The sequence below is a fragment of the Nelumbo lutea genome, chromosome 5 (genome assembly GCF_056320005.1).
Source record: "Nelumbo lutea isolate HS-2025 chromosome 5, American lotus-T2T, whole genome shotgun sequence".
NCBI classification, from domain to species: domain Eukaryota; kingdom Viridiplantae; phylum Streptophyta; class Magnoliopsida; order Proteales; family Nelumbonaceae; genus Nelumbo; species Nelumbo lutea.
Window position 1 is genome coordinate 82,970,479 of NC_142688.1, and position 72,089 is coordinate 83,042,567.

Genomic DNA, 72,089 nt, shown 5'->3' on the forward strand with positions numbered 1-72,089 from the left:
TGGGCTCGGGCTTAGTCCTTAGAAAGCCCAAACCCTGCCTAATTAAATACATGTATATGGGCATTTTTTTAATGAACCATGCATATATGCATACATGCATACATACACAAAAATGTATAATGATTAAGCTTGGAAGCGTAGACAGGAACACTGACCCGGAGGACCACTTGGAGAGATTCAGGGCGCTTATGATCCTTACGGGTACTCTGACGCCTTGACGTGCTAGACTTTCCAGGCAACCTTCAAGGGAGCCACTCGGCGGTGGTTCTCCAGCCTCCCACCTTGATCCATTACCTCATGGGAGCAATTTTCCAGCATGTTCCTCGTCCGCTTCGTCAATAGTTGATGCCCCCAGAAAAACATTGTCTCATTGATGACTGTCAAGCAGAAACGAGGAGAGAGTTTGTGGTCATACATCGACCGCTTCAAAAAAGAAGAACTCGAGGTCTGTGACCTCAACCCCTGGTCTCCATGCATGCTATCATCAGCGGGCTCCTCCCCGGCTTGGCTCTCAAATGCTTCGTTGCCAAAAGACAGCCGAAGACGAAGCTAGACTTCCTAGAAAGGGCCCAGAAATGCATTACCGTCGAATAGGCTTCAGCTACGGACGCCAATGAGAGAGGCACAGAGCACTAAGACGGATCCCCCGAGAAGAAGAGGAAGAAAGGAGACCAGGGCCGCAACAGCAACAACAACAGGAAGCCACTGGCCTCAGCCTTGGCTTACAATCAGAACAAGCCAATCAACTCCACCCGCACACAAATTCTGATGCAGATTAGGCAGGAGAATTTTATGAAGTGGCCTGAAAAGTTAAAGAAGAACCCTTGCCAGTGGAACCCAAAAATATACTACAAGTTCCACTGAGGCACCAGCCACGACACCAAGTACTATTATGATCTCAAAAATGAGATAGAGTCCCTCATTCGTCGGGGTCACCTCAAGCAGTAGGTCGGAGGCGAGGTCGGTGCCTCGTCCTCTCAGCAGCACCACCACCACCACCAACAAGTACTAGGTGTCATCAACATCATAGTGGGAGGCACGGACTCAGGTGGAGCCTCATCCTTGGCTCGCAAAAGCCTATGCCAGGAAATTGAACATCTGGGGACCGGCCCCAAAGAAGCAGAAGCAAGAATTCCTCTCCTTCACGGACAAGGACTTGAAGGGGGTAGTAGTCCCCCATGACGACAGACTGGTAGTTTCGGTTGTCATTGCAAACTCCGTAGTCAAGAGGACCCTTGTTGGTAGTGGATCCTCAGTTGACATTCTTTTCTATGAAGCTTTTGAAAAGATGAAGATAGCTCCAAAACGCCTCCAACTAGTAGATGCCCCACTAGTCGGCTTCTCTGGTAGCATCGTCACCAGAGGGCAAGATTTCCCTACCAGTCACTGTAGGGACGGAGCCCCAACAGGTGACAAGGATGACAGAGTTCCTGGTCATGAAGATCGGCTCACCCTACAACGCCGTCATGGGGAGACCATCTCTTTATGCACTCTGAGCAGCCATCTCCTCTTACCACCTCACCTTGAAGTTCTCCACCAAGCACGGCATCGGAGTTGTTCGTGGGGGCCAGCATGCCGCCCATCAGTGCTATGTGGCAGCGCTAAAGGGAAAGAACAAAGAAGATAAGCCACTAAAGGGTCTCAACCTTAGGGAGAAGCCAACGAGTCGAGGCCAGCCAACCGTGGACCTTGTTTCGGTCCCCCTAGACGAGGACAAGCTCAACAAGACAGTCCGCGTTGGGTCCAACCTTCCCCTCGAGAGCCTATCCGAACTAGTAAGTTTCCTCAGACTCAATGCCGATGTCTTTGCTTGGTCTGCCGCTGACATGCCCGGAATTGACCCTTCGGTCATTACACACATGTTGAGTATGGACCCGAGCTTTAGGCCAGTTCAGTAGAAGAAGAGGAACTTTGCACTGGAGCGTTGGAAGGCCATAGAGGAGGAAGTTGAAAAGTTACTCGACGTCAACTTCATCCGAGAGGTACACTACCCTAACTGGTTGTCAAAAGTGGTTATGGTGAAGAAATCTAACGGAAAATGGCGGATCTATATTGATTTCACAGACCTTAACCAAGCCTACTCCAAGGGCAGTTTTCCTTTGCCAATGATAAACCACCTCGTTGACGCCACTGTAGGGTATGAGCTACTTAGTTTCATGGGTGCCTTCTCCAGAGGAGGGCAACTATGTGTTACGAGAAATTCACAAAGGCATCTGTGGTAACCACCTTTGTGGGAGAGCCCTAGAACAAAAAGCCATAAGGCAGGGCTACTTCTCGTCTCAACTAGATTGGTGCAAAAGTGTGACCCATGTCAGAGGCACGCCAATTTATGCCACTGACCGGCCACCACTCTCAACCCCTAGCAGCCCATGGCACATCACCTAATGGGGCATGGACCTCCTTGGCTCCTTCCCTCAGGCCACAGGGGGAAGAAAGTACCTCGTGGTTGCAGTAGATTATTTCACCAAGTGGGTGGAAGCCAAGCCTTTGGCCGCTATCATGGCGCGAGCCATCCAAAATTTCTTTTGTAAAAACATTATCTGTCGCTTCGGCCTAACCTCATGCTAGTCACTGACAACGAGAAGAAATTTGATGACACCAAGTTCTAGGAGTGGTGCGCCTCCCTCGATATCAAGCAATAGTACACCTCGGTAGGCTATCCTCAAACCAACGGCCTAGTCAAGGTCACCAACAAGACAATACAGGATGGACTGAAGACCAGATTTGACCTAGCAAAAAGGCTATGGGCTGAAGAAAACTGAGCAGCGTACTTTGGGCTTACCGAACTACACCTCGGATAGCCATGGGGGAACTCCCTAAAGCTTAACATTCCAAGTTGAGGCGTACAATAAAGTCGAGAATGATGAAGCCCTCCAAGCAAACTTAGACCTACTGGAAGAAGCCCGAGAACAAGCACATATAAGGGCAATCACTTACCAGCATCGAGTAGCCCGCTACTACAACTCCAAGGTAAAAGAAAAACACTATGAAGAGGGAGACCTTGTCTTTAGAAAAGTCATGGTCCTCGAACCTAGAGTAGGGAAACTGGGCCCCAGCTGGGAAGGCCCCTACAGATTCAAGCGAGTCGTTGGCCCCAACACTTTTCACCTGGAACACCTAGATGGAAGACCTATACCTCGGACATGGAATTCGGAGAACCTTCGGATGTACTACAAGTGATTGTAACATCTTTTTGAAATTATGGAATGAATGAAGCAAAGTTCCTCTTCGTCTCAATGCTCAGTGCGTGCACCTACTAAGTTCTTGCAACTCTTCGGCCTCGCAACTAGCAAGGGCTCACAGCCTCCTCCGAGGGCTATACCCCCACGCTAGACCGATGCCAAGACTTAACGAATAGGAAGCAAACACTTTAGCTATGACTTAATGCATCAGAACATACTAGGACGGCTGAAGGCCCAATGGGACTCAGCGCCTCACCTTGGTAGTGGCTAGCCTCCTGAACTTTCACACTTAGCGCTACCAGCAAAGGAAGCCAGCCTCCTCGAAGTGTTGCGCTCGACCTCGTCGAAACATATGCGGTGGCACATGGGAGCCAGGCGAGCTTCGGCTCTGCCTAGACCCCATGGAGCAAGACGGGCCTCAGCTCTATCTCGGCCACCCCCCAGCAGGGCAGTGCATCTTAGCCTCGCCGAAGCTAATGCACGGGTATATGGGAGCCAAACAAGCCTCGACTCTACCTAGGCCCCACGGAGCCAAACAGGCCTCAGCTCTGCCTCGGCCACCCCCCAATACGATAGGCCACTTTGTCCTCACCGAAGATAACACTTTGAAGAATGGGAGACAAACGAGCCTCAGCTCAGACTCGACCCTCACTCTCATGTCAACAGGTCATGTTGCTAGTTACCCAAGGAGTAAGGGGAAGAGAGCCAAGAGAGCCCATGCTTCGCTCCGGCCTCCCCCCATCACATGCCTCTTTTGCCTTGCCTAAGTGAACACTTAGAAGGGTGTCAGGCTAGGCAAGCACCGGCCTAGCTGCGGAGGCTTCACCTCAGCCACCCCTCCGTCATTCCTCTAATGCGCAAAGTAAAGTAAACTGAAGAGAGCTACACTTGTCTCACGCTGTGATTTTTCTCTTGGAGAGGCAATCACCCTTCGTCAACAAAAGCATAAGTGCAAAAACAATGAAAAAAAATACAAGGAAAAACAACACAACAAAACACAAGTACAACATTTGAGGCAAAGATAAAAAATGCTACTGATTTTCATCATGCACAAAAATTTTTTGGCTTTATAAAAGCCTAGCCTAAGCCTCGCCACCAGCCGGAGGAGGAAGTGTAGAATCAGCGGCCTCTTTGAGAGAGTCAGGGATCATCTTCAAAGATTCGACACCAAAGTCTAGAAGCACCATCGTAAGTGCCTTCTTGGTGTCCTCAATCCCGTCCAAGTAAGTCCCAGAGGCGAGATCGGTCAACTCATCGACCCATTTCCCTGCCTCTTGGGCCCTCTTCTCAGCATCAGCTTCCTTCTGTTTGGCCTCCACAGCCCTGTTAGCTGCCTCTTCTCTGCCTCGGCCACCCGTTTATTTGCCTCTTTGCCATTCGACCTCAGAAATGAGGCTCTCTACGCAAGCCCTCTCCATTTGCTCTTTGGGAAGGAGATCCTACGTCTTCTTCAGCTTCTCTTTGGACTCCATGTGGAACTTTTGTTCATCGCCCAAGGTATCGCTGCAACTTGTGGCACTTCTCCACGGCGTTGGTGGTGGCTTGCTGAAGCTTCTCTTTCTCAGCCTCTAGCTAATCCATGTTGGCTAGGGTCAATTTCAGCCGATCCCCTAGCCCAACAAAAGGAAGGTAGACTTGTAACGAGGAAGCAGTCAATACCCAACAGCAACCCAAAAAAAAAAAAAGGTGGGGGAGGAAAGGGGAGGGGAGCCAACTTCTACCTCAACCAGGTTCTGTAGCCCCTGGTTGTACAACTTATCCGAGGTCATCCCCAGCATCTAGAAGCAGTCCTGTGCCAGAAGAGCCCCAATCACCAACGTCGGGCCAACTCCCGCGTTGTGGATAGAGTCCCCCTCGCAGATCTCCCACTCAGGGCGAAAGATTTGGTCAAACTGCTAGGCGAGCTCCTCCAACGGTGTGGGTGCAAAATATGACCCCATTCACTCCTTATAGGGCCTCCTTGGGGAATCATCGACAGAACTCCCAATGCAGGCCATCTTCTGCTGTGATTAACCCCCTACGGCTCCCTCGGTCAGCCTCTTCCTCCCTGCCTCAACCTCGTGGGTAGGTCTCCTCAGCACCTCGGCCGACAACTGTGGCACTTGCTCCTTGCGCCCCGGCTAGCCCTCCTCGACGGGCCCCTCCCCCTTCACGTGGATTTGTGGAGTGGCTCCCTTTGGAGGAATTGTTGAAGAAGTCCCATTGGTAGGGACTTGACAGGAAGACCCCCCCTTCGCTGGGGCTGGTGCCCTCTCCTTCTGAGCTGGCGTGCCCCCAGAGGGCCTCTGAGGCTTCTGTTCTCCAGCCTTCACCCACTCCTTTTGTATCATGCGGGCATGGTCAAGTATGGCCCTCCAAGTGTCCATCGGCACCTCTGCAAACAAGACAACAATCAGTACCGTTACACAAAGACGAAGATGAGGAAAATATGGAAAGGAATTGCATGGACTATCCTATCGAGGGGGGTAGGGCTGAGCCCAGCAAAAACCAATGGGATCTCCTCCTCTACCAAGGGATGGGCTCGAACTCTCCATAGGTTGAGCAGCCACGCAAGATCGTCACTCTCCTCACTCGTAAGTAAGGGGACACTTTTCTCCACAGATAAGCTGGCCTCTCCCCAACCTATCGCATTGGGTGCCGATTGACTAAGGGTAATCCCATACATCCTTAGCAGGTTAGATATCAATGGGTGGAGGAAGAACCGAAGACCAAATTGGAGGAAGTGTTGATAAACGTAGATCTCCCCCTCCTTGGGAGTCCACGGACAATCACCCGCCTCGGGTGCCCTCACTCCATAGGACGAAAGGATGAAATACTACCTCATCAGGGCCTTGACCTGATCCCAATCCAAAGACGTCTCGGTCGTCACCCCGGCAACACTCTTAATCCTCGTCCGGGGACGAGTTTCGGGTTCTGCTCCCCCTCGGCCTCCCTCGATGTCATAGATGTGGCACTCTCATAGTAAGGGTCATTGCCTCGGTGGATGACTTCGGCTCCCCCAGAGATTACCCTCTCCCGAAGCACCTCCACCTTGCACTGAAGGGTAATGAAAACAAAAGGGCTTAGAGGGGAAAGGGGAGAAGAGATTCGAATGGAGCTCCCCTCTGATACATTCAGAAGTTCATATCACTCATGTCTAGAATCTGAGAAAGACATTGTTGGAAATTACCTAAAAAGGGGAGTGAAAGAAAAAGAAGTGAAAGTAGAGTGTTGAAGATTGGAGAATCTGGGAGCTAAGTTCACTCGAAGAAGAAAGCACTTGGAGGCAAAATGACAAGAATTCTGCTATCAAATCCCCTATTTAAAGAAGAACGAATGGCCCAGATTTCTTGAGATCTAGCGGCTGAGAAGCCACTGCCTCCACAACCCAATCATGATGCGTCGCGTGACGCTCAGCCTCAGAAGGCGAAGCGATGCGCTAATAACGGCTCAGATCATTTCAAATCTAATGACTCTCAGCCACGCCGAACCCCTAAGCACTCACCCTCGGAAGATGAAACGGCACTAAAGACGGACCAGTGTGTCTACCCAAAGTGACCCACCAGTCCGAGCGACCCATTCCCATGAGCACGCACACCGGTTCAACCAAAAATCCATCCCATGCATGGATCCTCAGGCCTCACAAGCCCCTCAGCCTAAACATCCTCCGGCTTCACAAGTCCTCTGCCTAAACAGCCTACAGCCCCCTAGGTCCTCAGCCCAAATGATGGCACCAAAGCATCTACACTAAGCATGCCTCCCAGGTCACTTGTCCAAAGCAGTAGTGCCATAGACCACTCCTCGCAGCTTCGCCCCAACTTACGAAGATGAATAAGGCAGAGATGTGAAAGAGGATGCCACTCCAGGGTACACCTCGGCTACTGGGCCCACTGGTGCTCACCATTACTACTCCCATCACCCGAAGCCAAATTTTTCTGCTCGGCCACGGGAGTGGGGGGAAAGTGATGTGGGGTGGCCCAACCCAACCCATTCAGGGTTGGGAGGCCTAGCCCACGAGTGCCAGATCCAGGAACGAGATCCGCTATAGCAGGGGTTACTCTACTCCCCTTGTACGGAGCCAATTGTGGAGCATTCACTAGTCCTGCCAAGCCCACTATACACTTCTGTACGGCTTCTATCGCAAGCGTTCATCCCCACCTACCTCCAAGCAGCTCAAGTATAAATAGGGGTGCCCTCTCTAGGTAAAGGGAGGAATCAGATACAATCTACAATCTGAATCTGGAACTGGCCTCACAAACTATATTCGGGTTCCCCTCTTTGTGCCTCGCACTAACTTTACCGTCAAAGAATTTGCCTCGGGTTCTCACCTGGGGCCTCTAATGTATTCTGCCTTGCAGTACCTCAGCCACCTACCTTCAGCTTCTACAGCACTCGGAGCCTCCTTTGCCTCAGCCTATGTACCTTGGCCTCAGACGCAACCTCTTTGAACCCTCAAAATCTTCGGCCAGCCTCCAAAATCTAGACATAAAATTACTTTATTGTCCTCAACCAATCCGAACATCAACAATTATAAATTGGAATTAGAATATCAAAGAATAAGATATGCTCCGGGCATTAAAAGGTTGTCCCCTACATAAGATTAGATAATCAGAAAGCAAAGTAGAAGGTTTGAAAGTGTTACTTCTATCTATGTCCTATACAACATTGATAAACCTAAATCACTCTAAAAAAACCTCTCAATTCATCAAAGTTGACATCATAAATACATAACTTATCAAATTCAGGAAAAGTGTAGGGTTCATAGAGACCTCTTTTTTAATAATAATAATGAAAAAAAAAATTGAAACTCAAAACTTAGCCGAAGAAGCATTTGACTAATTATTGATGCTACAGTACTGTTGTCGCGGCCAGGAACGGGAGGGAGATGGTCCAACTATTATTGGTTATTACATCAATCAGAATCATTTGTACGGTTTCGTTGGGATACCTCCTGGAAGTAGTGGTTGATTTGTCCATGTCCTTTTCAACTTCCAAAGTAACGTATACCAGCCACGAACTTTCTCTCACCCGGAATCTCCATGTCGGGAGTGTTTATTGTTCATAGATTATGAGGGTTTGGTGACCGAGAAATCACTTTTTTCATAGTTGGGTTAATGATTAGGTGGCGCGGATCAAGAGAGGCCTCAAATACAAAAAGCGATTTCCAAACAGCATTTATTAAAGGGATTATAGTGATAATGACAAATTTTGGGTTTTAATATCAATAAAAAATAATATTTTTAATAAAATTTTTAAAATAGATTATTTTTTTAAAAATAATATTAAATAAGGATAAAAATAATGTTTATCTTCTTATTCTTGTAAATCATTTATCAGTATTATTGCTCGCTGCCGCGTTCAACAACACGCCTCCGCCTACTTCGGATAATGCCTTCACCCCTGCCCACCTCGGACAATTAATAAAAAAGTTGAAGAAATGGTGCTAAAAAAGTTGAACTGATTCACGAAAATAAACACTTGTCAGTGAAGTTGAGAAAAGGAAAAAATATATATATATCCGAAGAAGCATGAATAGAAAAAAAAACAAACGCAACAGAGACAGATCTTAAGGAAATCAAACAGACTTGAACAATAAAATATTGGAAAAACCCAAGGTTGGTAACAGAAAAAATCAAATTTGTCGCGAAGAAAAGCATAGTGAATCAGACGTATCGTTTCCGATCCCTAGATTGAGAAGAGTGTAGAGCGAAGCGATCTAAAAGTCGAGATCACTGGAATCAAACATTCCTACAAGAGGAGGAATCGCTCCGAGCATAGCGAGCGTCGCTCTCGCCTTAGTATCTTCCTTCGCTAGCCTCCTAACATCCATAGTCGTTTCCTTCTGCTGCGATTCCTCCTGAAACCGCAACCTTTTGACAACTCCTTGTGAAAAATCAGAGCTTCTCTGGTTTCTACTTTCATGATTTTATTTACTCAGAATGCTGAAATATATAAATCGAGATCCTATGTTTACAAGGATAAGAAGATGCACAAGGATAAGATGAATCGGAGACTTCTGATTCAATTACAACAGAGACTCCTAATTCCATTACTAATTGCAATCCTAACACCCTCCCCTCAAGTTAGAGCATGCAGATGGTGAATGCCCAACTTGCGGAGAAAGTAATCAAATTTTTTGTGACCCAGTGCCTTTGTAAAAATGTCAGCCAACTGAACGGTAGTCGACACATAAGCAGGACGTATGCAGCCACTTTGAATCTCATCCTGTACAAAATGGCAATCAACTTCAATATGTTTCGTACGCTCATGAAACATTGGGTTTGCGGCAATATGCAAGGCTGCCTGACTGTCACAATATAAACGCATTGGGTTTGAATGCGTAACTCCAAGAGCCAATAACAATCCCTTCAACCATTTCAATTCACATGTGGCCCTGGCCATAGACCGATACTCTGCTTTCACTGAAGAACGAGCCACAGTGTGTTGTTTCTTACTTTTCTAGGAAATCGACGATTTTCCAAGCATAACAAGCCACCCAAACAGAGAACGTCGAGACAAAGGGCAACTCGCCCAGTCTGAATCACACCCGGCATATAACTGCAAGTCACAATCTGAACGCAAGAGAATTCCTTGACCAGGATTTCCTTTCAAGTAGCGCACCACTCGCAATGTAGCCTCTCAATGTCTTTCTTGCGGTTGTTGCATGAATTTGGACAGAACATGCACACAACAAGACAACTCTGGACGCGTTGCTGAGAGATAAATAAACCTCCCCACCAAGCATCTGTATTGCTCAGGATTAGACAAGAGGGCCCCGTCTGTCAAGGCGAGATTGTGATTCTGCTCCAGAGGAAAATGAGCAGGTTTTGCACCAAGTGAACCAACTTCAGAGATAATATCCAAAGCATACTTTCATTGTGACAGAAAATTTCCAGTTGAGTTTCGGGCAACTTCAATGCCCAAAAAATATTTCAATGATCCCAAGTCTTTCATATGGAAGCAGTCACTCAAACATTTCTTGAAGACTTGAATTGCTATACGATCATTACCTGACACGATAATATCGTCCACATATACGAGAACAAGCACGTTCACCCTATCCTGACGAAAGGCGAAGAGAGAGTAATCTGAACATGATTGTTGAAACCCATATGTCTTCAAGGCTGCGATTAATTTAGCAAACCAACATCTCGGCGCTTGTTTCAAGACATACAGAGATTTTTGCAACTGACACACCTTACCTGGTTTATCTGACTAAAAACCCGGAGGCATTCGCATGTAGACTTCCTCATGTAGATCACCATGCAAGAATGCGTTATGTACGTCCATTTGATGAAGCTCCCAATTTCTAGTTGCTGTGACTGCAAGGAAGGTACGGACAGTAACCATTTTTGCAACTGAGGCAAAAGTTTCATTATAATCAATTCCCTCAACTTGCTTATTCCTAAAAACCACGAGACGAGCTTTATATCTTTTCATTGTCCCATCAGCGTTATACTTGATTCGATAAACTCATTTGCATCCTATGGCTCGTTTTCCGAATGGCAAAGGCTCCACGGTCCATGTCTGATTATTTTCAAGTGATTGTATTTCTTTATGCATAGCATCCCTCCATTTTTCATCCTTTATAGCTTCAGCAAAAGAAGTGGGTTCAACTCCTGCAGTCATACCAGGCAAGAAAGCACGATGTCGACGAGAAAAATTGTTACAGTTCACATAGTTATTTATGGGATAATGACTACTTGCAGAATGTGATTGGCCGAGTGAGCTTGCAAAGGTACGCGGAGAGGGACTCAAGCACTGTGTGGTGTGAAGCACATAGTCTCTTAACCTTGTGGACTGTTGTTTCTGTCGATGCCCACACCCCAAATGAGTATCAGAGTGTTGTTGTTGCTCAACATTGCCACCCCCCCTAACGTCAGGTCTATCTTCGCTTGCATTTTCTGTGGTGACATTAGAAGGATGCATGGGTGCATTGATATTCAGGTCTACGTGGGTTCCTTCTTCTACACGGACTCCTTCTTCTGCGAGTTCATTTTGCTGGTTAGTCTCCGTCTCGCCATTTGCAAGTCCAAGGGAAGAAGTGGATGGTACCAACACCTTATCTGTCCCACTTATTTCACAATCTTGTGCTTTGTTTGGTCGTGCATCCTCTTTGTGTGTATACGGGAATTCATGCTCAAAGAAAGTAACATCTCTGGAATCATAGAGCATGTCAGATTCTAAACCATATAAGCTCCATCCTTTCTTCCCAAAGGGATACCCGACAAAAACACACCATCTACTTCGACTAACAAATTTATCCCCTCCATGACCAGGATTGTGCGCATATGCTAAGCAACCAAAAACTCGCACATTATCATAAGGAGGTCGCCCAAATAACATTTCATAGGGAGTCTTTCCATTTAACAGAACGGACGGTGTCCGATTGATCAGATAACATGCGGTCAAGACACATTCCCCCCAAAGATCAATAGGCAAGCTAGCTTGAAAGCGCAAGGCGCGGGCAACATTGAGTATGTGGCGGTGCTTGCGTTCAACCCTCCTATTTTGTTGAGAGGTCCTAACACAAGTGGTTTGATGAATAATGCCACTTTCAGCAAAATAACCAGTCAAGCAGACAAACTCAGTCCCATTGTCAGTACGGATCACCTTGACAGGTTTGTTAAATTGCCTTTGAACCATAGCAAAAAAATTTCAAAGGACTCGTCCCACTTCCTTCTTATCAATCAGAAAATAAATCCAAACGCCTCTAGAAAAATCGTCCACTATGGTCAAGAAATAATGTGCACCACAAGAAACTACAGTTCTATAAGGACCCCACAAATCACAATGAACTAACTCAAAAATATCAGATGCTTTATTATTACTAGGAACAAACTCTTCCCGACATTGTTTAGCTCGGAAGCATACATCACAACCCTTACTACTATCAGTATGCTTAGTACGAAAAAGTAGCAATTTAATAATTCTATAAGAAGGATGCCCCAACCTTTGATGCCAAATATCCGACATTCTGCTCTCTATAGTCTTCATTGCTGTTGTTGATGCAATGCTCCAGAAATAATAGAGTCCCTCTCGCTGTTCACCCACTCCAATCAGCATCCTCGTAGTGCGGTCTTGTATCACACATAATTTGTTAGTGAATTGGACAATGCAATTTGATTCCTCAATTAATTGTGATACAAAAAGTAAATTGCAATTCAAACTAGGCACATATAAAACACTAGTCAGTTTCAGGTGATCGTCCATTACAATTGTGCCTTCTTTTTCTGCTATCGTCGCCTTCTCGTCTGGCAGCCTGACAGAGCACGGAATGGTATTCTTTATGTCTCTCATTGACTTGAGGTTTTCTGTCATATGATGAGAGGCCCCTGTGTCTATTATCCATTCTGACAATTTTTTCTTACCACTTAGTCGTTGACTCCCTTCTTTCTGTGTGTTCAAAAGGTTGAGTAACATATTCCACTGTTCACTGCTCAGTCCATTTAACCCAATCTTGGCTGTATCGATTGATTCTCCTTGAGACGTATTGCCTTGCACAGAGACTTTGGCTGTATTGGCCTTAGCTTGGCTATCACGACCTTTTCCTCCTGCCCCTATTCATTGTTTCTGTCCACCACGCCCTCGGCCTGTTCCACGGGTATTATTTTTCGACCGATCACCCCACCATTCAGGGTAGCCGATCAGTTGGAAACAAGACTCTACATCGTGGCTTGTCTTGTTGCAGTGAGTACATACAGCGTTCTTGTCTCTGCCCTCGCTTTGCCTCTTTCTTGTGTGGGCTACGAAGGCCACAGCTTCAGCTTTCTCTTCCTTTGTGTGCATCATAGTCTGAACTTGCTCTTCTTGAACCACTATGGCATAGGCTCGATTCAAATTTGGCAAGGCTTCCGTACTCAGTATATGCGAACGCACACCTCCATAGACCGTGTCATCTAGCCCCATCAAAAATTGATGAAGTTTCTCTTCAACTCGCTTCTTATCCCATGCCCTGCTTATGTCGCAGTTGCACTTGCCACATTGACAATTGGGATATTGCTCATAATTTTCCAATTCCTTCCATATCATCTTGAGTTTTCCATAGTAATTCAGAATCGTCATACCTCTTTGTTTGCAATTCGCCAATTCGGATTTGAGTTGTTGGACTCGTGGTCCATTACCAACAGAAAATCACTCCTTTATGTCGTCCCAGAGTGTCTTCGCAATCTTTGTGTATGTTACGGTTGAACGTAAATTTGGTTCAATCGTATTCAGAATCCATGACACAAGCATGGAATTCACCATCCACCAATCTTCTAATTCCACTGAATCTTTCAAAGGTTGTTTCACTGATCCATGATGAAGCCGAATTTCTTCTTGGCTCGCAGCGCCGTTCTTATTGCTCGAGCCCATTCATCATACTTGTCACCTCTAAGCTGGATGTGTTTGATAATGCTCCCTGGATTGTCATTGGTTGATAGAAGATAGGGTGAGATCACGTTCGGAAGAACACGAAGTGCCGCCACAGTTCACCGAAGAAGATGATGAACAGTGATACTTTACAAACCAGAAGAAGTGCTGCCGCTGTTCTCCGAAGGAGACAATGATCACCGAAGTGTCGCCGCTTGTCCGAAAAACACAGTGCCGGACTGAAGTACAACGCAGAACGTTGTCGCCGCTGATCGATCGTTGCACAGCGCCGGACTGAAAAAAACCACAGGGCAAAACGCTGTCGCCGCTAATCGCTGATCCGAAGTCACCACTGATCACTGGTTCGAAGTCGAAGGAGACGACGATCATCGAAGTGCCGCCGCTTGTCCGAAAAACACAATGCCGGACTGAAGCACAACGCAGAACGTTGTCGCCACTGATCGCTGATCCAAAGTCGCCGTTGATCTCCAGAGTGCCCTGGCTCTGTTGCCATGAAAAACCAGAGCTTCTCTGGTTTCTACTTTCATGATTTTATTTACTCAAAATGCCGAAATATATACAATCGAGATCCTATGTTTACAAGGATAAGAAGATGTACAAGGATAAGATGAATCGGAGACTCCTGATTCAATTACAACGGAGACTCCTAATTCAATTACTAATTGTAATCCTAACACCTTGAAGCTCCTCGAAAACCTCAAGCTTCCTTTTCGTCTCAACCTCCACTTCATCCTCCAATCCCGCCTCCGATGTCTGCGACAAGTTCAAAAGCTACGATAACCTCCCTGATCCACCATTCTTCTTCAATTTTGGCTTCTGCTGCGACTCCAGCTGCTCTTTCTCCTGTTGCTTCGGTTTCTGTTTCTGGTTCAGTTTCTGCATCTGTAGCGGCGATGCAACACCAGAATCCATCTCATGCTGGTGGCACGAAACACCACACATCATCGTGTCCAAGAGCTTCCGACGAAATGCAGCTCCCTAAATCGTCGGCCATAGCCGGATATTCCCTCCTCCGGCCCTCTCTAGAACCATTGATCCAACGTCGTTCCTTTGATACTTCGCCATTTTCCGGCCACCTCTCCAGCTTAACTATCGGAAATTGCCCACATTGAAGAGAGAATAGAAAATTGAGAGAGAGAATTTTGTTTTTGAAGTGGATAGAGGCGGCGGCGTTGGGCAGAGGTAGGCGGAGGTGTTACCAAAGGTTGTCAGTGGCGACGACATGTGGGGACGCTGATGAATGATTTAATATTATTTGTAAAAGGAAAAAGATGAACAGTTTTTTTTATCCTTATTTAATATTATTTTTAAAATTTTATATTTTAGAAATTTTATTAAAATTATTATTTTTATCTGGCCCAAAAGTTGCCCTTAACAAATGTAATCCCTTCATTAAAAACAAGCATTTATTGAGCTTTATTTTTATCAAATGCCCATAGCATTTTTTCAGATGCGTTTGGAATATTTTAAGTGCTTAAAAGCACTCCAAAACAGGGGCCTACATTACTCTGAGTTTATGAGCCTGTGCATGTGGTCTGTGGAGGACCCTTGGTTACAATTTACAAATACAAAGGAACTTATGGATACCGGTTCAAAGTCTAATCACCGTCATCCATGTCATATGTCATGGATAAATTTGGGTCCGGTACATTCATTCAGCATCCGCCTGGTACTTAGGACTTGTTTGGGTGTATGAATGAATCTGAGGTATCTTGCAAGTGACGTTAACGTACGCCATCAATCGCTTTCCTTCAACGTATCGTGTTATACTATCTTCCTTGAAAAAAAAAAAAAAAAAAGCTACGTTCTCAGTTTTGTATTTTTTTTTCTTTTATTTTTTTATTTATTTTTACTTTTGGCCATTAACGGGATCTGTACAATGCACCGGAACATCTGAAACATTTAATAATTTTATTTACTATTAATTAATATTAAATTAATAATTAAAATTTGTTGTTAATTAACTAAAAGTATTCAAAGTTATTGTTAATATCAAAAATTTTAATAATTGTATTTTTATTTAATGTTGATTTACAGAAAATAATTAATGTTAATTTAATACAAATAAATGTTTTTAATAAATTTAATTTTATTAATAATTTATAGTAATTTTAATTAATAATATTTATTATTAATTTATAGTAAAGTTTGGATTAAATAATTTAAGAATTATTTAAATATTCTAACAAAATTATATAATAACTTTAAAATATTTATTAAAACATAAAAAATAATTTTATATTTTTACAAAATATATCACAAAATTATGTACTAACAATTTAAATACTTAAATAACTAGATATTTATTATAACTAGATTTTCAATAATTAAAATAACGAAATTATGTAATAAATTTAAAAAACTTCCTTAAAGCAAAAAATATATTTAACACAATATTGAATTTAATATATTACAAAATTAATAATAAAATTATGTAATAATAGTATAAATTATGATTTTATGGATAATTAAATATATAAATTAGCGGGATCTGTGAACATCTGAAGCATTTAATAATTTTATTTACTATTAATTAATATTAAATTAATAATTAAATTTTAAATAAAAAATTAAATATTTTATAGATTATTTAAATATTTAAATAACTAGATATTTATCATAACTAGATTTTCAATAATTAAAATAACGAACTTATGTAATAAATTTAAAAAAATTTCCTTAAAGCAGAAAATAATTTTAACACAATATTGAAATTAATAATTGATGTAACCGTTTTCGGGCACGTACCAATGTTTTGTGATGTAAAATTTTTTTGCTAAGTACCTCGTTATTTGACCTAGTGGTGGCGTGCCTTAGTGATGAGCTACTTGGTGGTGAACTGCCTACTGGCGAACTGCTCGGTGGAGAACTGCCTGGTGGTGAACTGCCCAGTGGCGAACTGTCTGGTGGTGAACTACCTGGTGGTGAGCTCTCTGGTGGAGAACTGCCTAGTGGCGAACTGCTTGGTGGCGAACTGCCTGGTGGCGAGCTGCTCGGTGGCGAACTGCCTACTAGGCGACCGGTGACTTAGAGAATGCTGGAGCTCCTTGGTGCGGCGCAATCCGACTGCCCTCAGCATGAGGTGGTCTTCTTTCCTTTGTAGGCTGCGGGAGCTGAGGGACCTACGAGAACTTCATCTTTTCCTCCTCTTTGTAGGTGGCGGGAGCTGAGGGACCTGCGAGAACTCCATCTTTTCCTCCTCTTTGTAGGTGGCAGGAGCTGAGGGACCTCCGAGAACTCCATCTTTTCCTCCTCTTTGTAGGCGGCGGAAGCTAAAGGACCTACGAGAACTGAATCAGAGGTCCCGGGGTATTTTCCCGACAGGGGCTCTCCGACGCTTAAGTTAGCACTCTTATTGTAGAGAGCTTTGAAGATAATATGAGAGAGCTAGAGAGCAGGGTTACTTCCCTTTTTTCATCCCCCTCCCCTTTGGGGGGTGAGGTCTTTATATACCGGAGTCCTCGCGGGTTAGGTGGGTGAAAAGCCTCCAAACGGTAAGACTCGTCGCATCCTGTCAGAACCGGGGTACGGTGGTGAACTCCTCGAGGTCGTCAGGCTAGCGCTTGTGTCAGGCGGCCAGGTCGGCGCATGGGCCGGGTTGTCAGGGGGAAACCTGCGTCAGTCGACGGGTCAATGTCTAGGCCAGGTCGTCAGGTCGGCGCCTGTGTCAGTCGGCGGGTCAGTGTCTAGGCCAGGTCATCAAGCTGGCGCCTGTGTCAATCAGTGGGTCAGTGTCTAGGCCAGGTTTGTCGGTGGGCGCCTTATGGGCGGCTTGGCCAGATCATGTGCTAAGCTAGTCCAGGTCAGCCAGGTCGCGCAGGCCGCGCACATATATTTTGTATAAAAAATATATCTTATAGGTTTCATTTTACTATCTACTTAAACCTTTTATTAAGGAGTGTTTGTTTTGCCATTAGGTTCATGATTTTTTATTCCAAAAATACCCTTAACACTTTTTTGTATAAAAAACAAAATTGTCAAATATAGCCAATAGAGTGGTTGCCTGTGTCATATTAAGGGCAAAAATGGTATTTTCATTTTTATTTTCTTTTGATTAAATTTATTTAAATGAACATTAGGGTCAACAATGCCATTTTCCACAATCATTTAATGGAAGATTGATTTAATCCATTGGAAATTATTAAGTGGTATTTTAGTAAAATTCTAACTATATGGTAGAATTTAGTAAATCCATGAAACTATAAGGGGTATTTTAGTATATGACCCTCTCTATTATTTAGCTTTCTCTTAATAATTCTTGTGCATCGCACGGGCCCCCGCTAGTATGCATTAAAATAAGAAGCCTTGGAAAACCCAAAGGTCTCTCTTTAATAGTGTGTAGCTTATTAATCTAATCAAGATAAGCAATTATTATTGTTCTATATTTTTAAAACAAAAGAAAATAAGAAAATATGCAAAAAATGGAGAAAATAGATAAATAGCTTCTCTCAAAGGAGAGACGTGCTAACATGGACTATCCAATTTTAATATATATACTCAAAATTTATTGTTAAATTAACTAAAAGTATTCAAAGTTATTGTTAATATCTAAAATTTTAGTAATTGTATTTTTCATTTAATATTGATTTACAAAAAAAATAATTATTGTGAAGTTAATATGAACAAATATTTTTTAATAAATTTATTTTTATTAATAATTTGTAGTAATTTTAATAATTCTTATTATTTTTATTATTTTAAATAAAATTTTGATTAACTTTGAATAAATAAAAGTAATTACAAAAGTTAAAATTTTATTAATTTCACTAATAATTAACAATTGTATAGGAATGACAACAGGGTGGGTTCAGGTTGGGGCACCCCATCTCTGTCCCTGCCCCATAATCAAGACACTTTACCCCATCCTTACCACATCCCCAGTATCAGATGGGTTCAGGGCAAGACAACCACTCCTCAATGTCTAGCGAGTTCAGGGGCAAGGCATCCCACTCCTCATCAAGGATGGGGAATCCTCAAATTTCCTTGCCCCATCCCTAGTGTTGGACAGGTTCAAGTAGAGATGTAAATCAGGTCATGCTAGGCCAACATGGCATGACCCGCATGCGGTCCGCACAAAGTGCAAGCCATGTCGTGCCGGCCCACGAGGTGTCCCGGGCTGTGCCTCCCTCCCCTGGGATAATTTAGGGGTCGGTTCTGCACAATCCATTGCTTGAGCCCACACAAGCCCGTGCCGTGTCGTGGGTCGAGTTCGTCCATGGGTCAAGCCTTGGGCCAAACCAGGCCGCAGACCGGGCCTTAGCTATTAAAGGTCCATTTAAAAAAAATTGAAAAAGATGTTTTAAATCTTTATTTCATATGATTTTTTATGTATACAATTGTTTATATATACAACTAGACCTATTCGTGGGTCAGGTAGCTTGATGGCCCGACCTAGACTGATCCATTATTTTTCAAGCTTGGACAAAATTTCAGGCTTATGGCTTCGAGCTCATGCTTTCCCAAATAAGCCCAACCCGATACTATTACATATATAAAAAAGTACTTACGTTATATATATATATATATATATATATATATATATATATATATATATATATATATATAAATTATTACTAAATTAATATAATATAAGTTTATAAAAATATATTGAAAATAAGACATTTTTTGTACAGATCGAGCATCGGGCTCGAGCTTGAGCTTCGGGCTTTATATAAGGGCTAGACTCAAGCTCAAGATCTAGGCCCAAGGTTAAGCTAGGCTCAGGCTCGGGCTTGCACATTTTCTATTGATAAAGAGGCTCGCGTTAATTATAAAACTATGATTTTTTAAAAATTAAAACTTAAATTAATTCTAGTCTAGTATAAAAAAATTATTTATTTCTATATATATTAATATAAAATTTGTTATTTAAATATTATAGAATAATATTTACCATATATGCATATAACTTCCAAGTTGAGCTTATTATTTTTTCTAATCGGGTTAGGTTAAATAGGAAACGATTTGTTACGTTTTATTATTAATTATAAAAATATTGTAATTTTCTACTATTTAAAACTTAAATTATAATTATTGTTAATTGCAATTTAAAAATAATTATTGTTAATTATATTACTGTTAATAATTAAAATACATTATTTTTTCTTTATTATTCAATATTTTTTCAATAAAATATAATTAATTTAATTTTTAATTATTTTTAGTATTTTAATTAAGCTTTAGGTTTTTTAGAATTTTTGAGTTTTTAATTAAATTTGGTGTTTTTTCATTATTATTCAGTAATTTTTGCATATGAGTATTTTTCAATAATTTTTAGTATTTTGCATATTAGTCACTACAAAATTAATTTGCATTTGCTTTTAGTAAAAATAAATTAAATAACTAAATAAATACCATAGTTAATAAAAATTATAGCTAATTTTCAATAGTTTTCAATAATTTCTACTTTTTAATTATTTTTAGTAAATACCCTTCTTAATATTAAATATTGTTAATTTTCAATATTTTTTAATTATTTTTAGTATTTTGATTATGTTTGTATTTTTCATTTTTTTTTTGGATTTTTAATTAATTGTTGGCTTTTTTTCATTATTATTCATTAATTTTTGCAATAAACCACTATTAATAAAACATGTTTTGCATTTTAAATTTTCATTAATTTTATCAGTTTTAATGAGTTCATTATGCAAAATAAAGGTCTCAACTCATAAAAATTATTAATTAATTAAAAATGCATTAATACAAAGCTATCTAATAATATTATTAAAACTATTAATTAATATTTTTATACTTAAATTTCTTATTTTTAATTCATTGTTTATATTTTTTCATTTTTATTTAGTATTTTTTCAATAAAACACTATTAGTAAAATGGGTTCTACATTTTAAAATTTCATTAATTTTTATATTAAAACAAAGAAGTCTAGAAATTTTCTCCTTTTTTGAATTTTTTTATTTTTTAATTCCATGTCATTTTTTAAACAACCAATGAGTTGCACCTTCCCAATAACCTAAATAATCTCTTCTCCTAAAATTTCTCTTAAACTACCTCCCCACTATCCCCCACTTTCTCTAAAATTATCTCTAATTTCTATTTATCTTCTAAATGATCTCTAATTCCTATTTATCTTCAAAGTTATCACTAATTTAGTAGAGAGTTTCTCTCCTAAATTATCTCTAACTCCTATTTATCCTCTCCTCTACTTTTTATCTTTGTCAATCTAAAGAAGGTTTGGATTAAAAGAATTTAAGAATTATTTAAATATTCTAACAAGATTATATAATAACTTTAAAATAATGATTAAAAACACACAAAAAAATAATTTTATATTTTTACAAAATATATCATGAAATTATGTACTAAAATTTTAAATTATGTTTTTCCGAATTATCAATTTAACTTTTTTTCAAAGTAGAAAAATAATTATAACATATTATTGGAATTAATAATAATTTAATATATTACAAAGTTAATAATGAAATTATGTAATAATAGTATAAATTGTGATTTTATGGATAATTATATTCATTAAATAATTAATATTTTATAATTTAAATATTTTACATATTATTTAAGTATTTGAATAACTAAATATTTTAAATAAAAAATATTTAACATAACTAGATTTTAAATAGTTAAAATAAAAAATGTAATAAACTAAAAAAATCTGAAAATTAGAAAAATAATTATAACATAATATTGAAATTAATAATAAATTAATATTTTTACATAATATTGTAAATAACTAATTTCACTTATAAAGTAATAATTTGAGAAAATAACTTTCAAAAAATAATATTTATTAATAATAATTTAAAACTCTTAATATGTATTTATTATATAATTATATATACTAAAATTAATATTTATCGTATTTCAGTAATTATCTATTGTTTTTTGTCATAAATGTATTTTCAATGACTATGCATAAATTTATTTCGTTTTTTTGTTTAACAGAAAACTTTCAATAATTATTGGAGATTAAACATTATTGAAATTTTTATATTTAATTTATTGTACTTATTTATTTATTGTATTTTTGTTATAACTTATTGATTAATATTTATTAGAGATTTTATTGACTAAGTTAATACATTTTTAGTACTTATTGTATTTTGTTCATTATCAATATATTTTCATTAATTGTGTATTTTTGCTATAAATTTTCAATAACTATTGGAGATTAAACTATTGTTCATTATCAATATCTATCAGGGTCATTTACTAGGCCCATGATTTTTTATTTCAAAAATACCCTTAACACTTTTTTCTATAGAAAACAAAACTGACCAAATATAGCCAATAGAGTGGTTGCTCGTGTCTTATTTTAATTTTAATTAAATTTATTTAAATGAACATTATGATCAACACTATTATTTTCCAATGTCATCTAATGGAAGATTGATTAAATCCATTACAAAGTATAAGTGGTGTTTTAGTAAAATACTAACTATATGGTAGATTTTAGTAAATCTATGAAACTATAAGGGGTATTTTAGTAAATGACCATTCCTATTATTTAGCTCTTGCTTAATAAATCCCACGCATCACACGGGTCCCCACTAGTGTAATAATAACATGCATTAAAATAAGAGGCATTGGAAACCCAAAGGTCTCTCTCTCTCTCTCTCTTAAACGTCTTTTTTAAATGTAATAATATGCATTAAAATAAAAGGCCTTGGAAAATCCAAAAGTCTCTCTCTAATAGTGTGCAACTTTATTAATCTAATCAAGATAAGCAATGATTTCTATTTTATATTTTTAAAACAAAAGAAAATAAACAAAAATACAAAAAAATGGAAAAAATAGATATATAGCTTCTCTCAAAGGAGAGACATGCTGACATGGACAAACCAATTTTAATATCTATCTATCTAAGTGGTGGGGAGAGGAGGGGTGGGTTTGACCCCACAACCTGGGGATGCCAAGTGACCATCTCAACTACTGGGCCATTTGCAATAACGGGGTTATTTCGTACCATTCAAGTATGACCCATAAGCCAACAATGATAGAGAGGAATAATCAATGTTTTTGAACCGTCGTTGACACAGACGGTTGGACCGTTCGGCCTGGAAACCATCTAAGCAACCAGTTCCATTTCACCCCTAATCCATTCTTGGGTCAAAAAACTGCTAAGCTAGGTGGTTGAACCGTTGACTCGTTTGACCCGGCCAGCGGTTCGCAATATAAAGTTGCACTGTTGCAAGGAGGAAAACTCAAATCTGAGATCCAGTCTGAGACACAAACTCAGATATGGGATCTAGCACAAAGAGAAGAAGAAGAAGAAGAAGACTACAAGTGTTTTAGAGAAATCGATCTCAGATCTGAGATCCGAGACTCAAATCTCAGATCTACATCTATTGCCATCGCCTTACCATCGTCATCGCCACTATCATCACCGATGAACATCAAATCCTCCTCCTCCTCTCCTTCCTTCTTTTTTTTTCTTTCTCAACCAATGTCTCTTTTTTTCTTTCTCCTTTCTCAAATCTGAAATCTCATATAAATTTGCCCTAATATGCAAACTATCCAAACCATTCGACCTAGGCGGTTGAACTGCTGACCCGGAAACTGGTAACTAGAATGGTTCCGTTTCCGGGTCGGTTTTTAAAACCTTGGGAATAATTCACATCAAGATTTTTAAAACTGAATCGGACAACAAACCGGTCAGGGGTCCAATTCCTAGGTCGAGCGGTCCAATCGTTCAAACCACATGGATGGCCCATTCTAACAAAAAAATAAAAAATGGCCAAAACTGTTGAACGGTTTGACCACCCGAGTCAATAATTTACTGACCAAATCAACGATTTTTGGCAAAATAACAGTTATGGGGTAAAACAGAACTAATCACCACCTAACTGATTCTTAATTTTTCTAATCCGACCATCCAGTCTAATCCGGTTTTAAAAACCATGATTCACATAATGATGTTAATTGGTCTAAACCGGACCTTTTTCTGGGCCTGGTCAAAATACATTGGGTTGGAAAAGGACGAAAAATAAAATAAAAAAGGAGCCACACGCCTTGGCAGCCAGAAAAGCCAATCTTTAGGCTTGGCATATCTATTATGATTTTGGACTATTACAACTTAGCTTCAGGACATAGATAAAATATTGGGCATTAGGGTGCAAGTTGAGAAACTTAATAATTTTTTTGAATTTCTTTGAAGCTCAGTGGAAAGAGTACATATACAAATAATTACAGTGCTAATATATACAAAATATAAGGTTTTATACTCTACAAATTTGTATTTATATTCCTTCCAAACTGAGCCTTAAGAACTTGACTTCAGCTTCTTCTTTTTTTTCTCTTATTTTCTGTTAAATTAATTACAGTCTTAGGAAAGCATTGCTTTCATCTTTTATGGATTCTTAGGGACGAGCTACTTTGTTATGCCATGTGTGCCTCTAGTTGTCATCTTCATCCAAACTTTATCCCAATTATATGGTGTTGGTTACATGAATCCTATTTTGACATTTTGTTTAATAATTTAATGCCATGTCAATTATTAAATTATATAAATGCTTAAATCATTTATCGTTACGTCAACTCATCCTTTTTGGTCTACCCTAAAATTAAGAAATATGACCCACAAGCCAATTACTTGGATCCATTAATTTTATCATTTCTCCTAAACAAATGTTGAAAGAAAAGAAAAAACTTGTGGCTGTCTTTTTTTGTTCTGTTATATTCTCAATTTGGTATCGTCTTCCCCAACAACATCAATTTTTCTAGAAATACATCTAATGCTTAAAGCATCAAATTTTCTTTTCATTATATTTCATTTTCAGAGATAAATCCAAAGATCTGAAATTATTAGCAAATAGAGAAACAAAAACACTTAAGAACACAAAGATTTAGTATGTGTTTGGTTCTGTGGGCATTTATTGATGGGGTGTTTATCAGATAAATGTTTATTTGAAAAATGCTACTTTAAATGTTTATTGCTTTTTTTGTGTGGTTGGATGTTTCAAGCAACACCCCATAAAGTTACTTTCCACCTCAGCTTAAAGTGATTCATATAGGCATTTTGTTTCAATAAATGCCCAGGTGTTGGGAGAAACAAGAATTTGAAGTTCTCCTAGTGCCTCATGCACATAATCAAAGCATTTCTGTTTTCCAGTGTTTATTTGATAAACATTGAAACCAATCAGTGGTTTCATACACAATAAACGTCAACGCCTATGTGGTGCTGATGTGGTGGTGTTTTTCAATAAATGCCCACGGAACCAAACATAGCCTTAAGGTGGTCTGGGCTTCAAGCATCTACAAGAGAAGAGCAAAAAACCACCACACCAACAAAACAATCGAGTATAAACTTGAGCAACCTCAGACAAACCCTAGTGCCCTATACACCCAATACACCCCTTGAGTTTTTTCTCTTCTTCTTATGTGTGTAAAATAGGGCTGCAACTTGGGCCTGATAAACCCTAACCCAATTTAAAAAACATGGGTTGGGTTGGGTCTGGCAAATGATTTGGTTATAGTTAGGGTTGGATTTTGCCAACCCAATTTTGGAAACCCAACCCAACTTGAACCTGAGTCTACTATTGCTATTATATATGTACTATAGTCCCGTCACATACTATAAATCCATTTCTCTTTAACTCTTGAGCCCTAACCTCATCAGTGATTTTTTCCCATAATTTTATGTTTTATTATTGCTTATTTCATGATTTTAGATTTTCAATAAGGGACTGTCATAATTCATAAAGGTTCCAATCATTTGAAATATTATCTTTTTTTTTCACTTTTGTACTAAAAGAACCAATAAAAACATCAAACAAGCAAATAACAAGAAAATATCATGTGTATATGGTTTCAAATCCTAATCAAATATTAAGAGAATTTGGGAGATTTTTGACGTTTTAAGTGGATCTGGATAGGAAAAGATTGGGTTGGGCCTAACCTCAGCCCCTTTATTGGCCCAAGTCCTCCACATCCACCATAGACTTCAATGATATTTTCCTTTCGGGTTTTTCTCAACAAATGCTGGATCGAGTCATGGAGCAGGCCATAAACAGGAATTCAAGGCACAAATCATCATCATTTAATTTTAATTTAATTCTTTGTAAAGAAGACATCTCAAATTCTTGACATCTACATTTGGAATTCAATGACAATTTGGGATTACAACATATTGACCAACTATGTTTGTGACAAGAGATCCAGTTTCAAATTTGTGTTGTTTGAAGATTTTCCAGTAAGTCAAAAAACAGAAATGTGGTGCATTTTCTACCTTTCTCTTCCTTTCCTTACCTTTTCCTTCAAACCGAACATCAAAAGTTGGAAATAGTCCACCGATGATGCTAAACTGTCAAGTTATTTTCTCGCATTCAAAATATATTTTTTTTTATAAGATAATAATAAAACAATTAGTGTGGCACCAAAATCTGTTTAACCAAAACCCTTCAACACCTTTATAATTTCTTCTTAAATATGAACCTAAAATTAAACCCAAACTGATGTCACCCAAAATTTGCCCACCTAGTACCTCAAGTGAACCAACTTTCTTATACGAAAGTCTAAAGAAACTATTGCCTCTTCTCATGGGTTACCACGTTTTTCTCTCATTTTTATTAATTTAGTATATATTTGTTTCATGGGTTGTTATGGTTCAATAATAAAATGCGATAAAAAACACTTTAACATGAGCTTTGGTTATTTTTGTCAATTCAATTTTGAAATGTTTCTAGCCAAGTGACCTAAACCACCATTAGTTGGTTTTCACATTAAACAGTTGATTTATGCATTTCTCATAACATATAAGTTATTAAAAGAAAAAAGTTTGAAGCTAAATTAACTAAAATAGAAAAGAATATTATTTTTTTTATATTTTATATGTAAAGAACTAAAAATATAAATTATAAAAACTTTGGTGAATCACTATTACTTCATTTTTCCCTTAAAATTACATTTTTGAACAGCGGCCCATGCATCAATGCTAGTTTGGTTAGAAATCTTTAGGCTTTTTCTACAATAATCAGTGTTCTTCACTGTGTCGTTCAACCACCATTGAGTTCAGTAGGTAACATGTAAGGCAAGGACATCATCAGAAGAATTGCAAGGGTCCAGATGGTTGAGAATGGGCTGCACTTCAGAAATGCATAATTACAAATAGAAAAGTTAAGATACATGTACATTATAGAAAAACTTACATAAATCCCAAAATTATATCAACATCCCTAATCGACTCCCGTAATTTTATCAATATCCCTCGCTTTTACATTCTCTCCCTCCTCAACCTCTCCAATTCCCTGACCATTTGCCAATGCTCCAATGACAAGCAGGTTTCACCAAAACTCACCGACATTAAACGGGCCATTGTCAGCCACCTATAAAGCAATCAGATTGAAGAGGTTCAATAGAACTATAAGGACATGATCAAGCTACAACTCGTCATATGTAATTGATTTCTAGATCCCTGAGACAAACCTGCTAAAATCCTGGCTGCCTAAGCTCCTATCTGCTTGCCGAGCAGCAACCAGGTCATCTTCTATTATCTGCAAACATAGTATAAACCTCTATCTCGTAAGTTCAAGCCGAACAGTCCGCAAAGCACAAAAATAGGCTATGAATGAAAGATCATCCAACATACAATTGCCACACATCAAGTGTCAAAAAACACAATCAGTAGTCAATTCAGCTTGAACTTGAAGAGCCAAGTAGTCAAAAACAGAGGCAACAAAATGATTCGAGAGACAAGCATAGAAGATGCTAAAGGAAGGAATTCATTCACTTTTTAACTGGCAAAGGCAAAAAATTTTGATAACACACTAGTTTGAATGGCGAAGGGTTTCCTCTTACATTGCAGCAAGTACTGCAGTTCTCAAGGACAGTATTCAGGAGATCAGGAGAAAACATGCTCATTGGAGGAGTAACCTCAATATAACTTTTGCATTTTTTAAATCAAAAGGCCAGGGGTGAAGGAGCTTCAGTCAGACCCCACCCAATTAGTGGCACCTCTTAACCACTATCCCCAAGGCCAGGACCAGGATGGTTTGGCTTCACAGGGCCCTACCTTCTGCATTTCTGGCTTGATAGAATGTGGCAATGACCTTAGAGTAGTCAAATACCACCTCCAACCTTGTTGAACTTCAGTACCACCATTTTCGCAAGAGCATACAGCAGAAGGACAGAAAGGTAAGACCAAGTCTGCCGGCAAGATGTTAGACTTCCCCTCTGAGAGGATCAATAACTGAACATCACTGGTCATTTCCATCTTGTAGTACTCAAAATCATAGTCTACCTGAAATAAAAATACTATTTAGTATGAACATCTAACATCCAAATGGTACTAAATGAATACACTAAGCAAGGTCAAGAAGATCAACATATATCTAAAATACCTTCTGCCACTCTATTAGATTCTTAAGCAACCTCACATTCTCGACTCCAGTGGAATTAAGGATCCCTGCTTTAAGTTGAATCTCATCAATGGTTAAGTGCGTTCCTTCAGCTAACTGCAGAACTCCAGTGACCAACCTGGAATAAAAAACAATCAAACAAATTTATCTTGAAAGGCACTAATTATAACAACAATGTACAATGGTAGATAGCATTTGCATTCATGTAACCATAACCAGCATCCATTTTTGGTGCATCCCATCTTATATCAATATGAACCTACTTGCCTGTTTGTCTGGTAATCTTTTCTTGGGGCAAGTGAAGTACTGTTAAGATACTCCACGGTAAGAGGCACTACTTGTGTGAAAGGTAGGAGGCTCTGCATTGCAAGATTAAGCTGATTTCTGAAAACAGATATACTTTCTTCAGTGAAACCTGTGAGGTTTAATGACAGCTTCCCCACTGCTACAGTATCAACTCTAGCATGCACCTGCTCAAAAAGAAATTACTTGATTTCATTCGGTTTCCATATATGAGAGAGAATGAAGTCAGTCTAAGAATTTTCTCCTTTTTTTGAATTTTTTATTTTTTTTATTCCATGTCATTTTTGAAAGCACCAATGTGGTGCTCCTAAAAACTCTCTCTCTCCCCCACATGTTTCAAAGAACCTAAATAATCTTCTCTCCTAAAATTTCTCCTAAACTACCCACCCCCACTTTCTCTTAATCTATCTCTAATTCCTATTTATCCTCTCCCCACCTTTTATCTATATCTATCTAAAGAAAGTTTGAATTAAAAAACTTAAGAAATACTTAAATATTTTAACAAAATTATATAATAACTTTAAAATATTTATTAAAAACATAAAAATAATAATTATAATAGATTTAATTTATTCATATTATTAATAATTTTATATTCTTACAAAATTCATTACGTAATTATGTACTAACAATATAAATTATGATTTTCCAGATAATTCAAATTAAATGTTATTCAAATAATAAATATTTAACATTAAAAATGAAATTTTATTTAAATATTTCAATAACTAAATATCTTAGATAACAAAATATTAAAAATAGCTAAATACTTATATAACAAAATATTTAATATTATGTAATAACTTTAAAATAAATAAATTCAAATAAAAAAATCAAATATTTTATATATTATTTAAATATTTAACAAAACTAGATTTTAAATAGTTAAAATAATGAAATTATGTTATAATTTAAAAAAATTGGTCCAACCTAGTTGGGTTGGAAAATTGTTGAACCAATGCTAACTGGAAATACTAAAAAACCAACCAACTCATTTCAGATCGAGTTTGTCGGATTGGTCGGCTTCATCAATTTGATAAACAACCCTAACTGAAATTAACTATTGTTATTTTTGTACTGCAAAAAAATATTAAAAATAGTATAAAAAATATAAATAAGTATTAATTATTTAAAAAGTTAAAAATATAAAACAATTATATTCTTATGCATTTCTATTGTTTAGCTTTCGCTTAACAAATCCCATGCATCACACAGGTCCCTGCTAGTATAACATACATGTGATAAACGGAACAAGATAATTGTAAACATCCAAAATCAAGTACATGGAACTATAAATAAGGAAAAAAATTACCTTGGAGAGAAGATGCAACAACATGCACTGTGCTGCTACTCCATCATTGCCAAGAAGAGATGTAAGATGCCTTAGCAGACCATCTCTTATCCCTCTAACCAAATGTGGCATTGGCTGGGGGCAGAAATAAACATTTTATGAATAAATAACAAGAGAAAAAAGCACAAATTAAAACATGCAAGAATTAGACATGGAATGGTGATATATCTAGCAAGTAATATTTCAGACAAACAATCAGTTATTAGAGCAAAATATGTTAAAATAATAGCTCATTTTAGTACAAGGAAAAGATTATCACCTCAATCATGGGGGAACTGAGGAAATCGTGAATTGAAAGCTTTCTACGTATAAAGCAATGTAGGCGTGGCACCTGCAAATAAAAGTGCAATCATGAAAACAGATACAAGAACTTCCACAATTACAACATGGATATGTTTTGGGTACACAAGATTTGGCCCTTGATAAGCCAGATGGAGAAAGTCAGAGAGGTGTAGATGATTGAGAAGAGAGCTTGGTGAGTTGAGTATATTCAATGCTTCTCAGGCTGTAAAGATACTTCATAAAACCATACATGCATGTTCACAAGATTCTGCACCTTCTTTCCTTAACCATCATTTTTAATAAATAAGATGCTATGAGTTCTTAGGTGCTAGATGTATATTATTTGACTGATGTATAATCTTATACCTTTTTTGCAAAAAAGAAAAGACAATTCATTTACAGACAACTTGTTGGGTGCAAAATACTCCAATTCATATAAATAAGATAACTCCAAGTTCTGTACTCATGCAAGGTAATGATATGCACAGGTAGACTGCACTCAGTATACAAAATACAGATAGATATGGAAAAAATTATGGGTAGAAAGATACTGCACGTTTCCTTGGCACATTAATTAAAATCTAGAACGTAGAGGTGTGTACCTTACTAGGAGGCAAGTGGACCAGTGCATCTTCAAGACCATTAGAGAACTCATCAGATTCATCTATATGAACAGAAAGTTCGGGATTAAAAGTGAATACACCAACAAATTCAAAGACATCATTCAGCTTCAAATCAGATTCTGGTGAATCATATATCTGCACAGTTGAAAGTCAAAAGGTCAGGAAGTTTCCTTCAGTACTTGAGAATTGAAAACAAAACAGTGAAGACATAGGTTTCTAGAATCCAGAACAAAAGATTTACCTTAACGAGACATGGGAGAGAATTTTGGTTAAAATCAGGCATCATGCTCAGATTAGAACAGTTATCTACTAATCCTTGTGGCTGAGAAGGAAGCATGCCTTGACACTGGTAAAGAAACATAGCTATATAAGTAAGCAACTAGAAGCAAGCTTACAAGCAAAATTAACACCCTCATCCACTACGATACAATGGCATTCAAGTACAATTATGGTTGTAGAACACATGAATAAGGATTAATTAGATGCTATTTCTTTAAGAAAAACATGAAAATAAAGAAGAGGAAAATTATAGAAGTGTGCACATTATAATTTTACACGAGCATATAAATGAACAAATGATCACATCATCAAGGACTAATAATATAAGAACTTCAAAGAAACCTGCCACATCTTACAAACTATGAAGTAACAATTGAAAATTTTAAATATAAAATAAGACTTGAAATGGTGTTAACTATGTTAAAGAATAAATACATATACACATTTATGCATTGCACACACACATTAAGAGCTTAACTTGATTCTTATTAATTTAGTCCCACATTGATAAGCATTCATCTATCAATGTATGAATGTGTTTTCTTAACATAAGGAATTTCAAGGTGTGAAGGACATGCTTTGAAACTTGAACTCGTAAGCATACACACTAAGACTTGAGCATTTTCATTGACCCTCACTTCACGGCAAATCTCAAGGCTTAAGCATCATATGCCTTTGAGACACAAAACATTGAAAAATGCTTTAAAATCATCGTGTATATGTACTTTTAACATAGCACGTCTCCTATACGAACCATTGATGGTTGGGTGCCACTTCCCTTCATGGGGGCCAACAAGAAAATCTGTACTAGCAATTTTGTTTGTAAGAACCACATAACAAGGGTTCTTAACCAAGATGAAGTTTAAATTTGACAAAAGTAGATGACTGAGACCTTATTCACAAATTCACAATCATCACTTTTTCTTTCAATTGAATGAATGCCAACCAATCAACCAATGCAGATCCTTGTCACTTACCAGCTTTTTGGTGCATGGAGGTGAACTGTGCAACTCATGTTCTGAAGCCTGTCAGAAAATACATAACATCAGAATGAAAGATATTACAAGCATAAACTGGGTTCTTCCTCTTGTCATATTACAGAGGAACATATGCAGCAATTAATATACTCTAACATATTCAGAAGAACTATTTATCAAAGAAAAAACATATTCAGAAGAACAACTATTACCTGTTACTCAAAAAGTTAAGTTATTTGAAGTCCTCGAGCCAATAATATACCCAATTGGATGGCCCATACCTAATACTATTTGGAACGGTATAGGAAAAATGGAAGACAAAGGAAAAATCTTATGGACTGGTTTGCAAGGGTCAGACCAGATTCGACAGTTACAACATTTGAATCACGACCAATCAAAAATGGATTTTGAAATGCCAGTTCTCCCAAAAAAAAGTTGACTTTGTCAAAGACTTCACGAGTAACTATACCAATAAAGGTTGTGATATTTAATATTCATTTTTTTTTAACTTTTAAGACTTTGTTGACACTTAACATACAAATATATCTAAAATATGTATTATAACTTTATAAGCTTTTACCATTTTATCATTTTTTTTTACTTTTTCCTTTAAGCAAGGTTGGACTTGACAGTGGGACCATTCGACCTGTGAGACACCAACCTCAGCAGGTCAACATCCAGTCCACTTTTTTAACAACACTGATATAGACCACATGGCCAGGTTCACCAGCTTCTTGTTGCACATTCAGTGAGTAAACAATTTCAACATAATTTTATTTTCAAAAAATAAAAGCATACTAACGGACATGCAAATTCATGCTATGAGTAGCCGCATCATCCTCTCTTAGGCGCTTTTCTCCATGTTGGCTTGTCTGATCCTTATTTCTGGTTGTCACAGGTTTAGAAGGACGTGGTTGGGTCCACGAATTCTGTGCTGGAACCTATAGAGGATGGGGGAAGAGAAAAGGCAATATTCAATAATCAACTCATAAGCTGTTACTTAACCACGAAAATGTACATGATGGAGTAGGCAAATCAGATAGGACCCAGAAACCATTCTTTCGCCCTTCAAGGTGTCAATGTGCACCATTCGCATAAAGCAGCGATTAAGATTGGCAAGTCCCAAGAATATCATGCCAACCAAGTAAACGGAAAGCTCTGATCAATGGACCTTTGGCATCCCAACTATTAACAAAATATTTTCCTTTGACGTTTAGGCTTACAATCCTCGTTTTTCTTAGATGGCTATGATTTTCTAAACATTTTAGTCTTTTTTTCGAGGTTGTAAAGGCTTACTGGGACACAATATAAAAGACGACGTTCCCAGACTTTTACTTCAGTAGATGAATCCATAGCGAATGAAGCAACATCCGTAAACTTGTTTGTCCTCCATGTGGAGCCATCCTGCAAATGAATCCCCCCAAGAGAGTTCAATTAGCTGAAAATTAATTGCAGAAAAGAAGCGAAATCTTCCAACAGAACTTGTGGAAAGGTTACCTTGAAAGCTCCAGCATAGAATTCATTACCAAGCATGTCTTGCACCATTCCCCTAAAGCGAACTAGAGAATTGGGTTCAATCCATCTGATACTGGCGTGATCAAGGATCGGAACCTACACCAATGTTTCAAAGAGGGTACGTGAATTAACAAGGATACAGCGAACGAAACGACATTAAGTAACCCCTAACTACTCCCAATTATAAAAATTAAATATAACGGAATGATGGATAAGCATCCAGCCATCAACCAAGGGTCCATAACATAACAAGCCCTCCGACTGAAAATTGGAGAGAACAATTTTAACAGTCGCAAAAACTATGTTTGGTTTGAAGGAAAAGGTAGGGAAAGGAAGAGAAAGACAGGAAAACCTATACAAGGTTTGTAAAGGTTCCCTACCTTTCCTTGCATTTTTCTTAACCAAACATAGCCTAAAGGAATCTTTCTTATATCAGATGATAAGAAATCTCCGACCAGCATGAAAGAGGCGACTGTGCTACCAACCAAATGATCAAACCCCAGTCACCTATTGGGACGACACGAAACTCAGAAAGGGCTTTCTACCGTTAAGACCGAAATGCGAAATATACTGTGATATAGCTTGTCATAGAACAAATTATACTATCGCTTTACAAACACAAACACCCAGAGACGCCAATTAATCATCGTTATACATAAATACAAGCAAATGAAATTCCAATGCAAACTCATGCTTTGGAGATCTCGTTCCAAAGAACCATTAAAAGGTTGAGGCTGAGATCTAGAGTTCCTGTTCATCGTGACATCAGAGCAAGGAAAGAGGATAAAGAAGAAAAGTTAGAAGAATGAGGTTAAGGGATTGGAGAAGGAGATGAATTTAACCTGAGAGAGTCCGCCTTTGTCGAAGAGGAACTCCCGGAAAAGATCAATGGCGCCCCAGTCCTTGCCATCGAATGTTGCTGGATCGGAACCTAATGAAACTGCCTTCTCGAAGGTCAAGCGAACGACTCCAAGAGGGTTCGTGAGACAATCAAAGGGTACACCCACCATTCTTGCTCGCTTGTTTGCCTGTGTTGGCTGCAGCCTGCAGTGCAGTACCTTTGCTTTGTATGGTGACTCAATGATTTTCCCGCGCAAAGCGAGTAAGGCTTTCCCGCTAAATCTTGTCTGCCATTTTCCCGCCATTTTGGTAATAGACTTGAGATAGTTTTGGCCCTTTTGCCTTTGGTTTGGGTAGGGTTGCAACATGGGTTGATCCAACCCAATCCCTGTTAGGTGTAAGTTGAGCTTTTGCATGGGACATGGGTTGATTTTTATTTATTTATTATTTTTTTTTGTGTGGGTGGTGGTGGTGGTGGTGGTGGGGGGGGGGGGGGGTATCAGTGTCGTTGTCCTTCAGCCAAGAATTCGACTTTTTGTTGTGAATCTAGGGTGGGCCCAGGCCCAAAAATTTTGACCACTGAAAGAGCCTAGACCCAAATTTTTTGACTAGGGAAAGAGCTTGGCTGATTAATTCTTATTCTTTCATTCATTGAGAAAACTCAAATATACTACACCCCTGCAATCAAACAATGGCAATTAATCATATCTTTCCTAACTGAATCTTATGGCAACTAACTCCTAAACTAATGGCAACTAAATCATATGTTTCCTAACTTAAATATACATGCTAAGAATAAGATATACAGAGATACCAGGAAAAGAGATATACACGAATACTAGTTCCTGATTTTCAGCACAATCCTAACACCCCCACCCCCCCTCAAGTTGGAGCATGTAGATTGTGAATGCCCAACATGTGAAGAAAGTACTCAAATTCTCTGCTACCCAGTGCCTTTGTAACAATATCAGCCAGTTGAATAGTAGTTGACACATAAGTAGGACGAATGCAACTATTTTGAATTTCATCACGTACAAAATGGCAATCAACTTCAATGTGTTTCATACGCTCATGAAAACACTGGGTTTGCTGCAATATGTAAGGCTGCCTGACTATCACAATACAATCTCATTGGGTTTGGATGTGTAACTCCAAGAGCTAATAACAATCCTTTCAGCCATTTTAATTCACATGTGGCAGTGGCCATAGATCAAAACTCTACTTATTCTGAAGAACGAGCCACAGTATGTTGTTTCTTAGTTTTCCAGGAAATAGGTGAGTTTCCAGGCAGAATAAACCACCCAGACAGAGAATGTCAGGACAAAGGATAGTTCGTCCAGTCTGAATCACACCATGCATACAACTGCAAGTCACAGTCTGACCGCAACAGAATTCCTTGACCAGGGTTTCCTTTCAAGTAGCGCACCACCCGCAATGCGGCCTCCCAATGTCTTTCCTGTGGTTGCTGTTGCATAAATTGTGATAGAACATGCACACAATAAGACAACTCTGGACGAGTTGCTAAGAGAAAAATAAGTCTACCCACCAAGCACTTGTATCGCTCAGGATCAAATAAGAAAGGCCCATTTGCCAAGGCTAGTTTGTGATTATGCTCCAGAGGAAAAGAAGCAAGTTTTGCACCAAGTAATCCAACTTCAGAGATAATATCCAATGCATATTTACGTTGAGATAGAAAAATTCCTACTGAGCTTTGGGCAACTTCAATGCCCAAAAACTATTTCAATGGTCCCAAGTCTTTCATATGAAAACAGTCACTCAGATATTTTTTGAAGACTTGAATGGCCATACGATCATTACCTGACACGATAATATCGTCTACATACACGAGAACAAGCAGATGCACCTTGTCTCGACGAAAGGTGAAGAGGGAGTAATCTGAACATGATTGCTCAAATTCATATGTCTTCAAGGTTGCGGTTAATTTAGCAAACCAACATCTTGGCGCTTGTTTCAAGCCATACAGGGATTTTCTCAACCTACAAACCATACCTGGTTTATTTAACTGAAAACTAGGAGGCATTCGCATGTAAACTTCCTCATGAAGGTTACCATGCAAGAATGCATTATACACGTCCATTTGATAAAGCTCACAATTTCTAGCTGCTGCAACTACAAGAAAGATGCGGACAGTAACCATTTTTGCAACTGGGGCAAAAGTTTTATTATAATCAATTCCCTCAACCTACTTGTTCCAAAAAATCACGAGACGAGCTTTGTATCTTTCCACTGTCCCATCAACATTATACTTGATTCGATACACCCATTTGCATCCTATGGCTCATTTTCTGGATGGCAAAGGCTCCACAGTCCATGTCTGATTATTTTTAAGTGCTTGTATTTCTTTTTACATTGCATATCTCCATTTTTCATCATTTACGGCCTCAGCAAAAGAAATAGGTTCAACTCCTGTAGTAATAGCTGCCAAGAAAGCACAATGTCGACAAGAAAATTTGTTACAGTTCACATAGTTATCTATGGGAAAAGGACTACCTGCAGAATGTGATTGCCCGAGTGAGCTTGCGATGAGACATGGAGAGGGACTCAATCGATGTGCGGTGTGAAGCACATAATCTCTCAACTTTGTGGACTGTTGTTTCTTTTGATGCCCACGCCCCAAATAAAATTCAGATTGCTGCAATTGAGATTCAGATTGCTATTGCTGCTCAATATCGCCACCCCCCCTTACGTCAGGACTGTCTTCGCCTACATTTTCTGTGGTGGCGTCATAATGATGCATGGGTCCACTAGCATTTGCATTCGATTCTACGCGGGTTCCTTCTTCAGCTAATTCACCTCGTTGGTCAAATTCCATCTCACCATTTGCTTGTCCATGTAAATAAGTGGACGGCACCAACACCTCATCTGTCCCACCTATTTCACAATTAAATTGGCATTGTGCTTTGTTTGGCTATTCATCCTCCTTACATGCATAAGGGAATTCATGCTCTAAAAAGGTAACATCTCTTGATGCAAAGAACGTGCCGGACTCTATATCATACAAACTCCATTATTTATTTCTGAAAGGATACCCAACAAAAACACATCGTCTACTCCGATTAGCAAATCTATCCCCTCCATGTCCATGATTGTGCACATATGCCAAGCAACAAAAAACTCGCACATTATCATAAGAAGGAAGTCGCCTAAATAAAACTTCATAGGGAGTCTTTCCCTTCAATAGAATGGACGGTGTCCGATTAATTAAACAACATGCGGTCAATACACATTCCCCCAAAAATCAATAGGCAAGCTAGCTTGAAAACGTAATGCTCGGGCAACATTGAGTATGTGGCAGTGTTTGCACTCAACCCTCCCGTTTTGTTGAGAGGTCCCGACACAAGTGGTTTGATGAATAATACAATTTTCAACAAAATAACTAGCTAAACAAACAAACTTAGTCCCATTATCAGTACAAATCACTTTTACATGTTTGTTAAATTGCCTTTGAACCATAGCAAAAAAAATTCGAAGAATTCGCCTCACTTCCGTCTTATCAACCAGAAAATAAATCCAAACGCCTCTAGAAAAATCATCTACTATTGTCAAGAAATAATGAGCACCACAAGAAGCTACAGTTCTATAAGGACCCCATAAATCACAATGAATTAACTCAAAAATATCAGATGCTTTATTATTACTAGAAACAAACTCTTCTTGACACTGTTTAGCTCGGAAGCATGCATCACAACCCTTAATATTGTCATCATTATTATTCTTAGTACTGTGACAAAAGGCAGCAAGTTAACAATTTTATGAGAAGGGTGCCCCAACCTTTGATGCCAAATATCACACGTCCTACTCTCTGTAGTCTTCATTGCTCTTGCTAATGCAATGCTCCGGAAATAATAGAGTCCCTCTCGCTACTCACCCGCTCCAATCAGCATCCTCGTAGTGTGGTCCTGTATTACACAAAATTTATTAGTGAACTGAACAATACAATTCGACTCTTCAATCAATTGTAACACAGAAATTAAATTGCAATTCAAACTAGACGCATATAAAACAGTAGTCAGTTTTAAATGATCGTCCAGCGCAACTGTGCCTTCTTTCTCTACTATTGTCGCTTTCCTTGTTACAGTGAGTACATACCACGTTCTTGTCTCTACCTTCGTTTTGCCTCTTCCCTGCTTGAACTGCGAAGGCCATAGGTTCACTCCTCTCTTCCTTTGCGCAGGTCATGGTTTGAACTTGCTCCTCCTGAATCACTATGGCATAGGCTCAATTCAAGCTTGGCAAAGGTTTTGTACTTAGTATATACAAACGCACACCTCCATAGACCGTGTCATCTAGCCCCATCAAAAATTGATGAAGTTTCTCATCATCTCGCTTCTTATCCCATGCCCTCCAAAATCATCTTGAGTTTGTCGTAGTAATTCAGAATCGTCATACCCCTTTGTTTGCAATTCGCCAGATCGGATTTGAGTTGTTGAACTCGTGATACCAACAGAGAATCACTCATTTATGTCGTCCCAGAGCGTCTTTGCAATCTCCGTATACATTACGGTCGACCACAAATTTGGTTCAATCATATTTAGAATCCACGACACAAGCATGGAATTCACCATCCACCAATCTTCCAATTCCACCGAATCGTCTGAAGGTTGTTTCACCGATCCATCGATGAAGCCAAATTTCTTCTTGGCTCACAGCGCCGTTCTTATCGCTCGAGCCCATTCATCATAATTGTCGCCTCTAAGCTAGATTTGTGTAATAATGCTACATGGATTGTCATTGGTTGATAGAAAGTAGGGCGAGATCACGTTCTTTGTAAATTGACCACCGCCTTGTTCTTGTCCTTTGTTTTCAGCCATGCTCGGCTGTGATACCATGAAAAAGCTAATGGTATCTTTCCCAACACCTGAACTAATGGTTGATAGTAGCTTATGGCTATTAACTCCTAAACTAATGGCAACTAAATCATATCTTTCCTAGTGATTTTCAGCACAATCCTAACAACTACATAAACTGTTGGCTTCAGCCAAGTAAACCTGGCCTAATCGCAAAAAACAGGGCCCCACTAGAAGAGACCACCAAACAGGATTGACCTTGACCATGCATATATGATAGATATATGTAGTTGATTAATTAGTGGAATGCTTTCCGTGGAATGGGACACAAATACAGTCGTATACTGGTATTCCACAGCACGTCCCCGCCGTGAATTGATTTTAACTCATATTTTCATATAGAATCTAAAACCAGAGGTGGTTCTTGTTGACTCTTGTTTTGTGCCTCTCGGCTCTCGCCGAGCCAAATGCACGGAAACTGATGTGTCATTTTATAATACAAATACAATACATAGATTACAAACAACAACACTGGTTGGTGTGAAGTATCAACTATCAAGCCGCACATTCAGGTTATACACACTTTTTTTCCCTCTAGAGTCTAGACTAGAAGAAGTTTTGGATGATCCAAAGGCCAAACGAGGCGCGCTTGGACTAGTACTACACTAGACTACACAACGTAGACCATGCCAACTTCAAGGAGAGATGCTGGCGGTACCTTGAGAGCCACATCTGGTCCCCGGCAATTCCTTCTCAGGAAATTGTACCCAAAATCAATAGCCGCTTTTTTCAGGAATGTGGATCCTTGCTTTGCTTTTACATGTGAGTGGCCAAGTATAAATGCCGTTCCTGCTTGTTGAGCCTCCAACAGATCCTCTATCTCTTCCCGCACCCGATCATCCATCGCCGAATGTGTATCACCATCACCACCACCACCACCCGATTCATCATCGATGGCAAACCTTACCCTCTTCTCAACAGCACCTACCGGTTCCATCTCTATTACATCTATTTTATTATTCTCCACTGTCTGAAACCTGACAGTTTTACTCGGTTGCACACTTTCCTCAATCTCATAAGCTGGTAGGCCTGAGAATGCTACTGTTCCAATCACCGCTAATCTACACTCGCCTGTGGACTCGCTAGAACGAGATGCATCGACCTCAACACATGAATTGGTCCCCAGGGTCCGATACCCATCAAACCGGATGAAGTCAACAAGCCTATCAACAAGTTCAGATTCAAATGAATCAATGTCCTGGTGAACATCTCGGTACCCATAACGAACAATGCACCTGTAGGACCTATGATCTGAGGGCCCAATACGGCCCACAAGGTAACGTTCGGCTGGGGGCACATAAGGTACAGGTACATGCTTGATGCACACAAAGACCAGGACACGGTGGAATGCAGGGAAGTTCGTGACAAACCGAGAGAAGTTTGCAGGAATTCCAGATGTGAGTTCAGTGTACACTAGCGCAATTCCAGGAACTCGTGCGATACCTAAGCTGGGGCCTAAGGCCAGAAGCCACTCCAAGGATACCTTGTTGTGGAGATCAAATTCATACTTCTTGATGGTTGCATAATGCCACACAAACATAATGGTCATGAGGAAAAGTGCTAGGAGGATAGGGAGCCAGGCCCCATCAAGGAACTTTTCCAGCGAAGCTGAGAAGTATAGAACTTCAATGGTTCCAAAGAAGAGTAGGAAAGCAAGGGCCAAAATAGGGGGTTTGTGCCAACAGATGATAATGACTAATGAAGTGAGGCATGTGGTCACCAGCATCACTGTCATCACTGCTAACCCTGCAAACCCACAAATTATACCTTTTCAGTACAGTACCTACGTATTTTCCAAAGGCTTGATGCAAAGAGAAACCAATTAATTTGTTAAAATTTAACCTGATGCATTTCCGATGTGTTTTGTGTCTCTGAACCCAATGGTCACAGCAATGCAGAGGATCATGAGCATCCAGTTGATCTCAGGGATGTAAATCTGGCCATGTATCTTATCAGAGGTGTGAACCACCTTGACCCTCGGGAAGCAACCTAATGATTGGCTCTGGTTGATGATAGAAAATGTTCCACTAATGATCGCCTGGCCTCCCACCACTGAAGCAAATATTGCTAGTATAAGCACTGGCCACCTCACACATTCTGAAAACCAAAAACTTCAACACATCAGACTTTTTTCTTTTTGTGCATGTGACTTCTTCAACAGCTTCAATATTTAATTGGATGGTATTTTGCACATGACTGCAAAAAGTTGGGATCAATTCCAAGTTGAGTTGAGTATTTGCACATGCTAAGAAACTACTACTAATGGGTTTTACCTGCGTCATATAAGTCATTAAGAGGGCCAGATTAGTGTTGCAACCCATTTGTAAATTATAACTCCAACAACCTGGGTTTTTCTATGATTTTTTTCTGCCAGACAAATTGTACACTTTGATATGATTTATAGGTGAGGAAGAGCCACCCAGTTAGTGCTCACAAATTGCTGGGATTTTTGTTAAATTTTTTTTATCACAAAAGATGGTCCATTATGAATAATGTTGTAACAGTCAAGCATGAATAAAAGATTACCTGGAACTGAGACATAGAATCCAATCTGGTAACTGTTGTAAATATGGTGGTGCCTTGACAAGTATGCAGCTTGACCCATGTATGCTAAAATTAGTGCTGGATAAACTAGAAAAGTAAATGCAATCTGCAATTGGACAAAGAATAAGATGCTGCTATCAGAATAGGATTTCAAATATTGCAATTATTAGTGGGCTTTTTAGTAGCCATTGTGCACAAAATTGATTCATTTTAATTTCTTGAAATCCTAAGATGACATTATTTCATTTGTTGTTGGCTATTCCTTGAATGTACATTACAGGATGAAAAACTTGTCTCAAATGTAATGAAAAATTAAAATGGAGTCATTCAATTCCAGGTTCCTTAATGTTTTTTATTGGCAGGTTTCTTCCAAATGTCCCAATTCTGCTAGAAAGTACCTGAATTGCAGTGTATGTGAAGTGGCCGAGATCAGCAAACATTGCCTCTGAGCCTGCAAAGATAAGGACATTAATGAAGGTTGTTTGCAGTTTTTTATAAGTTATGCAGATTGAGAAGTTTTCCCAGTCATTAAAAGATCAACTGAAGTGTCTTATAGGAGACTGAAATGCAATCTATAATTTGCGCAGTAAACAAGAAAGTTGAATAAATAAAATAATTCAGAAAAAAATATTTGTTGGGTGTTATTATTTCTGATCATGTATAACTCCTCCACATGGGCATGCGTCATGCTTGCAAGGACTATGGGTCATATATAGTTCATGATTTGTAGGTTGGCTGGTGAGATCAGTCATCAAGATTTGATCCAGCATTACCAATTAAAAAAATATATTTGATCCAGCATTTATTTGTTCAACTCAAAACACAACTCATTACGTTTAGGATGTTAATTGACTGAGTTTACAAGGTCCATTTTTTAATTATCATGAGTTCAGAATTTTCGATATGTGAATACATTGTTCTACTCAATGAAGGTCTAAGCGAAATTATTTTGAATCAGCAGTACAAATCCTGTTTTGCCATTGCACTCTATTAAGAGCCATGTGATACAGGATGACCATCACACAAGGCTGACTGGCTGAGTCTAGGAAGGCACTTATTGGCTAGAATAAGGTATAAGGTTCATTAAGAACTAAAGGTAGGGATTGGTTTGGGGAGGTTGGAAAGATTCTAGGTCAAATTGGTTAGAATAACATATTCTCCCTGAGGCTTGAAAAATAAAGAAGTCCACCCCTATACTTAAGTTCTTCATTTTTTTCCAGAACTTCAAAGAGAAATTGCAATTCTCACTGATTTGTCCTAGTACCCTTTCAACCCTGATCCCTTTAAATCATCACTACTAGACACTATTCTAATATATTAATACTTTCTTATGTTCATTCTTGGGTCATAGAAATCTTACATCAATTAGGCATTAGAGTAGTCAGTCCTTATAATATTTGACATCAAAGCTATGGTCAATCACTATGCTCACCAAAAAGGCCATTCCTATGGGCTTGGCGTCCCTCTTAATGACCATGAAAGTCTGAAAATGATAGCAATTGGTCTTAGTGCCTAGAATTAATGATAGTTGATTTTCTAGACCGTACCAAGGGTCATTTATTGAATTATACTGGAAGATGGTGGACCAGTCTATATTTGAGTTTGATAATTATAGGGATGAGATCACCATGACAATGCAAATGGAAATTCCATACTAATCAGCCCCAAGATTTTCTCTAGTTGACCTGTGAAATTAGGGCAATATTTCTTATGGAACAACGCAAAAGATAGCCAGAAATTTAGATTTTTTTTTTGTAAAAAAAGGTGTATCGTTTATGCTCCTTCTACATATACCTATCCTTGATAGATCCAGCAAGATTCCTTCCAACTGCTGCATTAGTACCAAGTTTTCATTAATCTCTCCATAATGAAAGATGTCTACATGTTGGGGTCCATAAACTCACTAACCTTGGTTGAATATACAACCTCACTGCACTGTGTATGAATGTTCTGAAAACTGAATCCTTGAAAATAGATGGCATTCCCGAAAATATGCTCATGTAATAAAATTATACCTGTTATGCACAATAAGATTCCACCCAAAGACATCCAGCCACTTTTCCTTGTCTTTCTCAAGAACTTATACATGTAATATGGAGAAAGTGCCTGATAAACATGTGGATTCCAGTGGAATATATTGTACAAGCCAAGGGTGCTAAGGCACAGGAGCCAAATCAGAACAATTGGCGCAAAAAGGAATCCAACCCGATGTGTGCCATAGTGTTGAAGTGCAAATAGACACACTAAAATGAAGCAAGTAATTGGAACCACTGCATCTGCAATCATGGGACACAGCAAAACAAATATTAGAAAGAATATATCAAGTATAACCTGTAACTGATAATTTTGATACTTTTCAATGATCAAATATAGAAAAAGAAAGATTTGATGGTTTCTCAATTGTCCACAAATTTTTTTATCAGTAACAAGATCAAAAGCATTTATTAAAACAAATAATCAGAACACAGTAAGCCTTCTTACTTTAAGAGAGAGAATGAACAAAATTGCAGGAAAATAGAGATAAAACAGCCAAAAGAAAGGCTGAAAGTAGAGAATTACCTTAGATGACTAACCTGTTAAGTCTATTCCCCCACCCTTGGTACAAAGATTCTCTTTAAAGCCCCATCCCTAGTTAGAGCAGATATAGTCAGTTAATTGATCTAGGAGCCCTGCTTAACAAGATGTTCACCATGACAGCCAGTGATCTTGCCTCTCTTATGCAACATTAAAGTGCCTAAGGACCATCAGAGAGTGTCATTGTGTCACCTATTTCAACTAACATATTTCCTTCCACCTCCAATCCTTATTTCATTCAAAGGATATTATCAGCCTTTGTAGCAGCAATAACATCTTTGCCCTTATCTCTATAGCCTCTCCAATACAGTCAAAGAATGGTGCAGTCAGGAGTCACCTAACCCAACCAAAGTGGTTCATAAAAAGCACAATGCCAGGCCCAGAATTTCTGAAAGAGTAACCATGACAATTGAGCTTTACTTGGGGGATGTGGAGAAGGTTTTCATTCCCTTTCAATATAATCTGTCTTGAGAAAATTTTACCACTTCATGTCACCTTCAAAGATAAAACCAATGGGACCCCGCTCAAACTCTTCCTTTTTGGAGATCCAATGAGCCACTCTTAGAGTGACCAGATCTACAATGAAATTTAGCTCTGGTATTTTTTTCTTGGAGGATTTATGCAATTTCTTTCTGTAATCTCCAAAAGACTTGTCCTGTGCACCTACATTTACCACTCCCTCTATTTAAGCAGTGAGAAGACGCACGACTCAAAAAAAAAGTGTATACTTAGATGCCAATAATGATCTAAACTATTCATAATTCTATGGTACACTAAAAATATAGTAGATATTTTGTACTGAAAACGATCATAAAATGAGGGATTGCTTTGGGCACATTACATTTTTCAAGGGGGCACACCCCTAATAATGAGACAAGTACATGTTTTAAAAGACTAAACACTTCCAAGTTCTGACTTATCATATCAAAATTGGAATCTACCAAAATCAGTATATAGAATGTTAGATAAACTGTTATCTGTATATGGGGAGTAGTTACACTACAAGAAAATAAGAACAATACTTAAGGAGACACCATACCAGCCAATACAATCATGGACACCCACTAGCAGGCTTATTGGGGAAAAAACCCCACTCCAATCTTTCGTCCAGTTGTTACATCTTACATGTGCATAAACCATGATGTGTACTTTTGGATGCATATGTATCACCATTTAACCCTGTTGCCTGAGTGATGAAATCAACCAACTTATTCCAGACATGATATCATTTCCCTTATTCATCTATATATGCATCTCATGAAAATGTGTTTGTATACATAAAATATGCTTGCATATATAATAAGTCAAGCTTCAATTTAAAATAAAGAAAATAGGTAACATCCCTAGGAAGATGGGATGAACTTTAGATAATGTGTGACCGACAAATTTCAATTGACAAGGTGATAGGTTCAAAGAAGCAACGGGAGATTTCTGACAACAAATTGGACAAGTTGGTTGATGCTTCTACTTCGGCCCACTTTTTTTGGAGCTTTTTCTCACTGACTGGTCCAGATGGACCAAGTGGTCCCTCTTACCTTCAGTGATAGTCACCACCCACCCCAGTAAATCCCTGGTTGTCTATATCACTTACATTCTTTCCCATTAATTGTGTAGTCATCAATTTATCGAAAAGACACTATTATTTTGTGGCCAAATCCGTATTGAGAACAAATTTGAAACCAATAACTCTTTAATACATTTTGTCTCTTTTACCTTTTCCCCCCTTTTGAAAAGGATCCATCACTCAACAAGTAAAAAAGATGGAAATTTTTTCATCCTGAAATATTTAGGTTATGTTTCTGACCCTTTAACAGCAGGAACTTTATGTTCTTAGATGAAGCTAAGCTTCAAGTGTTGAGCGCAATTCTGTTAATTACTAGAACATCAAGTTCATATCTCATAGATAGGGTGGAAGTTATTGCCCAGAGCAAATAAAGAATGAAAGGGTGAATTGGTTCTCTCTAACCAGAAAATGCAGACCCTGCAATTAACTCGATATAGACCTGCAGAAGCAGGGTACTGGATTGTTCTTCTCCTTTGACAACAAAATGAAATATCACTAACAATTGGAAATGCTTATTGTTTGCTTTGTTGAACATTTCAAATAGTGGTAACATCAGCGATTCGGCATCAGATCACGAAATTTGGTTGTCACTTAACTTGATTGATAATGAGCTGTTAATGGATTGAAAATAGTAGATTAAGAAAAATCAACCAAGGCAGTACCCAGAATTAAAGACTCTGATTAACTTACATTGATGGTGTTCCTTGGACATTGATAACTCAAGGCCTGAAACGGCTGAGAAAACTAAAAAGAGAGAAGAGAAACAGAGAAAGAACAGCAATTCGTTGGTTAGAAAATTTGAAAGCAGCGAAAAAGAATATAACTTGAATTGTAGGGAAAGTGAATACCAGAAATTGCTGGTGTGAGTAACCCATCTCCGATTACCATGCAGGTACCAAGCAGAACCAAGATTAGCAAAGCAGTGTGCAGGGCCTTGTGCTTTTCAAGCAAAATTTTCACCCGTGAGCTATTTTTCTTCTCCGGAGGGGACTCTAGTTTATATGTAGATAGTGCTTCATCTGCAACCTGCCTATTTGGAAGAAGACTAACTTTGGCATGCCTGCATATCAAGGAATATAAAGCAAAAGTGCCACCTGCAAAACCATTCACAAAAGGCACGAGTGTGAAAAGAGAACATATAATACATCTCGAGCCATTATGGATTGTGAATATCCCTTAAAATTTTCTAGACGAACTTCTAATGTTTACCCTCTCCATTGTCATCGGCTCGAAGAACCACAAAGACGTACTTGAATAGAGGAACTAGAGTGAGCGTCCAGAAGACGAAAGAAAGCACACCAAAAATCTCTTCATTAGTCTCAGAATGCTGAATGTCCTCCGCAAATGTGCTCTTGAAAACATAGAGAGGGGAGATGCTCAAGTCCCCGTAGACCACACCAAGGCTTTGATAAGCTAACAGCAAAACTGTCTTCCAAGAGTCTTTCTGCAATGGAATTGATTCATCCAATTTTCCGCATTAAATGAGATTACAAAAGAACAAGCACATGAAATTGAGCTAGACTGCTAGAGGTGTAAAGGATAAACCTTTGAAGTACTCCAACACTTGCCATAATGGAGATCCATGGCTCGATGGCCTCGATCTTCGCACTGAGATTCTGTTCCTGCCCACAGCTATTTGTAGATCTGCACAGGAAAAGTCCAAGCTTTTGTATGGAATACACGGAGCAAATGAGATTACAAAACAGAAAAAGAGGAATTTCAAGAACAAAGCATCTAATGAATTTGCTCCATTTTTCTAATTCCGTCGCATGCATCGTAGAGGAGACAAAAGCAGGAAACATCCTATCACTCTTCTCAATACATTCCCCACTTGATATCCGTACCCTTCTCATATTCACCATTCTGTATTTTTTGCTTTTTACAAAATATATGCTACTTTTCAAGTAAATTTTCAGAAAATGGTAAAACCCCAAAGTCCAAAGCCAAGTCACCATCTAAGACTCCGGATCTCCTATCCACAATACACTACACAGTCCATTGAATATTGAAGAGATATTTATTTACTCAAGCAAACATGGAAACAGATAAGTTGCTGCTGCTTCAGACTAAACTACAAGTTCCGCCCCAAATGTGGAATCAAATGGAGGAAGAGCCAACTAACAAGTAATCTTTGCAATAGAATTTTGGTAGTTTTTATTGGTATTTTCCGTGAGAAAAACGAAGTTATGGTAAATTAAAATACCATCGCCCATAGGGGGAAAACAGAAGAAAGAAGGGGGCGGAGAACCAACCAACTTAGAATGAGGATAGAGTCGAAGAAGTTTATCATAAAAAATAAATAAATAAAAGTATAGAGATGCAATCACGTGCTGCAAGCGACAAAGATAACAAGATTCTCAAAAACAATACGACCATGCCAAGAGCCCACCGAAACACAGAGTTGATCAACCTTGCAAAGCCGGAGAGACAGAGAGAGATTCTTTCTTTCTTTCTTTTTCCCCTCAACCATGGTGGATATAGCTATTAAGGAACTTATTTTAGAAAGAGGTGCGCCCTTGAAATTTAAAGTGCTGCTTATAGAATAAAACTCTCGATTGAAGCGAAGGAATATGCAATGTTAAAAGGGTTTGGAATTGCTTAGGCATCAGAATAAATGTAAAACGAAATACAGAGGAATTTGGGGCTTACCAGACCAGATCCGCACCAGTAGACGATATACAGAAGAACTTCGAACAAAGAAACAGAGAAAGTTTTGAGCTCCAAAAGCAATAAGAACAGAGTGGAGTGAAGGCTTTATACGGATAAGTGTCTGAAAAGCAGAACGAGCACGTGAGGGATGGTATCTGCTCTGTAAATGAAAGCTAAATATGCTCTTCACTCGAAGCATACTACACTTTTTACCAAAAAAAAAAAGCATACTACACACCAACCGCCGCTTTGATAACCTTCCTGACAACATAAATCCAAGGCCTCCTTGTATTCGTCTTCCCCAATGCGCTTTCTTCAACTACTGACATTTGTCGTCTCTCATTTCAACACAAACAAACGTTTTGCGTCGTGTCGATTCCTCTTTTTGTTTAATTAACGCCTGATCTGTACATTGGAAACAAGACGACGATAAGTAAACACTTCCAAGCTACAAACTTCAAAGCCTGACAACCATCATTAGAATTAATAACTACAGGAGTCGAATTGAGTACATTGCTTCGATTTTTGTTTCAATAACAATCAGGAACTTTTCTTTTTTTACTTTCTTCTTGATAATTCGGCTTTGGCGTTTCCACATCTTCAACTGTGAATTTGTGAGTTGGTACTTGGTAGAAGAAACCCCTGAACTCGGAAGCTTTTGCCGAGACGGATTAAACCGAATTGACGCGACCATTAAACCATCAATGAGAAAGACCAAACTATATGTCATTTTCAACTATTAATGCAAGATCCCAAACTGAGACGTACTGAGGACAGGTGGATGGATGTGCACAGAACAAAAGAATATCCAACTCGTTTTACCTTTAACTTTCAGTAGATGAGAGGTTTAAAATGCAAATCCGGCAATCATCTCAGTAGATAATCGCTCACAGTGGCTTTTTGTAGGAATTGAAATAGAGATTACATTTACTACTAGTAGTGGAGTAGGAATCTGGAGAGAGGAAACTGGAGAATGGGGCCGTTTCAAGTTTCAATACATGGGAAAAAGAAGATTCTAGAATAGAATAATAAAGCGATGTAATTGTAATGGGGTAATTGAAGTGAAGTGGAGTGGGTAGGTCCTACCTCCTCCCTCCCTTATGACCTTATCCATTATTCACTGGAGGCCAGGAGGCTCAATTAAGGACCAACCGACATCGGCGAACCTTGTCGAGGCAATGGAAAAAGAGGAAACACAGAACGTGCTGGCCTGCCTTCTTTTTGTATTGTTAATTGCTATGTAAGGGTCTGTTTGTTGGTTGTTTTCACTTTGAATGTGGAACGCGCCGGCAAATGCGTCGCAAGTTGCAAACAAACAAGGTAATGGTATTGGTGATAATGCACAGTTGCACACAATCACATCTTGGGAGGGAATGTGGGACTTTAAAAATTGTTTATATATATTTTTTGGTAATTAAACAACATATAATATGGAGTATTGTATTTTCTTTCTTTTTCATACTTTTATACTTTCTTTTAGTCAAGGGTAAATGACTTAGACGGTGTTTGGTATGATTTTCGTTAATTTAAAAAAATGGTGTCAATTCATCGTCAAAATTCTATTTGGTAAGATTGTTTATCACGCATAGCTATTAAATAACACTAAAAAATGTTTATCAATTACTTATTCTTAGTGCCTTCAAAAAAAATACCTATTCTTGATCTTGAAAATAAAATCAAATACAGATATTTTTCAAATAAATAAAAATCATATTAAATGAGATTGGCTTCTATCAGGGAAAACCTGTGCCAATACCATTTTAATAATTTTTTATAATTTTGTATTAGAAATATCTTCTTATAAAATAAAATATATAAATATAAAGATATTCTCATTACAAAGCGATAAATGCTGCTCGAACGGGCTTTATCCTGACCAAAGCCGAATTCATACTAAACATTCCCTCAAAATTCCTTTGAGGTTTCTCACAATCACTTTAGCCTCCTTGTGAACTTTGATCTCTCCGAAACCTCTTTGACATTTGGGGGTAAATTATTTGTATGTTTCTTATCATTGTGATTTATTAAAGAAATACCACCCCATTGGTGTCATATAGGTGTTTCTTAATTTCTAATTTCATTGATTTATTTCAAGTGAATTAGCTGTCCTATTCGAATTGTCTTAGATTATGTGAAATGATTATAGAGAGAAAATATCCAAATAATGTTTCTTTGACTAAAAAATATTTTGACTTTTTTAACCTATGTCACACTTAATAATACTTTAATTATCATAAATAATAATAAAAAATCCATTAGGTTTTTACACAATACCACCTTTTTTTACGCGTTCAATATAAACATGTCGTATACTTGATCTCCCCTTTCATCAGTCTTGATGGAGCGCGATCCGGCCGGTCTTAGCTGTCCGCTGTCTTGCTTTCGAACGAGGTAGCAGTGATCCTAAAACGGGAGAGATGGGAAAGCTCCGGGGGGAACCCGGTGTAGAGGCTCCGAAGATCAAGTTAGAATCCTTCAAAAGCAAGGTAATATCAGATAGCACAAAGTTTTTGCATACCTCCGTTGTCGGGGGGGCAGGGGCTCTTATAGTCGCTTCGCGTACTCGTCCCGAGGCCCTTGTCAGATCGGGTATGATTACTCTTGCGCTTGTCAACTCGGCTGTCGTCCCTTCTGCTGAGACAGAACCGTCACTGCCTAACCGTCTAACTGGAGAGGGCGGCGTCAATGGCGGTGGCAGGTGGCCGTTTAGAGTGCTGCTGCCAAAACGTCAGATCCCAAGTCAGTCAGGCGTGGTGCCCTCGGGCACGGAATTCCCTGGTGCCAGGCATGGTACGACTTGTTTGGCTTTGGTGCCTAGAAGATGCGAAGTGCTGAGCGATGCGGTCTTGAGCTCGAAGGTATCCCGAACTGCAACAAGGTGAGTCAGTTCGGCGAAGTGTGTCCCGAGCTGTTACAAGGTGGCAGTTCGGCGAAGTGTGTCCCGAGCTGTTACAAGGTGGCAGTTCAGCGAAGTCTACCCCGAGCTGTTACAAGGTGGTAGTTCGGCGAAGTCTACCCCGAGCTGTTACAAGGTGGCAGTTCGGCGAAGTCTACCCCGAGCTGTTACAAGGTGGTAGTTCGGCGAAGTCTATCCCGAGCTGTTACAAGGCGGTTTAGTTCGGCGAAGTGTGCCCTTGTTCCCGCCTAGGCTTGACCCCTTTTGCCGAGCTGTCGTTTCTGCCACGTGTCTCATAATAAAGAGGTCGGGCCAAATTTTCCTTCATCAATTGCCCCCCACTCCTTGCGCCGAGGGCCTTGCCATGGTGCGGGGAGTTTTCAAGAGGTGGTTGTAGATTTGTCCCGTCCTTCAAACCTTCACTATATGAGATGCTTTTGCTAGGGTTTTATCGGTTTTCGAGAAGGCTGGAAACGTGTCTTACTCAAGAATGTTGGTGGTTGTGACCGTGCGTTTTAAATTTCAAACCAACTCGCGCCGCTGGGACGTGACAGTGGGTCATTTCAAAAAGGCACGCCACTGCTGTACGTACGCCGTCGACTGTCAGGGAGACGTGCGGCGCGTCAGATTCGAAAAGACGCGTGTCAAAGCGACGTCGGTTTCAAAAAGACGTGCTGACGTTTCGCTTTTTTCGGAAAGACGTGCGCCAATCACGTCTCGACTTTAAGGGTTGCAAGGTTGGTAAGAACGTGGGTCGTCGGGTCATCTTCAGTCTGCACGGTCGATTCTTGGTTACTGTAGCTATAAATAGTGGGGGACCCCAGTTGGTTTGTCACTTCTGCGGTTGTCTATCGAGTTCGCGTCCAACCTTCCAACTCGCGTCCGAGTCTCTTCCAGCTCGCGTCAAGGCTGGTTATACAGTCTTCACGGTTCTTTAACTTGTTCTTCAAACTTTCCGGTGAGTACTTTCTTGAATCTATCTTTTCCCCAATGTCTAGCTTTGATAGCTCCGATGATTCTTCGAGTAGGGCTGACGTAGGTTCCACCAACCGAGCCGTGTCCCCAAACTGCCTCAGTGACCCCAAGGTGGAGCTTGAAGACTATGAACTAGTGGGCCGAGTTGCTTCGGGCAGTTTGGCGTCTACCTCCCGCCGAGGTCGGATGCTAGACAGGTTTGGTCCTTCAACCATGACGCCTGAGGGGCTTCAATCCATACTTCTGTCCTACAATCTTCCTGGGGGGTACACATATTTCATTCCTTCGGGTAGCTTTCCTTGGGAACACGGTCCCGACGAGATCGTGATTTTTCGAGAGCAGCTCGCCGCAGGGTTAAGACTTCCTTTCCATCCCCTCCTCGTCGAAGTCATAAACCACTTCGGTGTCACCATTGGCCAGTTTCATCCGAACTCTATTCGGAACCTGGTGGGGACGATATCCCTTTTTTGCGAGCAGAATTTCCCCTTGGATTTAGAGATATTCTCCTCTATCTTGATGCTCAAAAGACAGGCGGGTCCTCTTCCTGGGGGGAGATGGGCGTATTACCTTACTCCTCGCCAAGGTTTTAAGCTTCTGCACGATCTCCCTAACAAGGTCCCGGCGTGGAAGCGGGACTACTTCGGCGTGCCAAGTGCACAAGGATGGCCCTTTCAGACCGGGTGGGGTGAGGCCGCTCCTGACTCGGGCGTAACTCTTGATAAAGAGACGGTGAAGGGTCTCCGGCAGTGGGCACGGCAAGGCTTAAAGTGCCACCACTACTTAACGGAGGCTAAGCTTTTTGCAGCCGGCCTGAGTTCGGGTAGGTTTCTGGCTATGCGGTTTCTTGCTTGCTCTGTTCCTTCATTTTTTCTGATGTCGAACTCGTTCTGCAGGTGTGATGGATGCGGAGAGAACTCGCGGCGGGCGTTTGTTCCAAGGTATGAAGAGGAGGAAGCGGGTCGCCAAGCGAACTCGTAACGAGCTGCCCCTGGATGAGGAGCCCCAAGCCCCAGACCATACGACAGAGGATCTGCCCGGGGAGCCCGAAGTGACTCCACCAGTGCACGAGACTGCCGGGGCGCCTTTCGCTGAAACCACTCATACGGGTGCTCCTGCGTACTCAAGTGCTCCTCACTCCGGGTCTGCTCATACGCAGGCTGGGCCCTCAGGCTCGGGAGCTCAAGGGGAGTTTAGGAGCGTGTTGATGCTGAACTACGCTCTTCAAAAGAGTAGGGATGCTACTTTCCCCGAAGAGGTCGCGGCATGGACCGATCTTCCCTTGAATCAGGTCGCTTGCCGCGCCGTAACACATGCCATGGTGGTAAGTGAGTTTTGGTCTTCATTTTTTATTCTGCTGCTTCTGCTGTTATTTGCTCACTTGTTTCTTTTGGTAGGTGAATTCTTCAATTCATGCCTTGGCTGCCCAAGTGGAGAGGAGCTCGCGACAGGCGCGAGCTGCTGAGGCTGCTGCTCATGCTGCTGAAGAAGCCTTCCGTGCTGCAGAGGCAAATACCCGGGCTGCTGAGGCGGCTGCTTACGCTGCTGAAAAGGCTGCTCGCATCGCGATGGCCAGACAGGCGAGGTCTCAACGTGACGCCGAGGCCATGGGGGTAGTTGTCAAGCACATGGCGGACTTGAAGTTGGATTTGCAGCATCAAGTCGAGTATCTTCAGGAGGACATTAGGGAGAAAACACAGATTTTCTCCCAAGCCATTGAAGACGCCAAAAAGAAGGCAGTTGAAGACTACATTGCCTCCCCGCGTTTTGACGATCTGATGGTGGACTCTTACAGGAGGGGGTTCAAGTTGAGCCGGTGGATGATCCAGAATACATACCCCGACCTCGATGTAAGTGCCATAACCACTTCGCGCATAACTCAGGAGATGGCCAATGCTACCGATGGCGAGCCGGACTCTGAAGGAGAGGCAGGGCCTTCGGGTGTTGTTGAAGTGCCTTCCGATGGCGAAGAAGTGGCTCTGGGCATGTAATTTTTTTTTTATTTTTTTTATTTTTATTTTTTGCCAATGTACTGTTTCTTGCAATGGAGTGTCTTTTTCCCTTGCTTATCTTCCCCGAGCTGTTTCTTTGCCGGGTTTTTAGATTTTCGTGGTCTTTTATGCTGCGAACTGATTTTTTGCCGAGCTGATAATGTGCTGAAGTTCCTCGGCTTGCCTTGTGGCACGGCCTAATTTCGTCCACTTCGCTAGGTGGTTTATAGGTAGTATCGCCTCAAGTTCACGATGTTCCACGTTCGGGGTACTCGTTTGCCTTCCAAGGTTTCGAGTTCATATGCGCCCCCGAGCACTGTTTTTACTTTATAGGGACCTTCCAAATTAGGTCCAAGCTTGCCGACGCCGGGTTCAGGCACCATAATTTTTCGGAGGACCAGGTCGCCGACTCGGAAGCTTTGTCGCTTTACTCTACTATTGTAGTAGCGAGCTACCTGCTGCTGGTATGTTGCTGTTCGGATGTGCGCGAGGTCCCTTACCTCGTCCAGTAGGTCGAGGTTGGTGCGTAACTCGTCTTTGTTCGTCCGATCGTCGTATGTTTCTAATCGCAACGTTGGTATTTCGATTTCCGTCGGGATCACCGCTTCAGTGCCGTAGGTGAGGTTGAAGGGGGTTTCTCCCGTGGCTGCTTTTTCGGTCGTTCGTTGAGCCCATAAGACACTTGGTAGCTCTTCGGCCCACAATCCCTTAGCTCGATCCAAACGTGCTTTCAGTCCGCACAGGATGGCTCTATTCATTACTTCCGTCTGACCGTTTGCCTGTGGGTGCGCGACTGACGTGAAATTTTGTCGAATCCCCATGTCCTGGCACCACTCTTGGAACTTGATATCCTCGAACTGTTTGCCGTTGTCGGAAATTAGAACCTGAGGTAATCCGAACCGACATACTATGTTCTTCCAAAAGAAGTTCTGTATGTTTCGGGCTGTAACAGTTGCCAGAGGTTCGGCTTCTATCCACTTCGTAAAATAATCTACCGCAACAACTAAGAATTTTCTCCCGCCTATTGCTGGTGGGAATGGCCCAAGGAGGTCGATGCCCCATTGTGCAAAGGGCCATGGGCTGGCGAGGTATTTGAGGTCGGAGGCAGGTTGATGGTGGATGTTAGCGTGCTTCTGACACTTGTCGCATTTTCTGACGAGCTCGACAGCTTCTGCCTTCATCGTTGGCCAGTAGCATCCTTGTCGAAGTGCCTTTTTGGCGAGTGCTCTGCCCCCCAAGTGTCCGCCGCACAGGCCTTCATGAGTGTCGCGGAGTACAAACTCGGGTTCGGTAGGTCGCAGGCACCGCAAATAGGGGAGCGTGTACGACTGTCAGTATAACCGTTCGTCTATTATGACATATTTGGCCGCCTGGCACTGCACCCTTTTGGCGGCATTGCGTTCTACAGGGAGGGTTCCGTTTATCAGGAAGCTCGCGAGTGGATCGATCCAGCTCGACTCTGCTTCTAAGATGGGAGCGACCTCCTCTGTCCCCCCGAGAATACTAGGCTGAGGTAAGTCCTCTATGTACACAGTTCTCATATTGTTGTGACTCGTGCTGGATAACCGGGACAGGGCGTTGGCCTTAGTGTTTTCGGACCTCGGGATTTGCCTGATGATGTGTGACCGGAAGTTGAGCAGGGCTTCTTTTACTTTGGCCAAATATGCGATCATGGAGAGATCGCGTGCTTCGTACTAGCCGGTAACTTGGTTTACCACGAGCTGAGAATCGCTACAGATGACCAAGTGTTTTGCCTTTAACTTTCGCGCTAGGTCCAGCCCGGCGATTAGCGCTTCGTACTTTGCCTCGTTGTTGGATGCCGCGAACTCAAAGCGTAGCGCGTACTCTACTTTTGTGCCGCTCGGGCCGCACAAGACTATTCCAGCTCCGCTGCCCTGCCGGTTCGAGGAACCATCCACGTGAAGGATCCAGGGCTCCTCATCCCAATTCGCTCTTCGCCTGATCAGGAGAGATGCCACACTGGATGCTATTTCATGGAGTTCGAACTCTACGGGTTTAGGAGCTCCGGGTTCGCCGCAAATGGGAACCTCGGGCTCGACCTATGGGGCTTCGTGGCTGAAAGTGCACTCGGCGATAAAATCTGCCAAAGCTTGGGCCTTGATAGCGGTTCTCGGTTTGTACTGGAGATCGTACTCGCTGAGTTCGATGGCCCATTTCGTCAGTCGACCGGAGACTTCGGGTTTGAGTAAAACTTGTCTGAGAGGTTTGTCAGTTAGGACGATGACTGAATGAGCCTGGAAGTACGGGCGGAGTTTCCGAGCTGCTATTACTAGGGCGTATGCTAGTTTTTCTATCTCCGGGTACCTTGCCTCTGCTCCCTGCAAAATTTTACTAACATAATATATGGGTCGTTGGACCCAGTCTGTTTCCTTTATTAGTACCGAACTGACCGCCTCGTCGCTCGCCGAGAGGTACAGTTGTAAAACCTCGCCCACCTCGGGCCGGGCTAAGGTTGGTATACTAGCGAGGTAACCTTTTAGTTTGTCGAACGCGAACTGGCAGTCCTGGGTCCATTCGAACAATTTGCCTTTGACTGCCTTGAAGAAGGGTAGGCAGCAGTCTGTTGACTTAGATAAGAAGCGGCTTAGAGCGGCTATGCGTCCGTTAGCCTCTGGACCTCTTTTACTTTCCGAGGTGGTTTCATATCTAGAATGGCTTTTATTTTGTCCGGGTTGGCCTCAATACCGCGCCGATTGACAATGTAGCCTAGGAACTTGCCCGAGGTGACGCCGAAGACACACTTGTTGGGATTCAACTTCATGCTAAAGTGTCGTAGGATTTGGAAAACAGAATCTAAGTCTTGTATTAACTCTTGTGAAAACTGAGTTTTGACGACCATGTCGTCTACATAGCACTCTATCTTCGTACCAATCAGGGGCCGAAATAGCTTATTTACAAGTCTTTGGAAAGTTGCCCCGGCGTTTTTTACTCCAAAGGGCATGACTTTGTAGCAATACAGGCCGAACTCGGTGATGAAGCTGGTTTTTTCCTCGTCGGATGGGTCCATCCTAACTTGGTTGTAGCCCTAGTAGGCGTCCAGGAAGCTTAGCAACTCGTTTCCCGAGGTCGCGTCCACTAGGTGGTCAATTCTGGGGAGGGGGAAGCAGTCTTTTGGGCAAGCTCGGTTCAGGTCGGTATAGTCGACGCACATGCGCCACTTTCCGCTTGCCTTTTTTACCAACACCGGGTTGGCCACCCAGCTCAGGTAGTGGACTTCCCTTATGAAGTTTGCTGCGAGGAGCTTCTCAACCTCCTCGTCGACCGCTCTCCAACGTTCTGGGGCTAAGTTGTGTTTCTTCTGTCTAACGGGTCTGAATACAGGGTCAGTATTAAGCTTGTGAGTTATCAGTCCGGGGCTAATGCTGGGCATGTCGGCCGCGGACCAGGCAAAAACATCTAGATTTTGGAGTAAAAAACTTACCAGTTCGGCTTGTAGGGGATCTTCGATGGAAGCTCCGATGCTTAGTGTGCGAGCTGGATCCGCAGCTGAAGCCTGGATTGCGACTGTTTCCTCCGTGGGCGGAGCTCGCTCCTCACCTTGCTCCACCGGCCGCTCCAGTTCGAGGTCGTCGGCCGCCTTGGTTTTTCCCTTTAGGGCGGCAACGTAGCACTTGCGGGACTCAAGCTGGTCGCCCCGCGCTACCCCTATACCGAAATCCGTAGGGAACTTCATGGCCAAATAGTAGGTGGCGACCGCCGCCCGTAGGACATGCGTGATCGGCCGCCCTATTATGGCATTGTATGGGTAGGGGGTCGCGACTACCAGGAAATCATCGTTGAGTCTGACCGTACAAGGCCATGTGCCGACTTCCACAGTGACAGTTATTTTCCCGAGGGGCCTAACTTCCTCTCCGCTGAAACCTACCAGGGGAGTGTTCGCGGGCTTCAGGTCGCTCCTCTTTAACTGCAGCTGGTCAAATGCCGATTTGAAGAGGATGTCCGCTGAGCTGCCCAAACCTACGAGCACACGCCTGACCTCGAAATCGCTAATCCTTAGCTTAATGACAAGCGCGTCATCATGGGGGTAGTGGACTCCTCGTGCGTTGTCCTCCGTGAAAAAGATCGACTCTTCGGTCTTTGGCCTCTTTGGGGGGTTGCTTTCTTCGAGGGCCAATTCGCGAACTGAAGTCCGGGCTACTGCCGAGGTACACCCCGCTACTACGGATCCTCCCACTATTACATGGATGGTTCCCCGAACTGGCCTCTCTCCCGGAGGCTGCTTTTGCAACGGTTCGACGGGTCTGTTGCTAGACTCGGGTGCATCCTTTTCTTGCTCCCCTTGCCGACCTGCTTTATTGTTATTGTTGTGCTGTACAAAATTTCTCAAGTATTCGCAACAGATGAGTCCCTCTATCTCGTCCCGGAGGTTATTACACTGTTCGGTGCTATGACCATGGTCTCTATGGAAACTACAATACAAATTCTTGTTTCTATCGTTCGGATTTCCCTTCAGGCGAGGTGGCCACTTAACGTACGGAGCGTCTTTGATCGTCATTAAGATCTCTGTCTGCCTCGTGTTCAACGATGTGTAGTCTGTCTGAACTGCTAAGGGGGCCCGGAAGGACTGGTTCGACTTCGGCTCCCGGATTGGGTTTTTTCTACTCACCGGGTTGGGGAGCTCGCCTTCTCTCTTTCTTTTCTCGTTCCCGCCTTCGGTTCGTTGGTTGATCTCTTCCTTAGTCCTCATGAACTTATCCGTGAGTTTGAGGAATTCGGCCACTGTCGCGGGCTGGTTGGCCACCATGTGCCATTTGAACTCTTTGTGCGTCACCCCTCTTTTGGCCGTCGCGAGCTGCACTGCGGGGTCCAACCATGGTATTTGCAAGCATGCCTCGTTGAACCGTTTGATGTAGCCCCGAATAGACTCTCCTTCTCTTTGGACCACTCCGAAGATGCTTTCCTCTGTTCTGGGGCACCGTCGGCTGGTGACGAAGTGTGTGGTGAAGACTTGCACGAACTGGGCCCAACACTTTATCGACCCAGGGGCCAGGTTCCTGTACCAAGTGCGGGCTACCCCCCTGAGGGTGGTGGTAAAGGCCACGCACATGCACGATTCGCTAGCCCTGGCGAGGTGCATTTGCGACTGAAAGGCGTCAACGTGGTCGTTGGGGTCGAAGGACCCGTTGTACTTGTCCAGAGGTGGGAGTTTGAAGTCTCTGGGTAAGGGAACCGCCGGGAGTTCCGATGCGAGGGGGGAAGGAACGGAGAGAGCCGGGGTAGCCCCTACCTCGTCCGAGCTCGTGGCTTTGCCTCTGACTTCCGACAAGGCGCGGGTGGCGGTCTGGCGGCTTCGCCGGCGCCTTCGCCGTTGAGCGGGCCTTGTGCTGGCGCTGCTGGCCTCCGTGTTACCGACCTCGATGGGCCCGGAGTGATAGTAGTCCGCCGCCAGGGCGCTGAACCGATTTTCGGTGAGCGGGAGCTCGGGCTTGGAGCGCCGGGGTGCCGACCTCGCGGGCGAGGTTCCCGACCCACCCGCGGGTTGCGAGGCGGGGATGACATTTCTCTCTCTTCGGCCTGGGGACGAGGCCTGGCTGTTGGGGTGGTTTTGGGGCCGGGAGGCCTTCGCCTAGCGGGGGCGCCCATCCTGCGGGGAGGCCTTGACCGGCCTCGGAGCGGGGTGGCGAGGTGGAAGTAGTGGTTGGTTCAGTGGCAGTTGGGGGAACTGCTGTTGGTAGTGATACTGGGAGATGTTGTGCAGCACTTGGTGCTGGTGAAGCTGGTGTTGCTGGAACTGTTGCATTTGGGCTTGCATTGCCCGCATGCACTGCACCAGGTCCTCCAACCGGTCTTGTCTAGCTGCCAGGGGGACGGCAGTTGGTTCAGTGAAAGTTGTCTCAACGGGGAGATGAAAGGGGACATTTGTGGTAGGAGGGTTTACGGGTGCCACTGCTTGTGGCGTGTTCAGGATGGGGATCCCATCCGCCGAAAGGGGGATGGTGAACTGTCCAACGCACACTACGGGGACCTGAAGTTTCTCCCCGGTGGCGTTTATCTCCGTGCCGCATCCGATGTTGCTGGAGGAGGCCATGAGTGTTGGGATTTTTGAAGAAGAAAGGGGGTATCGAAGTTTGGAGGGAGGCTTTTTGAACCGTTTTCCCACAGACGGCGCCAATTGATGGAGCGCGATCCGGCCGGTCTTAGCTGTCCGCTGTCTTGCTTTCAAACGAGGTAGCAGGGATCCTGAAACGGGAGAGATGGGAAAGCTCCGGGGGGAACCCGGTGTAGAGGCTCCGAAGCTCAAGTTAGAATCCTTCAAAAGCAAGGTAATACCAGATAGCGCAAAGTTTTTGCATACCTCCGTTGTCGGGGGGCAGGGGCTCTTATAGTCGCTTCGCGTACTCGTCCCGAGGCCCTTGTTAGATCGGGTATGATTACTCTTGCGCTTGTCAACTCGACTGTCGTCCCTTCTGCTGAGACAGAACCGTCACTGCCTAACCGTCTAACTGGAGAGGGCGGCGTCAGTGGCGGTGGCAGGTGGCCGTTTAGAGTGCTGCTGCCAAAACGTCAGATCCCAAGTCAGTCAGGCGTGGCGCCCTCGGGCACGGAATTCCTTGGTGCCATGCATGGTACGACTTGCTTGGCTTTGGTGCCTAGAAGATGCGAAGTGCTGAGCGAGGCGGTCTTGAGCTCGGAGGTATCCCGAACTGCAACAAGGTGGGTCAGTTCGACGAAGTGTGTCCCGAGCTGTTACAAGGTGGCAGTTCGGCGAAGTGTGTCCCGAGCTGTTACAAGGTGGCAGTTCGGTGAAGTGTGTCCCGCGCTGTTACAAGGTGGCAGTTTGGTGAAGTCTACCCCGAGCTGTTACAAGGTGGTAGTTCGGCGAAGTCTACCCCGAGCTGTTACAAGGTGGTAGTTAGGCGAAGTCTATCCCGAGCTGTTACAAGGCGGTTTAATTCGGCGAAGTGTACCCTTGTTCCCGCTTAAGCTTGACCTCTTTTGCCGAGCTGTCATTTCTGACACGTGTTTTATAATAAATAGGTCGGGCCAAATTTTCCTTCATCAAGTCTAATATTTATAAAGTTCACATAGAAAAATAGTGTTATTTTTCATGGTGACAAAAAAAACGATGTAATGTCTTTTAACAGAAAAAGAAAAAAAAAAGGGATGCTGGTTTCTGTACACGAACAAGAAAATTGTATAGATGAAATGATTGTATGCACTATTGGTATTGAGACTTTGAGCTTATCAAGTGACGTGCTAGTACGATTGTCTCGATCTTCGCGGGGCATATATTCCTAATATGAATGAATGTGAAATGCGACGCAAAGTCTGAAACAACGTCAAATTTTCGGACCCGCTAGGAGCCTACGATCGGTAGCCTAAGCCTATTCCCGTGAATGTCTGCAGGTGGTTTGTCACAGGAACTCTACTGCTCCTGCCCTGTTATGCGAGTAGTTAGCCTAAGCCTAAGCCCAGGATGGGGCAAATCTATTTCCACACTGTTCTATCATCCTTTTACATTAAGAATATCTGTCAAAGCCCAACACGCGTTGAAAAATGAGCGAACAAAGTTATTGGGTGGGGTCCCCAATCCCTTCCATCCCTATAGCCCATCCCATGTACTCACAACCCACAACCAGCTTAGATTAATATCTCCCCTCCCCTCCACCCTCAATGATCTTTTCTAACTTTAACATTATTTTAAAATGAATTGAATTTTCATTTGGGCTTAAATTGGAATGAATTGTTTATTTGATGTCATGATTTTTAAAATCGGATTGAATCGGGCGATCGAACCAAGAAAAATATATGGAATCGGTTAGGTGATTGGTTCTATTTTTCTGCAAAAACCGTTGATTTTGATCACTCTAGGCGGTTAAATGTTTGAACCGTTTGAATGATTTTTATCATTTTTTATTTTTTATCAAAATGTGCCGATTGGATCGATTTTAAAAACCTTACTTTATGTTACGTTGTAAGATCGGATTGGATAATGCCTCAATCTTAGCCCAACCCCAAAGTAAAAAATTGAATTTATATTTTTTTTACCATTATCTTAACAGAAACTTCAAATCCAAAATTTTGATTGAATTTTAGATGAATACATCAATGGGCACACTACAGAAAAATATGCTTAATCTCCATTTTCTCTCATCTCTTTGCCTGCAATAGAAAATTCCTAACTCCTCCATTGTCCCACCAATGTGGTTCATGTTAGATAGTTTTGTATGCCATTAACTCCAATCAAAATTGATGTACTTTATGAGTTTATTGTAAATGAATAAAATTGCATATTTGATTCATGTTCCCTTGGTATGTTTCTGTGTAATACCCTTAAACTGGACACTTATTGAGACTCGTGTTAGTTTAGAATGTTCATAGCTAGTGGGTCGGTCTGGGGAGACCTATCCTGACAAGGCTGACACTGTGATGCCACAAAGTCGGTTGGGGTGGCTTGTCTCAGCTACCGGGGTGAGACCCTAGGCACATACAGTGTGGGATTAATTGAATTGAACTCGACCAGATTTCCAGTATTGCCCTGGACCTTGGAGATTGATGGGCAAAACTGGAAAGTTACACCCGACCCCTAGACTCGATTATGATACTGCACTAGGTGTCAGATCGGGCTGTCTTTGATGTACCAATCAGTGAGATCCTTAGCGGGGGTCAAAACCTGGGTATGTTGGGACAATCCGAGAATTCATCTGAGTGGGTGATCATAGTGACAGGATCAGCCCCTTTGTCGGACAAAGGTAATGATCGGGGATGCACTCTCACTGTTGGAAACCAAGACTGCCGGCAGCCAATTTCAACCGTTGAGATTTGTTTTGCAAAGTATATTTTATATGAGATATAAAAGTATATATTTTGGTTTCTAAAATGTTTGCAAAAAGGTTTTAATTCCCGGGATCCATATAAGTGGAGAGTGCAACACTGTTCCTTGCAGCCGAGGGAGAAGTCCTCTCTTGTCGGGCAGTGTATGATCATTAAGGGCTGAGAGGTTAAGTGTAAGACCATTGAGGATAATACCTAATGGGCTAATCTTGCATCTGCCCACAATCCTTGGGTGTTACAAGGTGGCTTGACCCAGGGACCACTTGGGGTAAGTGTTGGGCCCATAGAGCCCATTCGATGGGTTTCAGGGGGTGCACTGTCTTTAACAGTGTATTCGACCAGGCCTTGTAAAAAAGGCTGGGCCGAACCCATGTGGCTGATGTGTAGATCAATGCTTGGGTCCCACGCCATACAAGGAAGCCCAACTGGGCAGCAGTTAGGAAGGTTAAGTGAGCACATAAGCTTAATGGGCCTAAAGCCCATTTCGAACTGGACTATTTATTTAGTTAATTAAAGGGGCGAATTCTGAGATGGATTAGCAGATAGGATAGGGTCTTAGTCCTATCCACTCAAAGAGTCCAGATCTGAATGTGATTCAGATCTATAAACCTCCTAATGGGATTGGGAGAAAGTTAATCTAATTTGCAGATAAGATAAGGGTTTATCTTTATCACTAGAAGAGAAGGTTGATCCAAATATGATTTGGATAAGCACCTCCTAATGGGATTAGGAGCTGATCTTTTAAGTTAACAAAAAGAAGGAGGGGGCGGCAGCCTTGAGAGAGACCAAGAAAGGCATAAGATCCTCTTTAGTGCTAAAATCAAGAAGAGAGATTTCTGCACCCTGTGAATACTCTCTTGCCGCCTCCCTGCTCTTGCCGCCCTGTTTGCCAGTTTGATCTTCAGTTGTGGGAGAAGTCAAGATTGGATCTTGACGTCAGTTCTTTGAGAAATGATTGAAAAAGAAGTTGTGCTCACGTACCATTCTACTGATTCTTGCGAAGGACAGAGTTCTTGGGGAAGAACACTACTGATTCTGCTCCATCCTGCACTGCACCATCTTCAGTGGGAGCAGTCTTTGAATCCTTCCTTGGACGTGAATACCTTCGTTGGGAGATATTACTTCTCCGTATCAAGTATAATTCTCTCATATTCCTTTTGGTTCAGATCTTGTTCAGTTTAAGGTTCAAGAATGATCATTGACAATATGATTTTCTAAATAGGGAATGTGATTCCCAGTAACAAAGGGGCTGATCCTGTCCTATGATCACCAACTCAGATGAATTCTCGGATTGTCCCAACATACACAGGTTTTGACCCCCGCTAAGGATCTCACTGATTGGTACATCAAAGACAGCCCGATCCGACACCTAGTGCAGTATCATAATCGAGTGTAGGGGTCGGGTGTAATTTTCCAGTTTTGCCCATCAATCTCCAAGGTCCAGGGCAATACTGGAAATCTGGTCTAGTTCAAAGATTCAATTAATCTCACACTGTATGTGCCTAGGGTCTCACCCTAGTAGCTGAGACAAGCCACCCCAATCGACTTGGTGGCACTACAGTGTCAGCCTTGTCAGGATAAGTCTCCCCAGACCGACCCACTGGCTGTGAACATTCTAAACTAACACGAGTCTCAATAAGTGTCCAGTTTAAGGGTATTACATAGAAACATACCAAGGGAACATGAATCAAATATACACTTTTATTCAATTACAATAAACTCATAAAGTACATCAATTTTGATTGAAGCTAAGGGCATACAAAACTGTCTAACAGCTCCCACTTGCACTTAGGTCCAATCAGGTACTAGCCGGAGTCCCATGCTTTCCACGTGTTTCTCAAACACTTTCTGTGATAGTGGCTTGTCAATGGGTCTGCTACATTTTTCGCTGACGCTACCTTCTGAATCAGGACGTCCCCTCTACCAACAATCTCCCGCAGTACGTGGTACTTCCTCTCGATGTGCTTCGACTTCGAGTGGGCTCGTGGCTCCTTAGCCTGAGCAATGGCTCCATTGTTGTCACACAACAATGGGATGGGTGATGTGTCAAACGGAACTACTCCCAACTCATGAATGAACTTCTTCATCCATACGGCTTCTTTGGCAGCCTCACTTGCGGCAATGTACTCAGCCTCGGTCGTGGAGTCTGCCGTGGACCCCTATTTGCTGCTTTTCCAGCAAACAGCACACGATTCTATCGTGAAAACATGTCCAGATGTAGACTTTCTATCATCTGGGTCTGACTGGAAATCGACATCTGTATACCCTTGGATCTGTAGTGAGCTACCGTCGAATACTAGACAAAACTCTTTTGTCCTTCGAAGGTACTTAAGTATGTTTTTCACAACAGTCTAATGCTCCTGCCCTGGGTTGGCCTGAAATCTGCTTACTACACTCACTGTCTGAGCTATGTCAGGACGAGTGCACAGCATGGCATACATGATGCTCCCTACGGCAGAGGCATAGGGAACGTCTTTCATGCCATCAATCTCCTCAGAAGTCTTGGGAGACATCTTCTTGGAGAGAGTGACTCCGTGCCTGAAAGGAACATTTCCTTTCTTGGAGTTTTCCATGCTGTATCTTTTGACTATTTCGTCAATGTAGGTAGGTTGAGATAATCCTATTATCCTCTTCGATCTATCTCTATAGAGTCGAAGACCCAGTATATAGGAGGCTTCTCCAAGATCTTTCATGGAGAATTGCTGTGATAGCCATACTTTCACCGTAATTAACATACTTACATCATTCCCAATGAGTAGAATGTCATCTACATATAGAACCAAGAAGGTAACCTTATCTCCACTGTACTTCCTGTAAACACAGGGTTCATTCGGATTCTGCTCAAAGTCAAACGATTTGACGGCAGAGTCAAAACAGATGTTCAAACTTCTAGAAGCTTGCTTAAGTCCATAAGTGGATCTATTAAGTTTACATACCATGTTTTCCTGACCTGCAACAATGAAGCCTTGCGGCTGTTGCATATAGATATCTTCAGTAAGATCTCCATTCAGGAATGCAATTTTGACATCCATTTTCCAAATCTCATAATCACGGTATGCTGCTACAGCTAGCAGGATCCTAATGGATTTAAGCATGGCTACAGGCGAAAAGGTTTCCTCATAATCGATGCCCTCTTTCTGAGTGTACCCTTTCGCCACCAGACGAGCCTTGGAGGTCTCAACCTTACCATCGGGGCCCTTCTTCCTCTTGTAAATCCATTTGCAACCGATTGCTTTTACCCCAGAGGGCGGATCTACTAGAGTCCAGACTCCATTGGTCTCCATTGAGTCCATCTCTGCTCTCATGGCCTCCACCCACTTCTGGGAATCTATGTCCAACATAGCTTCCGTGTAAGTCACGGGATCCTCTTCACTAGTCAAGGTTTCCACCAGGTAACTATCCTGGTCATAACCATAACGGACTGGTGGCCTGGATACCTGAGTGATTTTCTAGGTTGGTCACTACCTGGAACTTGTGGGACATCTCTCACTGCTCCTGAGCTCTCCTCATCAAGAACAACTTCCTGACGATGGGTGTCCAGGATATAGTCGATTTCCAAGAATTGCGCATTACGACTACAGAACACTTTCTGCTCACTTGGGTCATAGAATAGGTAACCTATAGAGCCTTTTGGGTAGTCTACAAATAGGCAATTCTTAGATTCCAACTTGTCTACACTCGTTCTTTTAATGTGTGCTGGACAACCCCAAATCTTCAAGTGTCTGACACCTGGTTTCTTTTCGGTCCAAAGTTCATATGGAGTATTCAGAACCGATTTGGTTGGATGTGGGTAACTCTGAGTGTATGAGAAGCGACCAGACCATATCCAATAAGGTCTTATTCCTCCTCTCCGAAACACCGTTAAGTTGTGGTGTAGCAGGAGAAGCTAATTGTGATACTATCCCATTGTCATTTAAGTAGTCTCTGAATTCATAAGAGAGATACTCGCCACCTCGATCTGATCGAAGGGCCTTAATTTCTCTCCCTAACTGTTTCTCGACCTCTTGTCTAAACTCTTTAAACTTTTCAAAGGATTCAGACTTGTGTCTCATTAGGTACACATAACCGTATCGTGAAAAATCATTTGTGAAGGTGATGAAATACATGTGTTGATTTCGTGTCCTAACACTCAGGGGACCACATACATCAGTATGTATTAGGTCAAGTGTGCCTATACATCTTTCAAGCTTACCGTTAAATGGTCGTTTCGTCATCTTGCCTTGTAGGCAAGGCTCACAAGTGGGAAGATCTTCTATAGTTAGAAAATCTAAAGGACCATCCTTTACCAACCTTGTGATTCGGTCAACACCGATGTGGCCAAGTCGATAATGCCACAGACACGTGGGATTAACTGTATCACAAGCTCTCTTCTTAGGGATTTCAGCCGACGTAGTTTCGGTTATGTTAGTTTCTAGAGAAGGATGTAGAACATAGAGACCGTTCTCCAGTTCCCCGTATGCGATGAATCTGTTGTTTCTTTTAATAGTAATCGTATTACTAAAGAAGACAGAATAACCATCTGCACACAGTTTTGAGACAGAAATCAAATTTCTCCTTAAATTTTGCACATAAAGACAGTCTTTTAGTACAATTGTTCCTTCTCTAAAAATTAACTCCATGATTCCTATGGTCGCGGCTGCAACAGTTGTAGTAGTCCCCAAGTAGAGTGTGACTTCTCCTTCACTCAGCCTTCTGCTTACCTTGAACCCCTGCAGTGAGTTACAAGCATGAGTTGAAGCCCCCAGAGTCAATACACCAGGATGCAGAAGCTACCAACAAATTGGCTTCTATAACACAAATTTCGAAGTTACCTTTTTGGATTCCAGGTAGGCAGGACAGTTCCTTTTCCAGTGGCCGGTCTTCTTGCAGAAGTGACAGGCATCCGATGCTTTGTCTTTCTTCTGCTTCTTGCTCTTAGTGGCTTTCTTCTGAGGCTTCTTTGCCTTCCTCTTTCTCTTGCCTGTCTTGCCAGCTTCAACAAGCATGGCTACAGGCTCATCCTTTCTAATAAGTTCTTCAGCTCTTTGCAACATATTGTTGAGCTCTTGTAAGCTGACATTCAGCTTGTTCATGTTATAGTTCATGATGAACGGATTAAAGAAAGGAGGCAAAGAGTTAATGATAGCATCTATCTGGGTTGCAAGGTCCAACCTGGATCCAAGAGCCTCCAGTTCGTTGATGTATCCCATCATCCGAAGACAATGGTCATGAACTTGTTGACCCTTGGACATTTGTGCGGTCATGAACTATTTCAAGACCTTTTGTCCAGTAGAACGATTCTGCTCTTCATACATTGTCCTGAGACTGTCCAATATGTCTTTGGCAAGTTCGATCTGATTGAACTGCCTCTGTATCGGGTTGTCTAAGGAGGCAATGATGTAACACCGGGCAAGGGAGTTTTTCTCCTTCCATTCTTGATAGTCTCTCCTTCGGGCCTCAGAAGCCCTATCACCCGGACACTCCGGGGCAGGATTCTTTGCCACTTTGTCCAGCTTTTCAGAAGCTAGGACCAGCATAAGGTTCCTGTACCAGTCAGCATTGTTTGGGCCCTTCAACTTATTGTCATCAAGCAGTTTTGCAAAAGATCCGTTTACCATTTTCTGAAAAAAGAGCAAACATCAGTCCACAACCTAATTTGATTCATGTTCATTTCATAGATATGGATTTTAATCTATGATCCATTTCCATTTATTCGTCTCTGAGATTTTCCTCCTTTCTCAGTGACGGAACCTATGGGTTGTCTCTGGAAATGTGGGAAATCACATAGGGTGCATGGAGCCAATTGTTTCAGCTGCATAACCCCACCACCTTTCTGTGAAGGATCATATCCACTCATCATATGAGTTTTCCCTTTGGCCTCTGTTAGACAAGGTTCAGAGCCGTTTTCAGGTAAACCTTTTTGTCCAGTGAGTGCTTACCCATCATATTCGTGAACGCCAAGGTACCGTGAGAGAGTTCCCATTTTCTGGTGAAGCCCCTCCCACATCGGTCTATGACGCCCCCGTCATCTTATGAAACACTCAGACAAGCCCAACAGCAAATGGATAGCCCATTTTTTGGTACGTTTCCTCATTACTGAAGGACCCATCCTCATGCTAATGATGGAAGGCCTTTAGAGAGTTCATCATATGAATCTCCCTATCACATGCACTCATATTAGCTGGAGGGAACAAAATTACGCCCTAGTTTGATTTAGGTTAAACCAAAGTGGCTCCCACTGACTTTCATAAAGCCAGATTTCGATGGGCCTTGAATCGGCTAGGGTTCCGCACGCAACCTCTTGATGAGGTGTGGGGCCCACCATTGAGGAAAGTCATCCAATGACCAAAAGGGACACCATGGCAATGATGTGCATTCAACCATGGTGTGCGCAAGAGCCACTGTTGAATGAGCATGGGCCAAGTACTTATGGCCCATGTACGCAGCACATCACACATCTATACATCACATGTAGGGATAAATTGATCCAATCAATTAATTATCTGTACGGCCTGTTGGAAGCCCGTTAAAATTCCATAATATTAACCATTAATATTATCTAGGTATATGGGCTGAATTAGGGTTACCCAGTTCGGCCCATATAGCTTTATCCTTTAAAATGGGCTTTTGCAGTTTTAACTATTTAAAACTGGGCCTTTACAGGCTGGGCCGAATTAACCATTTAATTAAATATCAATCCTTAGGCCCATTAGTGGGAAATTAGGGCTGACTTTCAGCCTTGATTAAACCCTAGAATTGGTCCAAACAGTTTTGAACCAATCTCGGTTTGAATGGGTCTAGGGTTTGATTTTTAATTAAATCCTTAATTCAAGAAAATAATCTGAAATTAAATACTGATAAAAGGAAAAACAAGAATTAGTCAATCAGGGCTGTTTGCACATTCCTTCTTGCAAAACAGAGGTTAGATCACAGAATGCAGTATCACAAACTGTAAATCGCAAATAGCATTTCTCTCAACTGCAAAATCTCCTTCTCTACGAAATCTCCTTTTCTGTGCCGCCAACTTCGATCCAAAATAAAAATAAATAGAAATCCTATTTCTATTAATAATTACATCAGATCGAATACCTATACATTGAGTCTAGAAAATAAAAAAAAAATATTTACATACCCAAAATAATTCAAGAACTACAAAATCGCAGGTTCCCTGCGCAAACCAAGAATTCGATCTCCTATTGTACGAACAGCCCATAAATCAAGAAAATTATAAATAATAATTCTAAATAATAATCAGATTTATTTAAAATTAATTTCAGATTATTTTCCCATCAGTTTTGTGAACAAATTTCCCAAAAACCATATCTGCGCAAATTGGGTAGAATGCCTTCTCCCTAATTGCGCAGGTTCAGATATGAAACAGAATGGTTCAAGATTTGAACCTGGGCTCTGATACCATTGAAGGGATGAGAGATCCATCCCATGAACGCCCAAAGATTGTGGAATAAGGGGGCGAATTTCAAATTTTTTTTTCTCTCCCTTCAACTGGGAATCACATTCCCTATTTAGAAAATCATATTTTCAATGATCATTCTTGAACCTTAAACTGAACCAGATCTGAACCAAAAGGAATAGGAGAGAATTATACCTGATACGGAGAAATAATATCTCCCAACGAAGGTGTTCACGTCCAAGGAAGGATCCAAAGACTGCTTCCATGGCGCAGTGCAGGATAGAGCAGAATCAGCAGCGTTCTTCCCCAAGAACTCTGTCCTTCGCAAGAATCAGTAGATTGGTATGTGAGCACAGCTTCCTTTTCAATCATTTCTCAAAGAACTGACATCAAGATCCAATATTGACTTCTCCCACAACTGGAGATCAAACTGGCAAACAGGGCGGCAAGAGCAGGGAGGCGGCAAGAGAGTATTCGCAGGGTGCAGAAATCTCTCTTCTTGATTTCAGCACTAAAGAGGATTTGATGTCTTTCTTGGTCTCTCTCAAGGCTGCCGCCCCCTCCTTTTTTTTGTTAACTTAAAAGATCAACTCCTAATCTCATTAGGAAGTGCTTATCCAAATCATATTTGGATCAGCCTTTTCTTCTAGTGATAAGGAGAAACCCTTATCTTATCTGCAGTTCATTTGCATTTGCATACAAGTGTTGGATCTTTCTCTAAGCCACAATGGTTTAGGTGGTTGAAGTTTTCCGCTGACAATTTTGTGTTTTTATTTTCTCATTTAAAGTAGGTTAACAATCTTGGAGTTGTGTATTCATTTTAGAAAGTTAGACATTTGATTGTCACACTCGAAAGATCAGCCGCATAAGTTTGACTAAATTTAAAGTATAGAAACTTGTATGTAATTTTCCCCTTTATTAAGTAGCTAGAAATTAGAATAATATTAGGTCTTCCAACCGTTTGTTGTGAATCTTTTGTGGTGTTTGGCATTGCGTTTCAGAATTTATTCATTTTCGCTGATGTGGCATGAATGATAAAACAATAAATAAATGAAATTAGTACGAAAATCGTGTTTGGCACCAGAGGGAATCATGGCCCTCCTGACCATCCATATTTATTCTCCCTCTCTCTTCCACTCCATTATGTCCCTTCATGAAAATTTCTTAGCTCTCCGTCTGTTTGGCATTATGTTTTTCCAGAAAAGGTCATAAAACGTTTTGCCTTAGAATTCCCAATTCCACCTTTTTAAGCAGAAACACCCTTTTGATGTTGTTTGCCGTAATCCAATGTGGCTACAACTTTACCCGACTTGGCAAGTTGCTACATGGGATAAAACTTGGTCTGATGCTTCGCACGTCCATGATAGTGAAGAACACACCCACGGTAAAAAGTAAAAACCCTCGGGTTCCTCTACCATATTTCTTGCCGCAGTTGACGGCTACTTTTCATCGACATTGGTTCCGGTGAATCCACTGTTCAAACACCATTTTCTTCTTCTCGTCATCAACTCTATTTTTTTCCTAATCTCCAATGCATCCCATTGCAAATGGTTGCCGGACGGGATTTCTTTTTGCTCTTGCATTCATCGAGTAGAGTTCTTCCCAAGGTAAATAATGCTACTCCTTTTTCACCCATAAATTATCTCTGTTACCCGATGAACCCCTATTAAACTGTTTTCTAATTTGCTATTAAGCATTTGTTTGGCATAGTTGTTGTTGCTCCAGAAAACAGCACTACATCAGTGTAATGTCAGAAAAAATTGGTGTTTTAAGAAATATACCTTTGTTTAGAACCGTTATTCTATAAAAAAC

At 41.3% G+C, this 72,089-nt stretch overlaps 2 protein-coding genes and 1 long non-coding RNA gene across 13 annotated transcripts; all 3 read right to left on the reverse strand.

The window, feature by feature from the left end:
* Positions 1–11,960: 11,960 nt before the first annotated feature.
* LOC148853144 (uncharacterized) lies at positions 11,961–14,763 on the reverse strand. The gene is made up of 2 exons (XR_016098832.1): positions 12,378–14,763; positions 11,961–12,241 (listed from the first exon to the last, which is right to left on the reverse strand). It is a non-coding gene; the product is annotated as an uncharacterized LOC148853144 (long non-coding RNA).
* An 11,809-nt stretch (positions 14,764–26,572) lies between these two features.
* ETG1 (E2F target protein 1 (ETG1)) lies at positions 26,573–34,281 on the reverse strand. Its single transcript, XM_088945491.1, has 14 exons — positions 34,036–34,281; positions 33,176–33,289; positions 32,975–33,082; positions 32,485–32,619; positions 31,679–31,726; positions 30,664–30,768; positions 30,402–30,557; positions 29,777–29,848; positions 29,479–29,592; positions 28,131–28,333; positions 27,846–27,981; positions 27,518–27,745; positions 26,932–26,999; positions 26,573–26,831 (listed from the first exon to the last, which is right to left on the reverse strand). Exons 1-14 carry the CDS (start codon positions 34,201–34,203, stop codon positions 26,720–26,722), a joined length of 1,767 nt encoding a protein of 588 aa, XP_088801617.1. The 5' UTR covers positions 34,204–34,281; the 3' UTR covers positions 26,573–26,719.
* Positions 34,282–39,242: 4,961 nt separating this feature from the next.
* On the reverse strand, positions 39,243–48,943 carry LOC148853146 (potassium transporter 2-like). 11 transcript variants are annotated; one of them, XM_088944918.1, is made up of 13 exons: positions 48,745–48,910; positions 48,475–48,637; positions 48,233–48,353; positions 47,129–47,227; positions 46,793–47,027; positions 46,432–46,677; positions 46,274–46,327; positions 43,354–43,721; positions 43,240–43,276; positions 41,844–41,896; positions 41,428–41,551; positions 40,744–40,998; positions 39,243–40,647 (listed from the first exon to the last, which is right to left on the reverse strand). In XM_088944918.1, exons 4-13 carry the CDS (start codon positions 47,165–47,167, stop codon positions 39,512–39,514), a joined length of 2,547 nt encoding a protein of 848 aa, XP_088801044.1. In that variant the 5' UTR covers positions 47,168–47,227; positions 48,233–48,353; positions 48,475–48,637; positions 48,745–48,910; the 3' UTR covers positions 39,243–39,511. The 11 variants fall into 11 exon arrangements, with proteins under 11 accessions (XP_088801044.1, XP_088801047.1, XP_088801049.1 ...); XM_088944921.1 differs by lacking the exon at positions 43,240–43,276 and having other exon boundaries at positions 43,461–43,721; positions 48,471–48,637; positions 48,745–48,943; XM_088944923.1 differs by lacking the exon at positions 43,240–43,276 and having other exon boundaries at positions 43,461–43,721.
* Positions 48,944–72,089: the final 23,146 nt, after the last annotated feature.

Coding starts and splice junctions, on each gene's coding strand:
- ETG1 (XM_088945491.1), bottom strand. CDS start 34,203: ATGGTGGGTGTACCCTTTGATTGTCTCACGAACCCTCTTGGAGTCGTT. Junction 28,334..29,478: donor TGTTGCATCTTCTCTCCAAG/GTAATTTTTTTC, acceptor CTTTTTGAGCAG/GTGCATGCTAGAGTTGATAC. Junction 26,832..26,931: donor GGCAGCCAGGATTTTAGCAG/GTTTGTCTCAGG, acceptor ATTGCTTTATAG/GTGGCTGACAATGGCCCGTT.
- LOC148853146 (XM_088944918.1), bottom strand. CDS start 47,167: ATGGATCTCCATTATGGCAAGTGTTGGAGTACTTCAAAG. Junction 46,328..46,431: donor ACTCACACCAGCAATTTCTG/GTATTCACTTTC, acceptor CTCTCTTTTTAG/TTTTCTCAGCCGTTTCAGGC. Junction 43,277..43,353: donor AGGTTGTATATTCAACCAAG/GTTAGTGAGTTT, acceptor GTACTAATGCAG/CAGTTGGAAGGAATCTTGCT.